This window comes from Silene latifolia, chromosome 2 (genome assembly GCF_048544455.1).
Source record: "Silene latifolia isolate original U9 population chromosome 2, ASM4854445v1, whole genome shotgun sequence".
Classification (NCBI taxonomy): Eukaryota; Viridiplantae; Streptophyta; class Magnoliopsida; order Caryophyllales; family Caryophyllaceae; genus Silene; species Silene latifolia.
The window spans coordinates 137,742,314-137,814,402 of NC_133527.1; the positions used below are offsets into that span (position 1 = coordinate 137,742,314).

Genomic DNA, 72,089 nt, shown 5'->3' on the forward strand with positions numbered 1-72,089 from the left:
GAAATCATGGTTTCTAACTTGTGTTTGTTCATTCATCAAATTCTGATTTTTACAACAAGGAATGCCTTGCTTTTATAGGCTAAGCAAAACAATCTTATCCATCCATCTAACCTAGTAATCTAACGGTCCAAAAGACCCCTAGGAAACCGGTTTCAAAAGTGGCCCTAAAGCCTTACACAAGTTCTTACACAAGCTAAAAATCTTAAAGGAAAAACAAGAAAGTAAACTAATGAGGACAATGATAATTAGGACTCTTGGAAGCTTCAAAAGAGGTTCGGCCATCCTTGTGCAAGAGTAGTAGAGCAACAAAAGGAGCCTTGTGGATGTCTTGGTTAATTTAGGAAGGATGAAAGGGACTTGAAAGCGACCCTTGTACTTACCATTGCAAACCGTGTAGTCCTAGCCCCACCGGTTTTGTTCCTTGCTTTTCTCTTTGATTATCTCCTTCCCAAGGCACAAGCTCTTCGACAAAAATACTCTAGACTCTTCATGGAATACTTTCAAGCCGAAAAAGCTCCACATTTCTTAGACGGACTTCTTATTTGGACCCTATTTCGGTCAAGGGACCAAAACCGGGTACAAACATGCCTAAGGTGATTTTTTTTGCTTCAACTGTGTTCCACAAAAAGTTCAAGAGGAACTTGATTTTTGCCGAGAGAGGACGAACCACGATATTACCTCCTTCCGTCATCTCCTCAAAATACTTTTTCACTAACAACTCCTTTTCACTCACCACATTAGACCATTCAAGACTCGGATTTAATTCAATTCCGTCAGCGGGAACCGAAAAAGCAGAGCAAAAATCCGAAACAGAGACCGTCACATCAACACCATTAACAACCGCATGCAAGACTCCTTTCTTAATTGAAACACTGGCAAAGAATTGAACCACCTCAACTGGATAAATAGGATCCGAAAACTGACTAATGTGACTCCACCCTTGAAAATCAAGAAAATCAATAAAGAACTTAAGAGCGGAACATTAACCAACCAAGATTTCGGATAATACCTTCCACCATGAACGGAATACCTCAAAACTCGATTCACTAAGATGCTTTCGTCATGTGTAAGCCGAACACGATTTAACCCCTCTTTTGTCGCGGCTTTCGAAACATCCCTAAGCAAGGTACGAGCAACACCATTCCGAATTATAACCTCGGGTTCCTCCACAGCTTCACTTTCATCAACAACTACTTTATTTTTTCCTTTGAAATGACGATGTCTTTTGCCTTCGGACACCGACTCGTCCCGACCACGAAACAGAGGCGTAGTTGGGTTTTGTTGTGGTGAAGGAAAATTGGTCGAATTAGGATCATGTGGTGGTAGTGGTGATGCTTTGTTTATTGTGATAAGGAATAAGTTCGTATAATAATCAAATTCTAGATAACAAATAGAATTTTATGATAAAAGTATTTGTACAAACGAAATTATTCATGCAACGCAATATCTGGACACGGTCATACAATCTTAACTTAACTAGTCAGTCATAAAAAGATTGAACAAATATAGAAACTTAGGTACCACTGATTAAACCAATTTCCAACCGTAAAGTCTCAAATCGTTCTCTAGCTAATGATTTTGTCAAAATGTCTTCCCATTGTTTTTCAGTACTACAAAATTCAAGTTTTATATTCCCCTTCTCAACATGGTCTCGTATAAAATGGTGTCTAATTTCAATATGTTTGGTACGTGAATGTTGTGCGGGATTTTTAGAGATAATTATCGCACTAGTATTATCACATAAAATAGGAATACATCCTACGTCAACACCATAATCACGTAATTGTTGCTTAAGCCATAAAAGTTGAGTACATACCATCCTGCGCAAAGAATATATTCGGCTTCAAAGATTCGAGAGAGCAACCGAATTTTGTTTCTTCGAACCCCACGTAATAATACACGGTCCGACAAATGTGGCGACACCTGACGTACTTTTTCAGTCTAGAGAACATCCTGCGTAGTCGGCATCAGAATAACCGACTAGATCGAAATTGCACTCCATTGGATACCATAAATAAAGCTTGGCCGCTCCAATTAAATATCGTAAAATTCGTTTTACGGCCGTCATATGCGATTCTTTGGGAGATGATTGATATCTCGCACAAACGCATACGCTAAACATAATATCGGGTCTACTTACGGTCAAATATAACAGTGACCCAATCATCCCACGGTAAGTAGTTTCATCAACTGATTTACCGTCTTCATCCAATGTCAATTTTTTGTTCTCGACCATTGGAGTAGGCATAGCATGTGAATTTTCCATTCCAAATTTCCGAATTAACTCTTTGATATATTTCTGTTGATGGATTTTAATGCCTTTATCAGTTTGTTGTATTTGCAGGCCTAGGAAGAATTTTAATTCTCCCATCATACTCATTTCGAACTCGGAGGTCATCAACTCAAAAAAATATTTGCATAGGCTTCGGTTGGTCGATCCAAAGATAATATCATCGACGTATATTTGAACAACCAAAAGGTCAGAACCCTCAGTCTTTAGAAATAGGGTTTTGTCTACGGATCCTCTACTGAATCCACTGTCAAGTAGAAACTTAGATAATCGATCGTAGCACGCCCTAGGTGCTTGCTTTAATCCATATAGGGCTTTATCCAATTTGAACACGTGATCCTCAAATTTGATATTCTTAAAACCAGGGGGCTTTCAACGAAGACTTCCTCTTGTAGATAACCGTTCAAAAATGCCGTCTTGACATCCATCTGGAAGAGCTTTATTCCCTTGTGTGCGGCGAATGCTATCAGAAATCTAATAGCTTCAAGGCGAGCAACAGGTGCGAAAGTCTCGTCATAATCTATTCCTTCTTGTTGATTATACCCTTGGACCACCAATCTTGCTTTGTTTCTGACAATGACTCCGGCATCATCTAATTTGTTTCTGAAGACCCACCGAGTTCCGATGACTGAACGATCTTTAGTCTAGGAACTAAATGCCAAACCTTGTTTCTTTCGAACTGTTGTAGCTCTTCTTGCATAGCTACAATCCAATCTGATTCAGCAAGAGCTTCATTGATGTTCTTTGGTTCGATCATGGATAGGAAAGAGTAGAAAGAGCATAAGTTGTTTAAGGAACGTCTTGTTTGAACACCCTTCTTAATATTCCCAAGAATATTGTCCATGGGGTGTGAGTTCTTGTATTTCCACTTTGTTGATGTGCTTGGTTCTTCATCGTTATTTGAACTTGTCCCGACTTCATTCGGTTCGGAATGAGAGGAAGTTCCCCCTGAATCCAATCCGGATGTCGTATTAGAGCCGATTATAACCTCGGACTCTACACCTTGATTTGGATTCAATGTTATAGTAACATCATCTATAACATTGGTTTGGGAGTTCTTGTCTTGAGTCAATGTTATAGTATCATCAACTATAACTTTGTTTTTCTCCTTTTTATCTTTTGAGGAACGATCAAGTTCATCGCTTATTCCCTCAATCTCATTGTCCTCTAATTCCAATTCCGGGGGATTGTCTCTTGAGAGACGAAAGTCAGGTTCATCCAAGTCTTCTTCCTCCTCCTGTAAAGGCTTATCAAACACGTTATCTTCATCAAAAATAACGTGGACACTTTCTTCAATACAAAGAGTTCTCTTATTGAAGACTTTGTAAGCCTTGCTATGATCTGAATATCCTATAAAAATCGCCTCATCACTCCTAGGGTCGAATTTGCTTAAACGGTTTTTACCGTTATTATGTACAAAACATTTACTCCCAAAACAGCGAAGATGGGAGATATTAGGTTTTCGACCTCTAAGGAGTTCGTAGGGGGTTTTCTTAAGGATAGGTCGGATCATAGCACGATTATGGATGTAGCAAGAAGTACTAATGGCTTCAGCCCAAAAGTTACGAGGTAAACCACTACACAAGAGCATTGTACGTGCCATATCTTCTAAAGTTCTATTCATACGTTCAACGACACTGTTTTGTTGAGGAGTTCTTGGTGCAGAAAAGTTATGCCCTACACCATTAACTCTACAATATTCAATAAAAGTTTGATTATCAAACTCGGTACCATGATCCGTACGAATAGATACAAGATTAGTCTTATATTTATTTTGAACACGTTTCATAAGACAATCGAATTCATCAAAAGTTTCGTCTTTTGAGTGAAGAAAGATAGGCCATACATACCTTGAGTAATCATCTACAAGAACAAAGACATACCTTGATCCTCCTCTACTCCTTACCTTCATAGGTCCATATAAATCCATGTGTACTAATTCCAAGGCTTGATTTGTGCTTACTACTCTTTTCGGTTTGAACGATGATCTTACTTGTTTGCACCTAGCACACGTGTCACACATCTTTTCTTGGTCGAACTTGATCTTAGGTAACCCCTCAACCAAGTCCCACTTCTTGAGTTTGTTCAAGGTTAGTGAGCTAATGTGACCAAAATGTTTATGCCATAAACAAGGATCATCTAGTGTAACTTTCATGCACGAAAAGGAGTTAGTAGGCACAACATTTAAATCTACCATATAAACATTTCTTTTTCTGTGGCCTTCAAGAATAACATTGCTAGTTCCTTCTATAATAATGCGACAACTATCAGTATGAAAAACTACTTTGTTACCTTTGTCGCAGAGTTGAGATATGCTTATCAAATTATGTTTTAGACCATCCACGAGATAAACATCACTGATTGCGTGAGACTTAGAGATTCCGATTTTGCCAACGCCAATAACTTTTCCCTTTTTGTTGTCCCCGAACGTTACTTTTCATCCGTTGAAGGGCTTAAGTGAAAGAAACAGATTCTTATCTCCGGTCATGTGTCTTGAGCATCCACTATCAAGATACCATTGATTGTTTTCTTTCACTTCTACCTGCATAAAGGATTAGATACAGTTTTTAGGTACCCAAGCTAAGTTGGGTCCCTTGTGATTAGTTACTCTATAAACTAAGTCCTTTCGAATCCAAACTTGTCTAATGACCGTTTTTCTAACCCTTAGTTTGTTTGGCTTGGGAGGAGTTCTAGGGTTAGGGTTTTCTCTAGGTCTCTCTTGACTAATTCCCTTGTGAATAGATTTACTAGGTTGAGATCGACAAGGGTTTTGTGAAGTGCTAGGTTTCTTAGAGTAATCAAAGGCCATGTCATAGAACCAACGAAATTTATTGTTTCTTTCTTCGTTAGGTTCATTAGTGGGTGTTTCCTTGTCCTCGTCAACTGTGTCAACAGGTTTAACATGTTCGGTATTTTTTCGTAAATCATGAGCCTTTTTGACACAATTGATTTGGATATGACCCGTATGACCACAGTAATTGCAAATCAAGTATTCAGGAAGATCAACATACTTTCTTTTTCTAAAATCAAAATCCGAAGGTGTTGATTTGCATTTAGAGTGATCTCTACGGCTGTAGCACTCATGTCCTAACCCCATCTTCATATTATTATCAGATTGTTCGGTTAGGAAGTTTAGAACTTTTGTGCTACCTTCCCACTTGTCATGGACCTTTCTAGCGTGTAGAAGTAGGTCTTTTAGGGTTTTAATTTCCTCTTGACATTTCGTGTGATCTACATCATTGTCCATTTTAAAGTTGTCACGAAAGTCTTGGAATCGTTTGTTAAGAATAAACACAACATCGGTGTGTTGTTTCTTAACATCGATCATATCAGTCTTAGATTCCTTCAATTGCTTTAAAAGAGAATCTATCTCTTTCTTTTGGTCTAAGATTACTGCTTCATTAGATGTGACCTTAGTTTCCAAAAGTTCTTTGACTTTTCTAAGTTCTAAAGTTATAGCTTCATTAGCTATAACTTTGGCTTGAAGGTGCTTGATGTTAAGCTTTAGGTCGGAAGTTATAGCTTCATTAGCTATAACTTTGGACTCTAATTCCTTCTTTTCAGCCATAGTAGAATTTAATGTTGTAGCTTTCTCAGCTATAAGTTTAGATTTCAACTTCTTAGCTTTAGTCTTGAGAATATGATTCTCTTCCGCGATTTCGAGAATCTGTTCCTTTAGATCTTTCAATTTCAAATCCTGTTCGTGACACTTATCAAGAGATTGTTCAAAGAATTCAATTAAAGCACTTTTAGACAATTTCCTAACACGTTTTTTAAGCTCAAGATAACTTACCTCTTCATCGTCATCTTCGTCTGATTCTCCAAGAAAGCAATAGTTTGAATGAGATCAATTTGTGCTCTCATCGTCACTGTCGGAGATTAGGTCAAGACTAACACTGCTGAGACAAAGGTTTGCTACTTCGTCGTCTTCAGATTCCTCGTCATCTTCTGAGTCAAGGTCTCCCCAACACGAAGCCATCATAACTTGCTTGAATTCTCTCTTTGTCTTCTCACGTTTCGTCTTGTCCTTTATCTTCTCCCATGTTGGACAATCCTTGATCATATGACCAGATTCTCCACACTTGAAGCAACCTCTATTTGCGAAAGACGACTTTGAGTCATTAACCTTTTTGTTGAATGACTTGTTGTTATTGTTGTTATAGGATGATTTTGTTTGTTTATTTCGAAATATCTTATTTTTAAAGCGTCGAGCAAACAAGACAGTTTCATCCTCTAGTTCAGAGTCAACTTCTTCGCTCTTTAAGGCCATACTCTTATTACGACTTGGTTCAGCGTCATCTTTATTAAGAGTAATTTCATGGGCCATGAGAGCACCAATGAGTTCTTGATAGGATAGGGTTTCAAGATCTCGTGATTCCTCCATTGCAGTGACCTTAGCACGCCACTTCTTAGTAAGGCTCCTAAGAACCTTTCTAGCAATGTCCTCGGTACAGAATTTCCTACCTAGGTTTTTTAATTCATTTATTATACTTGAAAACCTTGCGGACATACTATCTAAGGACTCATTAGGCTCCATAATGAATAGCTCATATTTTTGCATAAGCAAATCTATTCGGTGCTTCCTAACAATGGAAGTACCCTCATAAGCTAATTCAAGCCCATCCCATATCTCCTTGGCCGTGGAACATGAAGAGAACCGATCAAACTCAGTAGAAGTCATTCCGTTTTGCAGAAGACTTATTGCTTTGGAGTTCTTTTCGGCCTTCTTGTAGTCGGCCTCGACATAGTCCTCTTCTTTCTTTTCATAGGTAGTGCCTTCCTCGGATGCCACAAGAATTTTGTGTGGTCCGTTTTGAATGATCCTCCAGCACTCCCAATCGTGTCCTTTCACATAGTGAGTCATCATGTTTTTCCACAATCCATAATTCTTCCCATCAAAGACGGGACACTTGAGATATTTGGAATCCATTTATCACGTGATAGGCAGCGGAATATAAAACGATAAGATAAATAAAAAACAAGATAGATCAGCCTCTTTGCGGTTAGGCAGTCAAGAGCACGAGGCTCTGATACCAATTGAAGAGTCTATTGATCCAAAATACTCAAGAGGGGGGGGAATTGAGGATTTAAAACTTTTTAAAACTTTTTCGATTATGTGTATGTAATTGATTATTTAAAGTTTATTGATTAAACTTTAACTAATCAACTAATGGAAGTAAACGAAATAAATGAAGCAAGCGAAAGAACGAAGAGACACACGATTTTTGAAGTGGTTCAGTTTCACAAGTCGAAACCTACGTCCACTATTCTCGATTAATAAATTTAGTACCTTTCTACGGATTACAAATTTACTAACCCAACTCGTACAACTAACTCTAGCTGTAACTCAATGAGTACCGTTAAATACTCGAGTGACTAACTTACGCTAATAAGAAAGGACTAATGATTCTAACAAAGGTTCAAGTTAATGAACAAGTTAAGAAATCAACTAAGCACTATTATCTTATAACGATAAAATAAGAACAAGTATGCGAGTTTTAAAACACACGACCTTTCAAAAATAACAAAACGATTTTTCTTAGAAAACACACGGTTTGCTCTATCAAGATGAAATTAATTTTTATGCTTAAGGTCTCTATTTTAGATGTTGTAAATAACAAAGTATTTATAGGGAAGAAAGGAATAGGCTACACGGTTTTTGCACAAACCCTAATAGCCGAAAATAATAAGATATAAATGCAAATCATATCTTCTTATTATCTCTTTCCTAAAAGCCTTAAAAGATAATAAAGGATATTCTAAGAGATAGAATATAATCTTTCCAAATATTATCTTTACTATAAATTCTAAGATTATGATAAGATTTCCTAAAACAAGAATATCTTTTACCATAAACAAATATATTAAGTAAGATATATAAGATATGTAAAGATATTATTATAGATTAAAATCTTTACCTAATATACCCTAGGTAACACGAGATGTCACGGCTCATATGCCTCGTGACTCGTGCAAACCCTAGTCTTAACATATGATTAGAATTTAGGTTTTAAGAGAGGCTATGTTGGAACCCTAATTAGTAGCAAAGTCCAACTCATAAGTTGATCCATCATGACTACTAATCAACGTCCAATACAAAGCCGGACTCCTCACTAAACCGGGCTTTATTATATAAATACTTTCATTAAAACATTTAAAATAAACTTTAAACAATTATAAAACAATTTTCGAAACAATTATAAGTCGTGTATAAAAACTCAGCATCTCAATGTTATAGTAGGAGAGCTATAACATTGAGCTCTTTTACTAGTAATGTTATAGCTGCAAAGCTATAACTTTACTACTTCAAGAAACTCATTCTTGATTACCATTACGAGATAATCACCTATACTATTCTAATCTTCAAGGAGATTTTCGACTATAGGCTACGTCATCATCCAAGCTTAATTAATCTTTAGACGAACTTCGTCTTCACATAATTCTTGAATGAATCTTGAACCGTTTGATCTTGAACAAAGGCTTGAACTTCTCATGCAACTGTCACAATCTTCTTTGTTGCTCGTAATAGATTAATTCTAAAGCACTTAACAAACGATTACATGCAACAAGTATATAGAATGTAAAGCACCTTGACATCATCAAAACATAAACATATAAGCTATATGGTTCAACAAAGTCATTACTAGATGTATCACTAACCGATTGAAAAGTACATGGGAAAACTAGTGGGTGACTTTCAAAATGCATTTGTTCCTGGGAGGAATATTGGTGATAATATTTTAATTACAAATAAAATATTACAAAAAATTTCTTCATCTAGAAATGGTAGGATGGCCTTTAAAGCTGATATGAGTAAAGCCTATGATCAGTTGAACGAGAACTTTATCAGAGGTACGCTGCTCTTGATGGGATTCCCTCATAACTTCATTCTGCTGATTATGAAGTGTATCATGACGGTGTCTTATGAAATTCTGGTAAATGGAGTTCCTTCAAGACGTATCCACCCGAGTTGCGGCCTTCGTTAGGGCGATCTTCTTTCCCCTTATATATTTGTTCTGTGCACGGAAATTCTCTCATTAAACATTCTACGTATGGAGAAGGAGGGGCTTATACAAGGAATAAAGGTCAGCAGAAACAGTATCCCTATCTCCCATATGCTTTTTGCAGATGATTCTATGTTTTTTATTGAAGGTAATTCTAAGAGTTGCGAAAGCCTGGACAAAGTTATTAAGGACTATTGTCATGCCTCCGGCCAGGTTATTAATGATAATAAGTCCTCTATGATGTTAAGTTCGTGCTATAGTCTATCCTTTGCTCGAAAATGTTTGAAAACCTTCAACATACCGTGTGACACTAATTTGGGATCTTACTTGGGTATTCCTACGGACGTGGGACTCTCAGGTGGGAACAAAAGTAAAAGGGAAATTTTTGAGTTTTTCATAGATAAGGTTAGGAAGCGATTATTTTCATGGAATTGCATTCTTCTATCGCCGACGGGTAGATTGGCATTGATTTCTTCTGTCTTGTCCTCCCTCTCTGTTTACTTTCTATCGGTATTTAAAATACCGGTAAGTGTGACAAAAATATTAGATGCTATTTTGTCACATTTTTGGTGGGCGGGTCATAAGAAATCTCCTTCTATTAGCTGGTGTTGTAGGCTTTTCCTAAGCCAACCCAAAGGGAATGGTGACCTGGGTATTAGACGTATGAAGGAGTTCAATCAAGCACTTCTAGCAAATATTGGATGGAGAATGATCACTCACCCAGATTCTATTCTCAGTAAGTCTATTGGTGCTAAATATGGCCTAAAGTGGCGTGATGTTGATCTGCTTTTTAATGATGGCAAGAGTAATTCTTCATGGGGATGGAAAGGTATTGTTTGGGGCCTTCAACTCATCAAACCTCTTTTAGCGTGGAACATCTCTCCATTTTCTGATCTTGGCGTTTGGAATACTAAATGGGTTCATGGAACGGTGCCGAAACCACGATGTGTAGAGCTTCTTATTGATTCACCCAACTTGTGTAATTTGAGAATCAAAGATCTTATTTGTAACAGCAACAGTTGGGACCATAGACTTGTGTCTATGTCTTTTGATGAAACTTCCGTGAATGACATTCTTGCTATTCCGATTCGATGCTCTAAAGGCAACGACAACTTCTATTGGTCTGCTTCGTCATCCGGGAATTACTCAGTTAAGATTGGCTATCACATTGCTCTACAAAATTCCTGGAATACTTCAGCTTCCCCGAAGGACCGTTCAAGAGTTCCTGCTGCATGTAAGGGTGTTTTTCAGAAAATCCTATGGAACCTACCAGGGTCGAAAAGCTAGATCATTCTCATATGGAAACTTCTCACGGAATCGTTGCCCACTGGGGAAGGATTCCTAAGAAGGGGCTTTGATGGTCCTTTTACTTGCGTGCTTTGTGATTCACAAGAAACGAAATCACCGGACCACCTGTTCCGGGACTGTTCATTTACTAACAGAGTTTGGGCTGGAAGTCTCCTGGGGTATAGGGCACAATCAGGGGATAATTTGAGTCTCCGGTCTTGGGTTTGCAATTGGCTCTCTGTTCTCTTTAAGGCTAATAATAAGCATGAGGCTTGCCTCTCCTTTTTGTGTACCTTTTGGACTATTTGGGTGGTAAGGTGCAGAAAGATTTTTGATAATACCGAGTGCTTCCCTACTGGTGCTATCTTACTATATCAAGATTCCCTTAACTTAGCTCTTTCTGTTGAATATGGGAAACCGGGGTCCATAGCTTTCCAAACACCTATGGAGGAGGACTTGACTAAACTTAGGAATGGAGTACCCTTTCCTTTGATTCAGAGTTCTGTGAGCTGCTCTCGGTCTTATATTTATGTGGATGAGGCGTGGTCTAAGGAGTTTGCTGCTGGGTTTGGTGGATGCATCATCTTTGATAATGATATTGTTTCTGAATTCTGTATCAAAGGAAGGGCTGAGAATGCTGAACAAGCGGAAGCTTTGGCAATTAGGGAAGCCTTAAAGTGGGCGCTCTCGCGCAACATCCTTCATATTAACATTTTCTCTTATTGTCTACAGGTTCTTGCCCAAGTCCTACGGTTTTCTCAACTCAAACATTGGACTAGGAATACTATTAACGATATAATCGATTTAGCGGCAAACTTTCATTGTATTTCTTTTGCTAATATTCCTAGAATCTATATATATATATATATAAAAGAGAGTTTTTTCGAGCGATTCTAGAGCGTCCACATCATCAAAAATTAATTTAGGAAAGTTTTATAAATAATATTTTTCACATGAAAAATAAAGTGGAGAATCTTTTAATTATTATAATATCTATATTTCCTATTTTATATTCATGAGAAGTTTCTAATTTTTATATAAAAACTTTGACATTTCATTTGGTAGAAAAATGTTGTTATAAAAATTATGAAGATAATATAATTAGATTCGTGGTAAAAAATGCTTTCATTAGAGTATAAATTTCATATGATTTGCACATACGAACATTAAAGATGTTGTACTTCTTTTAATATGTTATATGTCCCACATTGAAAAACAATGTTGGTGTGGTGATTATAATAAGTATAAATTATAGAATTGTCCCACATCTATGGGTGAGCAAGTTTAGGTCCGGACCGGAAAAATGGACCGGACCGGACCATTTGGTCTGGACCAAACCCGGACCGAATTTTTTAGGTCCGGTCCTCGGTCCTCATTTTTTGAGTTTTCGGTCTTCGGTCCAGTCCGGACCAAACCCGGATATTTTAGGTCCGGACCAAATGGACCGAATTTTATGTTTCTAAAGACTATCATTAGAATATTATCAACTAAATTACCATTTTATCTTCACAAGACATTATAAATTAATATTGAGTATTTTTTTCTCAAAAACAATCGTCTAATTATTCATCGACATTTAATTTAGTGAAACTTAAATGTAATTATCATACACGAAATAGTGAAAGAATTAGTTCTATAGGTCCATTTCGGTCTAAGACCGGATCGGACCGAATATTTCGGGTTTGGTCCGGTCCAAGACCGAAAGTTTTAGGTCCGGTCTTCGGTCCAAAAAAAATTTATTTTCGGTCTTCGGTCCGGTCCGGTTTGGTCCGGTTCGGTCCGGTCTTGGGCCACATCGAAAGATTAACATAAGGTGAATGATTCCTATGATTATAAATAAATAGGAGTCATCATTGGAACCTATATACCAATCAAAACCTTTTGAGGCTCTCAAGTATTGTTTTGGAGAGCTCTTAAGAGTTTATTTATCTTCACAGTATGATATATACATATTTTTTCTATATTATGTATTATATTCAAGTGATGTTTATAGTCTTTATATAAAAATGTATACATCTCCTTTGCCAAAAAAGTATTATAAAAAAAATGTGCGAATATTAATAAATAGTACTCCCTCCATTCAAGACCAAATACAACATTTTCATTTACACATTTGCCAAGACACAAATTATAACGTAAATATCTTTATGTTTACATTATAAAAAAATTTAAAATTTGATATTCTCATTGTACTTTATAGGTGAATCAAATAAAATCCTACATGACCATATTTTGTCTTGCATATTGCAAGGAATCGTAAAGATTCTATTCGTTCATGAATAGTGTAAAAAAAAGAATGTTGTATTTGGTCTTGAATATCGAGGGAGTATAGTATTTGCTCATTATTATTAACCCGTGTTAGATGTCGAATTATGTGCGAAACAGATGGTGTATTTCTAAGTATGTTATTTGTCCTACATTGAAAAATATGTTGGTGTGGTGAATATATTACGTATAAATGATAGAATTGTCCCACATCGAAAGTTTAGCATAACGTGGGTGATCATATGATTATAAATAGAAGACATCCTTAAAACCTAAATACCAACCCAAAACCTTCTGAGTCTCTTAAGCATTGTCTTGGAGAGTTTTTAAGAGTTTATACCATTATCTCCACGATATGATATGATATGATATATATATATATATATATATATATATATATATATTCGGGATCCTATGAGAACCATCAAGATAATGAGAACCATGAGAACCATTTGCAGCCCTTAGATCAAACTAAAAATTGACGGTGAGATAAAGAGTGATTAAGCATATCATATTTTTGTAAACCGTCGCACCCCAAACCCTCGACTCATTCATTTTTCCAAATTTCCTTTCTCTGACATATTTTTTTTCTCTTTCTTCGACTGTCAAATCCTTCGATGCATCCTATCTGCTTCTTTTCTACATTCGATCATCACAAACACTTAGATCAATCTCTTTTACGATCAAAATCTATGACGCTCCTTCCAGCAATGGATCCTGCTGATTCGACGAGGTAAATTTTCGATATTGATGATTCATTTATACGAAATTAGGATTTATATCTTTTTCTCTTTTTAATTTTTTATTTATCAATTAAACTAGTTGAATTTAGGCCTTGATTAATGTGTTAAAGTTGTAATGATGAATTATGTTAGTGAAATTAGGGTTTTCGTGAATTAGATTGGGGAAACTGAGAAATTAGGGTTGGGAAAGTTGAGAAATTACGAAAATTGGTTGAAATCATGAAATTTGGGACTCAATCTCCAAAATTTTCCCTAATTAAGCTAATTCATTGTTCTGGCTATCAGGTTTTGAAAAGTAAAATTGTGACAATTTTACCAAATTGTGACTATCGTAAGTTGTGTGACAATTTTTGGCAAACGAACCCAATTAGTCGTCGAAAAGTAAAATTGTGTATACGAGTATCTGTCTATCTGACTACGAGGTATGTTACGAAAAGTATATTATTGTTAAAATTGTTAGAATTTAGTTTGAGCGATGTAATAACATGCTGATCAGATATCCTGCAATTAGTTATATCCCTGATAAATCAGTGTCTTAGGTTCCTTTGTATTGTCTTGTGGAGGTAGCTTGTTGAAAAACTTGTCCTAATTCTATTGTCTTACCTCAGTTTGATTTTCATAAATTGTGACAACTTGTCCTAATTTCTCCCTGATAGTTAACTCTACAACTTGTTTGTGTGTGTGTCACTACTACGTAATTCTTCACATATTAATATATTATACATTAGGACTTGCTTGTGTATTTTTTCCACACGTTAGTTGAAATATAAATGTGTCATGTTCACTTGCAATTGTACTGAAAGGATTAGGATGTGGGTTATTATTATGGCACAAGCATTGGTGTCTGCATTAGAGTTTCAAAAGACGGTAGCTAGGAGTCAATACGTGAGTATGTAAGATTAATGTGCATCAAACTCGTTTGTCCCAATAATAATGGTTAGGGTTTGGGGTGCAATAGACTTATCAATGCATGAAGTAGAGCCTTGTATATGCATGAAAAGCCAATATATGTGCATCAAACAACTGTGTACATGCATGAAATAAGTGTGTTATAGGAACATGAAATAAGGTTATATGTACATGAAATAAGATTATATGTGCATGAAATAATGTTATATGTGCATTAAAAAAATTTCCCTAGTTGCATCTAATCAGTGTTGGTTAAGGACATTAATTTTAAGTTAAACTCGTTTCATCCCGTGTACATGCATAAAATAAGGTTCTATGCGCATGAAATAAAGTTCTATGCGCATGAAATAAGGTTCTACGTGCATTAAAAAATTCTTCAGTTGGTTATATTTTGATACTAATTATTGTTGGTTAAGAAGGTTACTTTTATATGGGTATGAAATAAAATGATATGTGCATGAAATAAGGTTCTATGTGAACGAAATAAGGTTCTATGTGCACGAAATAAGGTTCTATGTGCATGAAATAAGGGAAATAACTCTGGAGATGCAAGTGGTACATTGCAGCGAAGCTAAGATTAAACAGCCAATAATCAAGATATTAGGATAAAGTATTTTTTTACAAGGATTATGAAGCTCCTTGCTGTCAAACTCTAATGTACACATACTTAAGCTTGCATCTTTTATTACTTAGCCACTACAGTGCCTCAGAATCAAGAAGGCTATACATGGATTGTCAGCTTGAAGTTGGGACTTTGGAGACTACATTTATTCTCATTCTATAATATGTTTTGATTTATCTCTTTGAGCAATTGTGTTGTGTATAACTCTCTTTTCATCTTTGTTTGTCCTATTTTAAAGGCTATTAGCTCAATGGTAGAGCGATGTGTACATTTTGCACAAAAGGTATGGGTTCGAATCCCATATAGCCTATTAAATAACAAGTCTCATTATTGCAACTTGTCGAGATGTAAGTGGTACATTGCAGCGAAGATCAAACAGGCCATTATCATACTTAAGCAATGATGAGCAGGCTATAATTAGACTCGCACGTGCAAAGAAGAACGTCAAGGAGGCAAAAAGAATAGCATTATAGTGATCAGAAGTTTAAAGGCTAACTTACTTATAGAAACTATGACCATACATTCCGGTCTTTGGTGATCTCAATGTTATTGGTACTTCCTAGCCAATGTGGGAGTTGAACCCACATCTTGTGCATTGCACAATGCTCTTCCATTTGAGCTAATTGACTTTTGACATAAGTAAAATGTTAAGTATTCGTAATGTAGAAACAATAATGATGACGATATCAAATATAATATAAACTAATCATGAATGCGACCAACTAACAATGATTGCGATCAACAAACAATGAATACGACCAACTAACAAGAAGAGAATGGGTTGGGTATATAAAAAAATTGCAACTAAATATCATTCGAATCCACAAAATAACAGCACATATAAAGAATTTTCTAACAAAACCACTCTTCTAAGTAAGGATGTCATCGAGGGCATCCGTCTCATATAATTCAGCTCTAAAGGGCTTAAATTTTCTAACAAAACCACTGTATGGACATCATCGTTCTAACTTCACACCAAAGCTCAGGTTTCTTAATACTTGCTTTATATGTGCCAATTCCATAAATAATATTTTTGAACCCACAAAATATCAAGTTTGCTTAATGTACAAATATAGCACCACCTATAATATCTAGGTAGTATTAATTTATATAAATAAATTAAACCGTTCAACAACTACATATATTCGATACTAGCAAAACACATCTTAAATCAATTAATATCTACACATACTTCAAACTAATTTGTAGAGCTCATCCCAATATTTCTTTGTATAATACTCTTTAAGCTTCATTGTCTTTCAATAACTTATGTATTTAAAGGCCCTCTTATCACACCATTGACCCTCATTCAACATAATGTCCTAGATAGTAGAATCAGATCATGATCATTTCTTATTTCCCTTTTTCTGCAAAAAGGCAAACCAAAATTAGTGACAAAATGCCAACCTCCGTCTCAATTTTACAAATTGTAGTACATCGACATGTGGTTGTCATTACGTTGTCAAATCTACAAACTCGTGCTCTACAAAATATGAGTATTTAACAAAATTGGGCATCTAACCTTTTTTAAACTCTAAAGCTTAATGTATAATTTCAATCTAGCAAAAAAAAAATAGTCAAGCCAACAAAAAGTTAATAAAAAGACATGACTGCAATATTCTAGTTAGGCCATCGAACAAGACAACACATACATGTTACTTATCAGCGAGGTTGAAACTTCTTAAGCCTCTTAATGCAGCACCCGAAATGAATAGAAATTTTTTAGGAGGTTAATGAAAATAGTAGTAGAAGTCTCAAATAATTTGAATCCATTATACGAGAAGTCACAAATTCCCTGCAATTAGCATAGCATGAATATCCAGGTGGCAAATTCAAATGGAGAAAACAAAGGTACTAAAAGCCTGCAAGCACACAAATGTAGCATATCATCATTAAAATATAGATGTAATCTAAGTTGCTTGCCAACTCGCATGACCAATTAGCTTATTATCTAGAAATTTGTAGGAAAGAAACATTGAGCAACGCCAATCAACAATTTGGGTAATTTCTGAACTCCCAATACCCTAATTTCTCAATTGCCCCAACTTTAATTCACGAAACCGTAATTTTGATGCACCTAAACAGAAATTAGATGCACATAACTAATGCTCTAACGATAATAAAGACTGTAATTCAGTCGCTGATTTCACGATTTCAACCAATTTAGGTAATGTATCAGTTTCCCTATCCCTAATTTTCCAGTTTTCACAATCTAATTCATGAATCACAATCTAATTCATGAATCCCTAATTTATCCAACATAATTCATTTTGACGACTTTAAACAAATTATCAAAACCTAAAATCAACTAATTAATCGACGAATAAAAGAATTAAAAAGACATAAATCCTAATTTCACAAAAAATAATTAATCATCAAATTTTACCTCGTCGAAGCATCAGGATCCATTGATCGTCAGGTATGGCTGTATTAATCTCGACGATTGAACGTATAAGGCTGAGTTACTGATGCCAAAGGTTTTGATAGTTGAAGAGAGAGAAAGAAAGATGAGAGATAAAGAAAAAATGGAAAATAAATGAAATCTGAGTGTTTGGAGGTTTATTGAAGGATTTTGAGTTTAGTCGCGTTAATCTCGGCCTTTCATAATATTATTAGATCAATGGTTGTTAAGTGGTTCTCATGGTTCTCATTATATGGGTGGTTCTCACCGGATCTCGACCCTATATATATATATATATATATATATATATATATATATATAGAGGCCGGATCCGGTGAGGCACCTCATTATGGCGAGGCGGCCGGTCTCACCAAATTCATTCATTAAACTTGGGGCGGACTGAATGTGGACTGATCTTAAACGGGCTAATTCAATGTGGGCTGTCAATTCATCTTTTCCTAATTTGTCAGTTCATCTTTTCTAAACATCTAAACAAAATTTCTTCATCAACGATTAATATGTGATTGTAGCGATTGTTCATAGATTCCAAACCCAAACTTCATAAACTAATCAACGATTCATCAATTGCAGCGATTGTTCATTCCAATTGATGAATTCCGTGAGGGTTGTGAACCGATTAATATCGTGATTCCAATTGCGACGATTTGCCGATCAACAAGCTACAAAGAATAATATCGTGATTTCAGCAATTTCAGAAGACTTTATTCGATTAATTTGAAGGTAATTTCATCAAAATAACATACAACAACGTGATTTCAGCAATTTCGAAGAAGATTTGAATAATTTCGAGGTAATTTCATAATTTTGATCAAAATTGAGCTCGATTAATTTGTGTTTCAGTTTTAGTTTGTAAAATATTGTGATTGTAGTGGAATCGAAGGCTCGATTTTGTGTAATATGAGGAAAGTGTGGTGGGAATAGGTGATTAATTATCATGTGAGTATTTGGTTGATTACTTGATTGTGCGAATTTTAGTGGGTAATCGAACAAACAACAACAGCTTTACAAACGTCAACTTATTATATAAAATTTGGCGCAAAAATGTAATCTCTTTGATCTGGTCCTTTATATGTAAGCATTGGTTTATCTCTGATTCTCTTAAACGGAAACAGTTATTTATAATATTCATTTATGTTAGCGAACATCCTTGAAAAGATAAATCAGTAATGTATCATGTATGCTTTTACATTTCCAAAAGCAAAGTTGTTTCTGTCCTCTGTGTCGTCTTTCGTTCTCTAGTTATGTTAGCTGTAGCCTGTAGGATAATTATGTTAGCACAATTCCGACCTTGCAGTGTTTTTAAGTTCCCACTTTGGGCGTTTTCTCTGTTCGCCTTTGCTGTCCATCTTTCGTGATTCTTTGTGGACAAGACCTGATGCTCATTTAGTAAGAGAAAAATGTTACCAGTGATTGACATTTGTGAACAGACATTGGTAGTACACGTCGACTCAAAGTTGGTGATAGTTGCTAGACTAGTAATCTGTCATCCTTTGTCACTTGTACAGAGCGGCTGCATTCGTAGTACACGGCGACTTATGTTGCAAGTTATAAGATACTGGTTTTAGACATTGGTCACCTTAGTCTGTCTTTTAGGTTGTCGATTAGTTGTAGAACGCTGACATTCTGTGTCTGAGCAAGTGAGCAGCGATTAATCTTTGGTGTAGAGGAAGTAAGGGAGGTGCTCCATGACCATGATGGTGTTATTGGAGTGCGGAATTTACGAATACAATTGTCCCGGCTATGGGGATTGAGGCTTTGAAATACATTAGTTATCCTGCTCAGGTATTGGTTTCGGTCTCTTTTAAGTCTGTTGCCATTTCTGTGTCAGCTTGCGTGATTCAAAGAGCGATGATTTGAAATGTGATCATCGTTGTTTGTGATTCGTGTTTGAGATTTGTTACTGTACTTGTTAGTTTGATGTTCATTGTTACTATTAGTTTAATCATGATATTTATTTGTATAATTGAGGGAAACGACACCAAATTTGTCGAATTTGGTGTCTTTGATGAACATGTTGCAAAGATCTAACTTCAAAGACATTGCTTTCTATTGGCTTTGCTTTTCCTGTTTTCTCTCACCGAAAATGCTAATTGTGTCCAAGAATCCTTCTCTTGACCGTGTAAAAGACATTGGTCGCATCATTCTTTTAATTAGTTTAATGTTCTCTGTATGCCTTTAATTGACCAAGATTTCCTTTCCTCATTTCACTAAACAACCTTTTCCCCTTTATCTTCTTTTGTGTAATAGCTCCAAAAAGACCAGTTGACAAGCCACTCGTTTAAGGGAGATACCAACAAGTGCTCCAAATAGGTGATTTTGTGAATCTCGGTCCTTATGTTGTGAATCCTATAGCTTGTTTTGTGAACATGTAAGATAATTTTCTAAAACTTGGTCATTATAGGTGTTATGAATCACCTATTTTGTTCTTTGCCTTATTTTGTGAATCTCGGTCCTTATTTTGTGAATCTCATACCTTATTCAGAGAATCTTAAGGCTTGTTTTGTGAAACTTGATCATCATAAGTGGTTAAAATCACCTATTTTGCTCTTTTCTTTATTAGGTGAATCTCAGACTTTGTTTTGTGAATCTCAGACCTTGTTCAGTGAATCTTAGAGGTTGTTTTGTGAAACTTGGTCATCATAAGTGGTTAAAATCACGTTTTTTGCTCTTTTCCTTATTTGGTGAATCTCATACCTTATTATGTGAATCTCATACCTTATTCAGTGAATCTTAAGGCTTGTTTTTGTGAAACTTGATCATCATAAGTTGTTAAAATAACCTATTTTGCTCTTTTCTTTATTAGGTGAATCTCAGACCTTATTTTGTGAATCTCAGACCTTGTTCAGTGAATCTGAGAGCTTGTTTTGTGAAACTTGGTCATCATAAGTGGTTAAAATCACCTATTTTGTTCTTTGCCTTATTTTGTGAATCTCAGTCCTTATTTTGTGAATCTCATACCTTATTTAGTGAATCTTAAGGCTTGTTTTGTGAAACTTGATCATCATAAGTGGTTAAAATCACCTATTTTGATCTTTTCTTTATTAGGTGAATCTCAGACTTTGTTTTGTGAATCTCAGACCTTGTTAAGTGAATCTTAGAGCTTGTTTTGTGAAACTTGGTCATCATAAGTGGTTAAAATCACGTTTTTTGCTCTTTTCCTTATTTGGTGAATCTCAGACCTTATTTTGTGAATCTCATATCTTATTCAGTGAATCTTAAGGCTTGTTTTGTGAAACTTGATCATCATAATTGGTTAAAATAACCTATTTTGCTATTTTCTTTATTAGGTGAATCTCAGACTTTGTTTTGTGAATCTCGGACCTTGTTCGATGAATCTTAGAGGTTGTTATGTGAAAACTTGGTCATCATAAGTGGTTAAAATCACGTTTTTTTGCTCTTTTCCTTATTTGGTGAATCTCAGACCTTATTTTTGTGAATCTCATACTTTATTTAGTGAATCTTAGGGCTTGTTTTGTGAAACTTGGTCACCATAAGTTACTGGAATAACACTACATGCTCTTTGGAATAACATGAGAAACATATGACTCGAATACTCAGGTGAAGTGGTGACTTATAAACTTATATTGTGGCCATTACATCAACTGTAGTGTGTTGGTGGAATATTCAGTTTCTACTAAACTAGCTCATTAGCTCAATTGGTAGAGCATTTGTGCAATTGCACAAAGGATGTAGGTTCAATTCCTACATGAGCTTCTATTATCAATATATGTAACATAAGTGTTACTTTATCAAATAAACAGTGTTATTATATATACGAAACAATGTTACATTATCAAATAACTAGTGTTATTCTTAGCTAGCATCACTTTGTTCGCTCCCCCGTGGCGTGGGAAACCGTGTGCACCGATAAAACTGCAGTGGGCTAGGCATTGTTAACACCAGTGTCCGGAACGTGGCCATGATTGCTAAATATACATGGTGGTTAGCCCGTAAGGTGACCATCTATGGATAAAATGGGTTAGCCACGTTTATATCAAGCAACAGGATTGGAATAGCTACCAACCTACTATGAACTCAAGTGGACATGGAGACAAATTTGCAAAGTCAAAGATCGAGTTAAAGGGGGTATGTGAATGGGACCTGGGGATCTAATAATGGGAGATATACTACGGCTATAGGATATCAATGGCTCATGGGAGACCCCGAGAAGAAGATCTGGTACCATGTGGTCCGAATAGGTTGGCTTTACCTAAGCACAATTTCATTGCCTGGTTATATGCTAAGGATAGACTCTTGACTAAGGATAGATTGATCAAGCATGGGCTACTTATTGACGGGAACTGTGATATCTGTAGTAACGCTATTGAGACAAGTGAACATCTGTTCTTCTTATGCTCTTTCGAATGAGATGCTTGCGGGGATAGGGGACCGGTGGGTGTGGACATACCGAGCATGGTACTGGATCGTGCGGGAAGCTTAAAATGAAATCCTTGATGAAGAAGCGGTGATCATAGCCGCAATCTTGGCTCTGTACTACCACGTCCTGGTGGGTCGGAATAAATGCGGGAAGGAAATGGTGCTACCTCACCCGCAGTCGTCATAGGGCGGTTCAACACTCATCCGTTCCGTGGGTAATCGTAAATTATGGAATACTAAGCATAGAGTAGATAGTGAATGGTGTACTAAAGTTGATATTAGAATGCGGTAGTGAGTTATAGGTGATCGACATCCATGTGATGTGGTTGTGCTTCCTTGTAAAACAATGGTCTTTGTACTTAATTGTCCTAAAAAATCTAATAAAGAAATTAACATTTCACCAAAAAAAGCATCACTTTGTTCGATAATTATTGTTACCACATAGAACAACTAATGTTACTACAAAGTGTAACTAGTCTTTGTATATATGTTCGTCTATGTGGGGCTCGAACCCACACCATGTGCAATAACACATTGCTCTACCTTTTGAGCTAATAGACGACAATGGCCAAATCCGATATGAAAGTAGACAAATAACAACTTATACTCGTAGATAATGTCATAAGTCCTCGCATTTGGACCAATACCACATCTCCTCATTTCATCTACCATCCAAAATGCCTCATCAAACCTCATCGACCAACAATACGACCCAACAACAAAGATTGCGGCGGTATTTCAGAACACAACACCATTAGCCTTCGACATCTCAAAGAATTGCAGAGCTTCATCAAGCCTTTTTTCCGACCCTAACCCATTAATCAAAATGCAATAAATATGAGGACTCGGCTCAATACCCTTAACTTTCATCCCCTTAAATATTTCCACGGCCTTAACAACTTTCCTCGCCTTACAGTACGCATTGATGATACTCCCATACGCAACAACATCAGGCTCGAACCCTTGATCCATCATTTCCCTACAAACCTCATCCAACCTCTCGCAAATTCTTCTCACGACCCCATCCTTCCAACAAGATCAAAGATATCGAGTTCTTATCCGGCGTAAATTTTGTGTTTTTCATTTTATCAAACACCTTCTCGTGCACTATCAACTTTGTCCCCGATTTACACAATGTATCGAGTAATGATTAAAATCCGACAAATCCGACTCAAACCCGAATTGCTTCATCCTATCAAATGTCCTTACAGCATAATCAAACAAGCAAGAAGAATATCCTTTTTCCATCCGATGGATGCAGAATGAAATCAGGATGAATTAAAATACAAATTAGGTGATCGAAATTACCTAGATCCGAAAAAATTAGGATGATGATGATGACGATCAAAATTTGGGAGATAAAATGGCGATCGAAATGCAAATGAACGGCGAAGAGGAGCTACAACACGAGAATGATGATGATGACGATCAAAAGTTGAAGAACTACAGTAGAAGAGAGAGAAAGTGAAGAGAGTGCGAGTGAGTGAGTCGAGTAAAATGACTGAAATTGAATGGGAAATGTGTTTTAGATTGGGTTTTGTATGGGGACACGTGGCGTCATCTGGTGCATCTGTAGTTTTTTAATCTGACGGTTTAGAAGGTGTCCAGCCGCCTCACCCTAAGAAGGGTGCCTCACATGATTCAATCTCTCTCTCTCTCTATATATATATATATATATATATATATATATATATATAAAAACTTATACATCTCATTTAGTAAAAAAGTAACATAATTTTTTTTAAAAAAATATATAATTAGATTCGTGGTAAATAAATGCTAGCATTAGAATATAGTATCATATTATTTACACATATTTGTTTGTCCCACATTGAAAAATAATGTAGGTGTGGTAAATATACAACATATAAATAGTTGAATTGTCCCACATTAGAAGATTATCATGAGGTGATGTATCACATGATTATAAATATGAGTCATATTTGAAACTTAGGGGTATCAACCCAAAATCTTTTGAAATGCTTAAAAATTATCTTAGAGAGTTCTTATAAGAGTTTGTATTAATGACAAGCCTTAGTTACAACAATACCATACAAATATTAATCACGTAGATATTTATAAAAGCGATTATATATTACTATTTAGTGGTATTATATGTTTATTTTTAGACAATCGATAGTATAATAACTTTATTTAAGACAAAATCATAATTAAAAAATAAAATGGGTGCTAAATATACATAAATTGGTTATTAATGTGTCATATAATGATAATCTCTGCACTAAAATAGAAAATTTATGAATTATAATACAATCAACTGTTGCATAAAAAGATTTTGAATCCGCAAACAAATCAATAATGAGCTTTTTTATTTTAATAAATAGTAGAATTAAATCTTTTTAACTTTCAAATATAGGTAATATTATGCCTCATTACATTTGAGTAACTAAAACACATCATAATTTTAAAACATTAATTAAAATCGCACTAGAAAAATAAAATATTTTGCATTTATTTATACATTTTATTATTGCTCCCTCAATTACATCTTAAAAGTCGTGTTAGGAAAAAAATGTAATTTAAATCATATTATTTTCACATATTTTAATTATGACAAAGAATGGAAAAGAACGTACGAATATAAATAGATAGTATATTATTTTCTCATTATTAAATCGGGTTGGATATCGAAATAGGTGCAACAAAGATGGTGTACTTTTTCGTGTGTGATTTGTCCCACATTGAAAAATAATGTAGGTGTGGTAAATATATTACATATAATCAGAAAATTATCATAAGGTGGTGTGATCTTAAAAATTAACTTAGGAAAGTATCATAAATAATAGTATTTTTTAATGTAAAAAATAAAGTGGAGAATCTTTTCATTATTATAATATATATTTCCTATATTATATTCAAGTGATGTTTCTAATTTTTATATAAACAATTTTATATTTCATTTGGCAAAAAAATATCGTTACGAAAATTATGAAAATAACATAATTTGATTCGTGGTAAAAATGATATTATTAGCGTATAGATTTCATATAATTTGTACATATATAAAATTGTGTATTTCTTAGTATGTTATATGTCCCACATTGAAAAATAATGTAGGATTATATAAAAGTAATAGAATTATATAATGTAGGATTATATAAAAATAATAGAATTATCCCAAATCGAAAGATTAACATAAGATGTAGTGGTCTTATGATTATAAATATGAGGCATCCTTGTAACTTAGGTATAAACCTAACATCTTTTGCGTCTCTTAAATAAGATGTTTTGACTTTTGATCATATCTAAATAAATGATTAGACATAAGATGTAAATATTAAGATCTTATAACCAATTTTTTTTACTAAGTTAATTACCCCGTTGCAACGCACGGGCATCCAAACTAGTTTGTAATAAAGCCGCTCATAGGATAGCTAAGCGTGCTATTAAAATGTAGATCTCGTTAACCCGATTGTCAAAAAAAAAATAAAAAAATACCAATCTTAGTAGGTGACACTCGAGTGACCAAATTTGTTACAAGTAAAGGATTTATGGTAAGTTGAAAATCGCGAGAACTGTAGTTTAGATCACTGCGGTGTCTACTATACACTGACATGGGTGGCAGACAGTATGACAATTTTGTAAGGTGATACTCCGTATCGCTGAGAAGTCTTGACTGAGGATTGAACGTCGCTAGACGAGGATATTTTTAACTGGCCAATTATGGATGATTCCATTAAGTAAATACCCTTTCTTCGCGGGGGTGATAGCATTGGTGAACGGGTTGTCCCAATATACTGGAACATTTGAAAACCTTAAACATACCATTACATTAGAGGCTAGGTGACGGGGTATCTTATCAGGCTACATCCATGGCATGGCTAGTATGTTCTGGCCGCACAATGGTTGTTAATAAACTCAATTGATGCTTGGTATTTGAATAATTAACATACCATACTTGGAATCATTTACCATGCACTCAGAACATGGCCATTCCGTTCACAGGCAAGATCGTCTTCCATTTCACTACCATGGTTATTTACACTCTGCTCTGAACTAGCATTGCTACTTGTGGCAACGGGAGAATCAGAAACGCTAGCCGTCCTGCTCCCCCTAGGCCCTGATCGCACACTGTACATGGATGCTGCTGGTATTTTTGTCATCAATGGACGTAAGTTACCAGGGATACTTCGCCTTATATCCTACATGACCGATGAAAATCAAACCAATGTGAATCAGTTTCTGAGTTTAGATCTAAAACTTTCAATCTCAAGAAAAGAAAAGAAAAGGGAAAATGATGAACATACCATATGTCGTATGGCCATATCCAGAGACTTTTTAGAAAGTGTACGCCCAAAGCCGGAGCTATCTAGTGATGAAGCCGACTTTCCTGATAAGCTAGGAAAGTGTTGGTCATCCTGTCTTGGTGGTGCTAATTTCCGCATATGAACAACCCTTTCAACCATCTTTGTTCCTATAACAACGGGACTTACATCATCATTGACTTTGGAACGAGCTCGACTCGCTGCAGGCACTGAGCTACCACTAGCATGCACATTGGGAGCCCGCCCTCTAGAAGGTGAACACGATTGACATCTTTGTCTCCCATTAGTAACAGGTCCAATGGAAGCAGATCTTGCAGATGGGGCTGTGGGCCTACCTCTCGTAGCCAAAAGGGATCTATCTGGAAAAATTGTTCTAAGATTTGGTGGAGCTTCTAAGGAGAAACCAGGCATCTCTAATGGGTTCCATGGCCTAGATTTGACGGTAGGGGATGCACCACGTGAAGACACTGGATTCCTAGATGGAGCAGACCCGGACTTACTACTCAACGGGGAAGATGACCTGTTGAGAGATGCTGATGACATGGCACTGGGCAAAGTTACTGACGTAGACGGTCCACGAGTTGGAGTAGCAGCCCTAGAAGTAGGTCGGGATGTAGGAGCTGTAGGCCTGGCTGTTGGTGTTGAGGATCTAGAGGTGGACCTAGTTGGAATTGATGATCTGACTGTTGACCTAGACGGAGTAGAAGATCTTGATGGCCCCATTGATTGGGCCGTGGGACTTGCTGTGGACCTTGTCAGGGTTGATGACCTTGATGGACCTACAGACCTGGTAGATGCCATGGAAGTTGAGGACCTAGTTGACAATGGGCCAGTGGACTTGGGTGAAGAGGAGTGAACTGCTGAATTGGCAGAAGGAAGAGTGGCCTGAGAAGTTGCAGTTGAAGGTTTTGAAGATTTAGAAGAAGATAATGTAGGGCGGCCAGTAGGTGTAACAGATCTTGACCCAGGAGCACCTGACAAGGAAGATCTTGCCGAAACGCCAGATGAAGAAGACCTCCGCATCCCTGAAACTGAAGAGGACAGCCCCGTAGAAGCAGTTGGCCTTGATAACAAGTTACTTCTCATTGTATTGTCCAACTGAGAGTTTGCCATCTACATCAAAAGGAAAAAGAGGAAATTTTATCACAATAAAAAACGTGATTATAAAATGTTCGTCTAAGAGGTTTACTGCCAAGCCCCAAACCCACTCCATGTCCATAAAAGAAAGACCTCATTCTGATCTCCTTTTCATTGGAAAACTTGCCCGGAAGATCGTCGAATAAGACACTGGTGGCAGGTAACCAACATTGAAAGAAGCAATATTTTAACAAAATGGTCGAATTATCGAAAATAGATAATGTTGCACTGTTTGGTGTAGCTATGAACTTCTACATCTGGATGTAAAGGCAGACTGCTTAAAATGTTGCTAATATGGAAAATATCGCCCACAAAACTTGAAAACTAAACCACCAGACAGTTCAGATACAAATACAGTAACTACCACCATCATCTTCTTGCAAGAGTAATATGAATGGTTGGCAATTTCAGAAGAAAACAGTTCATCAATTTAAATATCCTTTTCAGTGAGCAAGATCTAGGATTGAAGGACAGCAAGAAATCTACGTTCAACTAAGGGACAACAACCATTTATTGTTTTAGACACAATTGTGATATTCAGGCTCTTTTTGGCATAGACCATAAATAGAACCACTTCTCGTTGTAATAATGGTACTCCATATATGCTTAGTTGCCTACATAATGACTGGTAGAATACTAAAATGCATTAGAATCCCGATTATGGGTACCTGTTGGGGCCAGAACGAAAGCACTCAACTGCTGAAGTGCAAGGGAGGAAAAGGTTGGATATTACATGGACATATACCAGTAGGTAACTACTCTGACTCAATAGTCAATACCTCCTGATAACGGGTCGAATACAGTCCACCTTTAAATGGCAAGGTCTGATCTTATTTGAACAAGCAGTAATATGAACCCCTACGTCAATGTCTTTAACACGTTTGTGTAGTATTCTAGACATCAGAAATACGACATAAGTTTTCTTACTCTTGATCTCAGAACAGTCGGTTGAGCTTTTGGAGCTTCTGCCTCATCCATGTAGGTTTTCCGTGACTCCATCTCCAATGAAGGGAAGAGAGGTGTACCTGGAGGGGTAAGAAGCCTGAAACAAAGTAGTGTTGTAAGCAGTAGAACCCTAACTTTGCAATTAAACTCGAAAAAAATAGGAGAGAACCATGCACAAACTGACCACAATAAGAGGCCAAAGTGCCAAACAGAAATGAATCTTTTTTGTTGACGATTCCATTACGGTGCACTCTAGCTACAAATCTGAAGCGTTTATCTTTAACCGTGTCAGGGAGGTTTGTATTTTAAAAAATGAAGACGTCCCCAATGTCATCAGCCCGTTTTACTTAAAGACTGTTATCACTCTCTACAAGCCGTGAAAAGAATCATCAAAAAAAAAAACAACTGAACCCCTGCATTTACGGTGACAAGCAAATGTGGATATTACATATCATAGCCTCGAATAAATCTAACTCCTGCCTCTCACATCCATTCCCTTTTCCCAAACCTTTTCTATGTAAACTAAAATGGATATTAATCAAATCTTGAAAGGGAAGCCTGCATCAACAATGTGGAGAATGACGCACGTGAGCTACTGATATGAGCTCTCTACACCAGATAATAGTAAGGTTCCATACACTGTTTAATGGGCATAGAAAGTTGCAACGGGGTTTTATTCACAACCAAAAAATAACTGTGATAGACTGACAGAACCTCCATTTAGATGGCACAAATTTATTTTATCGCCTTTTTAAATGCTAACGAGGCAAAATGTTTTGAGAAGCAGTAGACCATTATTTTATTGTTCGACACATCTAAAGGGGGATAGAATCATAGAATATTAGAGCGCCCTGCAATACGGACACAGACAGCCACAAAGGAATAATGATAGGGACAAAACCTTTTTTTGTTTAATCATCAACTTATTTACTTAACTTGGCTACAAATCTGAAATGAAAATCCTAAATTACTTCAATATGATCAAACCTCTGAAGGTGCTGGTTTGTACTCCTATCAAGAACTAAGTTATTACTTCAAAAGCACCGACCATAAAGAAATCTGAATACCTTCCTAGAAGTGACAGTAATAAAGGCAAAAAGTAGAGGCTACCTTTTGAAGAATCACGACATCTACTCCTACGTCCTAACTCTCGTGTTAACCCCTCTTTCCCAGACCCAAACCCTTATTCTATGTAACACGATTGTTCAACAGAATTTGAAACAACGAACGATAAGAAGAAAAATGCACATGAGCTAGGGAAATAACCATGACAAACAGACAACTATAAAACCCTAGCCCCAAAATGGTATGGGGTTGGCTAAAAAAGAACTATCATATGGATGCATTATGAAGTAATATCAACCATCATCTGTCCCTCGACCACCCCACTCTATTTGTCAGGATATACAGGATTTGATATTTGGTGATATCATCTTAGGTTGTATTGCTTGGAGTATGTCCCATTCAATTAAATACATACGAGCGCAGGGCAGTACCTCACAAACTTCATCTAACATATATATCACAATTCATACTCAGATATACTTTATCATGGTAATGTTTTATACTACTTGGAAGACATCGAAAGGTGCCATGGCACATTATCCTCAATGGCATAACCTAATAAAACTGCCAGCATGTCAATTTTGACGAAAACAGATTTTCTTCCTCATTTTCATATTTCATTCTCAAATTGCTACTAGCCTTTGTTTCCTACAGTTGTTGTTTCTCAATTCTCAATTCCCTTCTAATTTGCTACTTGCTATTGAACCCAAAATATGAGCAAGTAGTGAACAACCATATAATTCAGCTCAAACATCCCAGCAGTCCGCTAACCAAATCAAGCTAAGCGAAATTCATCCCTAAACTGAATCATTCACATGTAGCAACGAACCATCTTTAATCACACTGAACCCAAATTACAACCATACAATACAATGATCAAAACAGTATACAGATGGAAACTTAGCGTAATCAAAAACAGTTTGCGAAGTATGATTACCAGTCATAGTCATTGTTTTCGCCATCCGAGTTAAGAAAATCATCAGAACTCGTTTTCCGCGGTGGTGTAGTGGTCGGGATATTAAAAAGAGGCGAACTTCCAGGTTGTGAGACTGCAAACAAATCATCAATCACAAAATTATACTCCATGCCTACTAATCAAGAAATTAATTAAATATTTGGCCTGAAACTTATCTCAACTGAACTGAATTGAATTGAATTGAATTGAACGGAACGGAGCTGAAATAAATCCTAAAAAACAGGATGAATATAAAAAGGAATTGACATACCTAAAGAATTGTTGGAAGTAATGCCTTGAAGAGAAAAGGCAAGGAAATTGGTTTGTTGTCCCACATCGGTGGGAAACCACCACTTTCTCTTATTTTTATATACTCCCTCTTTTGTATGGTTAAGAGAATGGACCAAGGTGGGTTTTGTTGTGTTTGTTAGGCCTGTGGGTTTGGGTCCAACACACACACGCGCGCGCGCCGGCCCGGTTCGGGTTCGGGTTTGGGTAGAGCACCTGCGGTGCGGGCCTAAGGCCCTCTTTTGTCCTTTTCTTTTGGTTTTGTGCTCTTCTGATTTGTTGGGCTTGTGCAGTTTACTTAGTCTTTGTGACTGTTAGTGGGTGCGTTTTTCACTCCCCACTTTCAGTCCCTTGACTACTCGATTTTAGGGAGTTGTTTTGGCTCCTAAACTGCTCTCATTTTTGCTATAAATAAGAGCAGAATCGTCTCTGGTAAAACACACAAACAATCAGAAACATTACCACTCTCTCTTCTTCTCTTATAAATTCTGGGTAAAGTATTAATGTCGTTCCAGGCCTTGCATTCTTGAGTGGGCGAGTTTGTAAGGCGGCGAGAGTGTAAACCTTGGGGACTACCTGGTCAATCTTGTCTTGATCGCCACCACGGTCGTGCATCGGAGAAATAGTTTTCAAAGCGTGGTCCGTCCACGACACTACCTTCTTCGTTCGTATTTCGATCTTTTATTGTTATCTTGTTTCGTTTTATTCAACAACAATTTGAAAACTATTTATTTGTTGTTGTCTCACTTTAAACATGTCGTCTGTTTTAGCAAAAACTCTTCCCGATTTGACTAAACTTGAGAAACTAGACGGTCATATAACTATAAGCGATGGTCACGAAATCATCGATGTTCTTCGAACAATTGGAAATTGATTATGTCTTTGTTTAGTGACCCGCCTTTGCTCGTTAAAGAGGTCGTCACATCGAGACCGTAGAGAACACCCCCTGCTAAATCTGGGCGTTAAGTCAAACGAAGAGGATATTAAGAAATTTGATAAGGATAATAAACTTGTTAGATGCCGACTTCTAAACAACATGACTGACACCCTATTTGACCTGTTTATGGTCCATAAGTCGTCTAAACTAATATGGGAAAGCTTAGAGGCTAAGTATGGGGCTGATGATGCGGGGAAAAAGAAATATGTTGTGGGAAAGTGGTCGCAATTTCGGATGGTCGACGGAAACCCATCATGGAACAAGTTCATATCTACGAAAACCTATGTCTTTGATGTAGTGAATGAGGGTATGAAATTAGATGACACTTTTGTGGCCAATGTTTTGCTAGAGAAATTTCCTCCCTCCTGGTCTGACTATAGGAACCACCTTAAGCATAAGAAAAAAGACCTGTCTCTCCAAGAACTAGTAGGACACATGAGGACCGAAGAGGCAAATCGCCTTAAAGACCAACCCGCTAGTCTTTCTGTGAATGCTTCTTCTTTGTTAAAGCTAATCTGGTTGAGTCCGTGGTCCGTCTAATCTTTGAGAAGTTCAAGGGTAAGGGTAAGGCCAAGGTTGGTCGGGGTAAGAACCAGGGTCCAAATAAGAAGAATGGTCCAGGGAAGCATACCAAACTCTGTTGCTAAGATTCGAAACCAAAGGGTCCCATTGTTTGCTATGTCTGGGGAAAATCGGTCACAAAGCCTACCAAAGGTAATCGAAAAGAAAATCTGCTTGAAGCTAATGTTCTTTGATGATGATGTCATTGCCGCTCTTGTGGTTGTGGAAGCTAATCCGGTGGGTAATCTTCTTGAATGGGTCTTGATATCGGCGCTTCCAGACATCTCTGTGCTGATAAGGGTTTATTTGCTGAGTTCGAGGAGGTAGCTGATGGGGAATGCGTCTACATGGGTAATTCTTCATCTGCAGTGATCACAGGCAAAGGCAAGATCTTTCTCAAACTCACCTCGGGGAAAACACTTGCTCTCACCAATGTTTTATTTGTACCCTCATTGCGTCGAAACCTCGTGTCTGGTGCCTTATTGAACAAAGCTGGTTTGAAACTTGTTTTTGAGGCTGACAAGGTTGTAATGTCGCGTAATGGGGAATTTGTGGGCAAGGGTTATCTTTCTCGGGGGTCTTTTTGTATTGAACACCGATTCGCTTTCTAATAATATTGCATCTACTTCGCTTATATTCTTTGAGTCTATTGATGTTTGGCATGGTAGATTAGGTCATGTGAATGTTGACTATATTAAAAAACTTAGATCTATGAGTTTAATTCCAAGTTTGACGAGTCAAGAATTCTCTAAATGTGCTAGCTGTGTTGAGGCTAAATTCACAAAGAAACCTAGTAAACCTGTCACAACTAGGAATACGAGTCTTCTTGAGTTAATTCACACCGACCTAGCTGACTTCAAAAATGTGGCAAGTAGAGGTGGAAAGAATTATTATGTCACCTTTATAGACGACTGTTCAAGGTACACCCGTGTCTATCTGCTTAAGACTAAAGATGAAGCTGAGCAATCGTTTATAAACTTTAAAAATGAAGTCGAAAATCAACTCGACGAAAAAATTAAGAGGGTAAGGTCTGACAGAGGTGGTGAGTATAAATCTAGTTATCTAGCCGACTTTTGTGCCGCTAACGGTTTAATACATGAGACTAGTCCACCTTACTTACCTCGATCTAACGGTGTAGTCGAACGAAAAAATAGAACCTTAAAAGAGATGATGAATGCTATGCTTTTAAGTTCGGCCTATCCGACGATATGTGGGGAAGCAATACTATCGGCTTGTCACATTCTTAACCGTGTACCTCATAAGAAACTTGACAAGACACCCTACGAAATTTGGAAGGGCTATCCTCCTAACCTGAGTTATCTTAGAGTGTGGGGGTGTTTGGCTAAAGTGGGTTTACCGATTTTTAGGAGACCTACCGTTGGACCAAAAACCTATGATTGTGTTTTTATAGGTTATGCTCAAAATAGTTCTCTTATAGATTCATGTCTTTAAGTGATCGTTCTATATCCTAAGCTAGAGATGCTTGTGTTTTTTGAGCATGTTTTTCCATTACAGAAGAATGTTGATTCACCTCCTAGTTTACCTGTTACATCTATTGATATCTCTTCACATGCTAGTAGTAGCACCTCTATTGATCATGTTGTTGAACCTAGAAGGACTAAGAGACCTAGATGTCCAAAGAACTTTGGAGCCGATTTTGTTTCAACTTTGTTTGTCGAACATGGATACACTGTTTGTGCTAGTGATGAATTTGTTTCAGCTTTTTTAATAGAAGATGACCCAAAAACGTATAGTGAGGCAATGAAATCCATTGATGCTAATTTTTGGAAAGATGCTATTAAAAGTGAACTTGACTCTATTGTGTCAAACCAGACTTGGGAGTTGACTGATTTACCTAAAGGTAGTAAACCCATTACAAGTAAATGGATTTTTAAAAAGAAAATGAGACCTGACGGTACAATAGAGAGGTTCAAAGCTAGACTTGTAGTTAGAGGCTTTACACAAAAGAAGGGTATTGATTATTTTGATACTTACTCTCCTGTGACCAAAATTTCGACTATTAGGACTCTTGTCGCCTTAGCTGCTATTCATAACCTTATTATACATCAGATGGATGTTAAAACCGCCTTTTTGAATGGTGAACTAAGGGAAGAGATCTATATGTCTCAACCCGAAGGTTTTGTGATTGAGGGTCAAGAGAGTAAAGTGTGTAAACTGAACAAGTCACTCTATGGACTGAAACAAGCACCTAAACAGTGGTATGAGAAATTTAACAACACTTTGATAAGTAATGGCTATGTGGTTAACAATTCTGATTCATGTGTTTATTCAAAGGTAATAGAATCCGATTGTGTGCTTATATGCCTTTATGTTGATGACATGTTAATACTTGGTAATAATTTAGAGGTGATAATTAGAACCAAAGAATTTTTGTCATCACAATTTGAGATGAAGGACTTAGGAGAAGCTGATGTAATCCTAGGAGTTAAGGTCATCCGAAACCCCAATGGAATCTGTCTAAGTCAATCTCATTATGTTGAAAAAGTGTTGAGAAAGTTTAACTGCTTTGATGATGTGTCTGCTAGAACACCCTATGATCCTAGTGTAGCATTGTGTAAAAACTTGGGCAAGAGTGTTTCCCAAGAAGAGTATGCTAAAATCCTAGGTAGTGTGATGTTTTTAATGAACTCGTACTCGACCGGATATTGCTTATGCGGTTAGTAGATCGAGTCGTTATACACATAACCCTAGTAACGAACACTGGAATGCTCTTCGTCGTTTACTAAAATACCTAAAAGGAACAGTTGACTTATGTTTGCATTATAGTAAATTTCCTGCTGTGTGTTAGAGGGATATTGTGATGCGAATCGGGTTGCGAGTAACGATGAGATTTGTTCTACTAGTGGTTATGTCTTTACCATGGGTGGAGGTGCTATATCGTGGAAGTCTTCTAAACAGACTTGTATTGCACGCTCTACCATGGAATCGAGTTCATAGCTCTTGAGTTGGCGGGACAAGAAGCTGAATGGTTGAAAAACCTTTTAGCGATATACCAAAGGGGGCGGACGGCTAACACCGGTCTCCCCGCACCGTGACTCGCAGTCGCTATTGGTGTTGCAAAGAATAGTGTCTACAATTCGAAAAAGAGACATATTCGAATAAGGCACGCTGCAGTTAGACAACTCCAAGACAATGGAGTGATTGCTTTGGACTATGTGAAGTCCGAAAACAATCTTGCTGATCCCTTTACTAAAGGGCTGGCTAGGAGACTAGTCGTTGATACGTCGAGGGGAATGGGGCTTAAGTCCTTAGGTCAAGAGTGAGACTTGACTAGGACTAAAGCTTCTATTCCTATGGCGTTGTATGATTCATAGCCTTAATGGTGGTGCTTTTGAGACGCACTTGATGGATCATACACCAGGTTGGACTTAGGTCCTTAATGACTCATGTGAGAAGTGCTATTGAGAAGCACTTGAGTCACCTACGTAGGTGTAACGATCATTAGACTATGAGAAGTCTTCTGAACACATCTATTAGTACCGAGGTAAACGCATAGCTCTTATAAGAGCGCGTTGCACTTGAAACGCGGAACGATCTTAATTCTGAAGGTATGATATGTGTTGTGGGGGGTATCGACCGAAGCTCAGCTAGGAATTCAAATCGCAAGATATTCTCTCGCTGTAAGTAAGTTGTTTCCTCATTTCACTAAAGTGTCAATTCAAATCGAAAGATATTGATACCTAAGTATCCAATCCTTCCTTTACCCAGTGTTCTTTTCTTCTGTTTTTCTCTTAGCCATTAGTGGGGGATTGTTGGAAGTAATGCCTTGAAGAGAAAAGGCAAGGAAATTGGTTTGTTGTCCCACATCGGTGGGAAACAACCACTTTCTCTTATTTTTATATACTCCCTCTTTTGTATGGTTAAGAGAATGGACCAAGGTGGGTTTTGTTGTGTTTGTTGGGCCTGTGGGTTTGGGTCCAACACACACACGCGCGCGCGCGCCGGCCCGGCCCGGCTCGAGCTCGGGCTCGGGTTTGGGTTTGGGTAGAGCACCTGCGGTGCGGGCCAAAGGCCCCCTTTTGTCCTTTTCTTTTGGTTTTGTGCTCTTCTGATTTGTTGGGCTTGTGCAGTTTACTTAGTCTTTGTGACTGTTAGTGGGTGCGTTTTTCACTCCCCACTTTCAGTCCCTTGACTACTCGATTTTAGGGAGTTGTTTTGGCTCCTAAACTGCTCTCATTTTTGCTATAAATAAGAGCAGAATCATCTCTGGTAAAACACACAAACAATCAGAAACATTACCACTCTCTCTTCTTCTCTTATAAATTCTGGGTAAAGTATTAATGTCGTTCCAGGCCTTGCATTCTTGAGTGGGCGAGTTTGTAAGGCGGCAGTAGTGTAAACCTTGGGGACTACCGGTCAGTGCTGATCGCCACCACGGTCGTACCGGAGAAATAGTTTTCAAAGCAGTGGTCCGTCCACGACACTACCTTCTGTTCGGTATTTCTGATCTTTTATTGTTACTGTTTCGTTTTATTCAACAACAAGAATCATTTAGGTCTTGGGAATCATTAAGAAGGAGATGTTTGCGCATTTGGAAGAACAACGCAAGATCATCCTCTTTATCTCTCAATATCTTCTGCCTTATCGACGGCATTAGCGATTCTCTTCTTCTAAAGCTCGGATTCATCGATAAATTAGCAAATCCTATACTTCCGAAGCTCAAGCATCAAATATATATGTATAGATACATACATACAGTTGAACTGTTTTGAAAATGGAGTGAGTTTAGTTTGAAAATTGCATTATTTAGAGGATTGTGGTTAATAAATGCGAGTGAAGTTTGAAAATTTGAATGTTTGAAGGAGCATTTAATTTAAGTTTGAAAGGGAGAGAAAGTGTGTAAATTGTAATGGTGATTGTAGAGTTTGAAATTTTGGGGAAGCCGCAAGAGATAATGAAGGGTTTAACTTGTAATTCAAGTTTAGGAGGGAAGAATGCGAATTTGGTGAGAAAAGTTTAGCGACAGGGTTATCTAACCATACATCAATCAATACTATATATTAAATCCAAAAATCAAGGGACTTCCATATAATTAAAAAAAGTTATACAAATTAATTATACTATATAGTTTTAAATCACTGGCACCATATGATGGACCCAATTAAGGGATTTCAATGCAAATATTATATAGTTTGGGTTAAAATTAAATTATATAGAAGTTTGGTAATTTTCCTAAACATTTGTAAGAGACTAAAACATAGTCAATTTCCTTAAAATAAAATAATTAATTAAGATGATCAATTTCCTTAAAATAAAATAATTAATTAATTATGATAGTCAATTTCAAGGGGACTAAAAGAAAGAAGATACTTGTTAATTTTACTAAATATTTATAAAATACTAGAAGATGATCAATTACCTTAAAATAAAAAAATAAATTAGTATAAACTTGCACACTTATGGTATTAATTATGAAATTATATATTAAATTTAAAATCTATGCAATTTTATTAAACTTTATAGTTTATTAGATGTATAGAGATGTTAATTATTTAACATACAAAAATATAATATAAGTAGTTTATAAATAATTCAAGTTAGATTTCATAATATATAATATTGCATAATTCTTTCGATTTGATTTAATGCATATATGTAATATATTTATATAAATATATAATCCTCTTAAAATTGCATGCCTACGTAGTAAAAGTAATTTTATCAGTAAAGAAAAAAATTGTACTAACAGTGGATATAGTTATATGATAATAATCACTCATTTGAATAGTAAAAGTAACAATATTATTAGCGACATTAGTGAAATGGTAGAAACAACAAAAGGAGTAGTTAAATAATCAATATTAATGCGGCAATAGTGAAAGTAACAATAATTACAGTGGGAGTAGTGAAATTATCAATATTAATGTAGCATGCACTAGGGAAAGTAACAATGATTACGGGCAAGTAGTGAAATGTTATTACTATTGTTTCATTAATAAGAGTAAAATATTAATAGCGAGAGTAGTGAATTTGTCTCAAAACTTATTTCATTGTAATTTTAGGATGTGTCATAGAAAAATATATTAATGATAAATTTATAAGTTATGCAACTTTAAGTAATTTTATTTAATGAAAAAAAAATTAATGGTAAGTAGAGGCAGCCCGGGCGAAGCCGGGCACCAATACTAGTAAAAACATTCTAAAGGGGAAAGCATCAATTCATGAATTATACGACTAATTGTATATCTTGTACGAGGGGTAAAATTTGAGTTTTGTGATAAAATATCCGAACTTTATGTTAAATAATATGAGCTTTATTAAAAAAGTATATTAAAAAAACTGAACTTTGAATTAGCTCATGTGGACCCGCGCCACACGTTGGTTTCGAGACGGCGACACTTCTCCCACGGAACTCCGGCGCGAGGCACGTCATGGGTCATTACCGATTTGTAAGGCATTGAAACTGGTGAAAGGTTTGACAATCCTGGATTTGTAGAGTCGCCACCAAATTTTATGAAAAATTGGAACCATTCGAATAACTCGTGTCATGTCAAGACACAAAGTAGTGACATGAACACTAAGAAATCCGTTACCCTTAGCATTCTATGTCTAGAATGACTCTCGTGATACCAATAAACACGGATGTTCACAGAGATCTTGAGTAAGGGGTGATGGTACGTATTAGGAAACTCGTTTATTTGAACACCTAATCCCGCCCGTCTCGATAGCGGCCTCTACTAATGATCATGGAAGTTGTTTATACTCGATATGTCGTCAGTTGTATGCATGATATGCAACATCCATAGATTAATCCTAGCATGTGAGATTAGAGTATGTCGGTGAACAAACAATTTTAGCAAGTAATTGAGTCGAAGTAGGAGGTTAGATTAATTACATGTGAATTGCCAGATAAGTAAATCATACATAATGATTGAATGAATGAATTACAAGAAATAAATTACAATTGAATTACAATGAATAATTGAATTTACGTCACAAGTATGCTTGAAAAAGGGATTTGAAAGGAAAATAAAAAAAATAAAAGAATTAAAAGGAATATGAAAATATGTCGAATTAGCAGTAATAACCGATTAAAAAGCCTACGTCAAAACAAGACGAGTTCAGAGGCAGAAACCACCTCAGAACAGGCGCAACATCTGCTGCGTCCCTTAGAAGAGGCGTATCAGTTCATGCGACTATTCTTGAGTTGGGTTCTGACTGTGAAAGTCAGACTCGTTAATATTGTTATCGTTGGTTTATTGATTAGTATGGATTATTGATATACGACTCAGTGAATGTGATTTGGTCAGATTATATGCATCGGGAACCGTCATAAAGCAATAAAAACGGATTAAAACGAATTATTATAAGTTAGTTATTATGCGATGTCGGAAACGGGTTTGTATACAAACTTCAAATTAGAAACGGAAATTACAAGATAGAGCAGAATTGAAATCATATATCAAAGGCGAATTCAAGGGACTTGATATGAACAAATAGAGCCTCTTAAATACGGGTTCAAATTTAATGACGAAAACCCGAAAATATCGAATTATAAGAGATTTAAGTCGGAAAAGATTTGAAAAGTATTTTGTAAAACAATTTGTAAATGAGAAAAGATGGTAATTTGAAAGGAATAAGAAATAAACGGAAGAAAAACTTCGAATAAAACAAAAAGTAACACGGGGAAGAAGAAGAAGAGCAACAACGGCTAAGCAGCCTCTGGAATAGGCGCAGCAAGTGTTGCGACTGTTCCAGAAGGCGCAACAGTTGTTGCGTTTCTTCTCGACGGTGCCTCTCTGATGTTCCGTCAAAAGGGGTTTTAAAACATGATTTTTGAAAACGGTTTTAAGCATATTCATGATGTAAACTCGTACATTAATTGATACAAAATAAAATACAGTAAATAAATTGAGATTTACACCCTCAGACTTACATGTTTGACGAAGCGAGATTAACTAAGTTGTCGTATTAGTGATTGCTCGACTAGTAGAATGAAAGTGCTCTCTAAAGAGGATTTAGAAAAAAAGTTGATTAAGTTGATTAAAGTGTAGTGGTCAAATTGGTCGGTCATGCAAACATGACTGGTACTCAGAATGATCTGAGCTTACGTGGTCGATTGATCAAGCACGTAGGCGTCGAAAAGCAAGAGGGCGATCTTAGAATGCAAATGGAGAAGAGAAGGGCGGACACTCGCGTGAGAAATATGTAAGACATAGGTCTTTATTTATGCTAATCACACGGAAGAATTATGGAAAGGGTAGAATATCGAAAGAAATCCGGAGGAAATCTGAAACTGGAGTAAAAGCATCCCAGGAAGAGGCGCAGCAGGAACTGCGACCTTTCCAAGAGGCGCAATACCTGCTGCATTTTCTCTTGGGCAGTTTCCTCCTTAGCAAGAAAGATTTCCGCGGTTAATTTTAGGAATTAGGGAAGATGTATGCTTCCTTCTTCTGCAAGGTAGATATTTCCGTGATAGTAGATGAAATTTAGGAATATTACTCCGGAAATTTTCAGAATATTCCGACTCGAGTTTTAGACAGTTTTAGAAAATGGAAGTGGTTTTTGACCCGGACTCCAAATGAACTCTAATTAATGTCAAAACGACCGTATCGGCGCGTAGATGAAGACGATGAGGTTTACTCGATTGTTTGAGCTATCACGTGCCGACGAACTTACCACTTGCTAGTTATTTAGACCATATTAATTACTCATCTTATGATATTAAAATTACAAATTAATTTAAAATGGTCTAAATCTACATGCATGCAAATAAAAGTATAAAAGATGGTATTAAACCATCTTAAGACAAAAGTTCTTTACATTGTATAAGGCAAGTTTTGGGCACAACTCAAGGACTCCTTCCTTGATGTTGTTCTTGAGCTATGAAAATAGATGATCCTCCAAGACAACAAACCACCAAAAAGATGGTCTCCTAAGGATACACCCAAGAATCAACCCAAAATACTACTATAATACTAACTAGGTATATGTAGTAGTAAACCTTGTTTATTGTATATTTGATGTAATAAATAATATTATTACTTTGATAATATTATTATTTGATAAATATATGTGATTTTGATGATAAAGATGAACAAAATTAGAAGGAAAAAATGGTCTCTAATGGTATTTATATTCTAGACACTTGCAACTATGTTTATCATTTAGATAATAAAAGACTGAAAACAGGTAATCCCGATCAATCTTATTTATGGCATTGTCGATTAGGACACATTAACGAGAAACGCATTAAAATACTAGTGTCGACTGGTATAATTAAACCTTTTGATTTCGAATCATTTGGTACTTGCGAATCTTGTCTTCTTAGCAAGATGACTCGTTCACCTTTTCTAGGAAAAGGATCTCGAGCTAGTGAGTTATTGAGTTTATTACATACCGATGTATGTGGTCCAATGACAATCACTGCTAGAGGTAATTATGACTATTTCATTACTTTTACCGATGACATGAGTAGATATGGGTATATCTACTTAATGAGGTATAAAAGTGAAGGTTTTGATAAGTTCAAAGAGTTTCAGAATGAAGTAGAAAACCAGTTAAATAAGAAGATTAAAATATTACGATCAGATCGTGGTGGGGAATATTTAAGCAATGACTTTAAAGATCACCTTAAAAACTACGGTATTGTATCTCAGTTAACTCCTCCTGGCACACCACAATTAAATGGTGTGGCTGAAAGGAGGAATCGAACTTTATTAGATATGGTTCGATCGATGATGAGTCAAACAGAGTTACCTAAGTCATTCTGGGGATTTGCCATTTTATCTGATGTACAATCACTTAATAAAAGTCCCACTAAAGCAACTGACAAAACTCCACATGAGATATGGAAAGGAAAAGTCCCGAATCTGTGATACATGAAAGTATGGGGTTGTGATGCTTATGTCAAGAGCAAGTCTGACGATAAGCTTGCACTTCGTTCTGAAAAATGTATTTTTGTAGGCTACCCTAAGGAAACTTGTGGATATTACTTCTACCATAGTAACGAGAATAAAGTGTTTGTTGCTCGTGAAGCTGTCTTTTTAGAAAAAGAGTTTATTTCTAGAAGACAGAGTGGGAGAAAATTTGAACTTGATGAAGTTCAAGAGCCTCAAACTGATGTGACAGTGCAGGAAGATGTTCCTTCTACGTTAGAATTGGTTATTGTTCCTGCTGAACCTAGGAGGTCAGAAAGGGTTAGTCGCCAGCCTGATAGATACCTTGGTATTATCGAGGAAGATGGTGACTATGAGGTTTTACTTTTAGAAAGTGATGAACCCAAGACCTATAAAGCAGCTATTACGAGTTCTGACTCTAAGCTATGGCTCGAGGCCATGCAATCCGAAATGGATTCCATGTACGATAATCAGGTTTGGGACCTGTTTTCCTTACCTAAAGATGTTCGACCTCTTCAGTGTAAGTGGATATTCAAGATTAAAATCGGCATGGATGGACATAAAGATGTCTACAAAGCTAGATTGGTTGCAAAAGGTTTCACCCAGGTTCATTGTTTACACTATGATGAAACTTTTGCACCAGCTGCTATGCTTAGATCTGTTCGGATAATGTTAGTGATTGCTGCATTTCATGATTATGAGATATGGCAAATGGATGTCAAAACCGCTTTCCTGAACGGGTTTCTGGAAGAGGAAGTGTTCATGACACAACCTGAGGGTTTTGTGGATCCTAAAAATCCTAACAAAGTATGCAAACTTAAGAGATCCATTTATGGTCTTAAGCAAGCGTCAAGGAGTTGGAATCATCGTTTTGATCATGTTATTAAACATAATGGTTTTTCTCGAAGTGTTGAGGAACCATGTTTATACATGAAGTTTAGTGGGAGTAGAGTTGTTTTCTTACTTCTTTATGTGGACGACATATTACTCATTGGGAATGATGTTGATATGCTTGCTTTTGTTAAGAAGTGGTTGGGAAATCACTTCCAAATTGGGAGAAGCTCAGCGCATCTTGGGTATCCGGATCTATAGGGATAGAAGCAAAAGGATATTAGCATTGAGTCAAGAAGCCTATATCGATAAGATTCTTGACCGATTCAATATGAAAAACTCCAAGAGAGGTTTTCTACCTATGGGCAGTGGGATCACTTTGAGTAAGTCACAGTGTCCTATTGAGCCTAAAGATATTGAACGCATGAAATCGATTCCCTATGCTTCCGCTGTTGGATCGATCATGTATGCTATGATGTGTTCTCGTCCTGACGTCTCGTATGCTTTGAGTATGACGAGTCATTTTCATAAAACTCCAGGTGAGAGTCACTGGATAGCCGTTAAGAATATTCTAAAGTACTTGAGAAGGACTAAAGATTCATTCTTAGTGTTTGGAGGAGAATCTGAATTACGTATAAGAGGTTATACGGATGCCAGTTTACAAACCGATAGGAATGATTTGAAATCCTAGGCTGGTTTTGTTTTTTTGTTGAACGGAGGGGCGGTTTGCTGGAGAAGTTTCAAGGAGTCTGTGACTGCTGATTCTACAACGGAAGCTGAGTACATTGCGCCTCTCGCCGCAAAGGAAGTCCGTTTGGATTAGGCAATTTTTAGAGGGATTGAAGGTAGTTCCTACCGCCGAGGATCCTATCACTTTGTATTGTGATAATAGTGGGGCAATTTTTCAAGCAAAAGAGCCCAAGTCTAGTAACAAATCTAGACATGTACTTAGGAAATTTAATGTAATTAGAGATTTAATCGAAAGGAAAGAAATTACATTTTGTAAGGTTGGGACAGCTGACAACATCGCTGATCTTTTAACCAAACCTTTATCTCAAGCTAAACATGATAGTCATGTAGTTTCGATGGGGTTGAGACGAATGCCAGAACTGTTGTAAATTATATGATATGTAATAATCAAAATATTGTATTTATTATTTCATATATGATAAGTTGCATTTATCGTTATATTCAGTTTTATGTCTGAATTTATATACTTCGTTTTCTCCAAATAGGTTGTAAAGACAATGTCGAACTTTATTAAGTGAACTGGATTAACATTGTATTTTGTCCCTAATTACTTAATGAGGTGACGTCTCGGAGTGACTAGATTGTACGGCAATAGATGACAGGTTCGACTGTCATATGGTCATAGTGATGACTGGTCGATTACATAGGCATATTGTGAGACAATTTATCGGACAGTGACCGTTTATAGAGTCCTTTTGTTGCTAGGTCGTGGCAAGGATTTCTATTTATTCCTTTGAGTCAATTCTTTAGATTGGTGACTATTTGTCTGAGTTGGTACGATTTTCTGGTGGCTTTGGTTTTTGTTCTAGGTCGCACCGTAAAAGGAGGCCGATGAGCATTTACTGGGTCATTGTGATCTGTATCGAATGAAGAAAATAGGTCAACGGGATTGTCCTTTTAAGTCATATTTTATCTCAAGGCCACTCGAGGAGAGATGACTGTGAATGCGTGGCCACGCTCGGATACGATCTATAGTAGATTATCCGGTCAGACAGCCATTCTCCTGATCGAGGAAACCACTTTATGATATGATCACGTGCAAGAACGACCTGAAAGACATCTTGCATTGAGTGGAAGATATTATTGGACAAGAGAATTGGTAACGCACACTTGTGTCAGACAAGTGGGAGATTGTTGGAGTAGTGTCCTTCACAATGAGTGCGTTTACATATTAAATCTCGTAAAAAGAATATCAGGGATTTATCTTTTTATTTGTCAGCTACATCGTTAATCGGTAATGATTGGCTGACTAGAGTTTGACATTACTGTCGTGTGACGGCGGTGATCAGCTGATCCCTTCAGGTCACACCTATAGGATGACGCCCAAATAGAATAAATTAATTATTTGTATGAGATACGAGATAATTAATTCCTTGTATTATTTGACTTTTAGTTAATCACATAAATGTATTATTTGATGACGAGTTACGAACTCGGGACAAGGAGATTTATTATTTAATTATGTGATGTTTAAATAATAAATGATTAGAATTTATTAATTAATTAATTTTATACGATATGTGCATATGTTTTGAGGTAGAATCAATTAGCCATTAAATTTTACAGGAGGTTGTAAAATTAGCTAAATGGGTTAATATTGACACATTGTATGTTGATAAAATGGTCTTATGATTACTTAATAGTTAAGTAGTCATTGGTAGTTAATTTATATTATTTAAGTGTTAAATAATTAAATTAATATTTAATTATATAAGATAATTAAATATAAGACTTATAAGCATTTGTGGGGCAAATGTCGAAAACCGAAATGGACCAAAAGTAGTCCACATGTTCCGGTTTTTTTGAGGGCATACATGTGTCCATTTAAGTGGATTTTCCACTAAGAATTGTTCCCCATATTTTGCTATAAATACCCCACTATTCACCTCATTTCTTAAGTTGGAAAAATTTGAAGTAAAATTGGTCCATTTCTAAGCTCTAAAACCGGTTGCCTTCATCTCTTTTAGAGACCAATTTTCCTTCTTATTTTGTTCATCTTATTCATCTAAAAACACATATAATTATCAACTAATAATATTATCAAAGTAATAATATTTATTAGTACATCAAATATATAATAAACAAGGTTTACTACTATATTTACCTAGTTAGTAATTTAGTAGTTTTTGGGTTGATTATTGGGTGTATCCTTAGGAGACCATCTTTTTGGTGGTTTGTTATCTTGGAGGATCATCTATTTTCCATAGCTCAAGAACAACTTCAAGGAAGGAGTCCTTGAGTTGTGCCCAAAACCTACCTTATTCAATGTAAGAAACTTTTGTCTTAAGATGGTTTAATACCATCTTTTTATACTTTTATTTTCATTCATGTAGATTTAGACCATCTTAAATTAATTTATAATTTTAATATCATAAGATGAGTATTAATATGGTCTAAATAACTAACAAGAATGTCATAAATCGCTCCGCATAATCAGACATGCGACCCAATCATCACTGGGTGGCTGGCGGGAGGTGCAGAAATGAGGTGTCTACAGAGCCCCCACTTTGACTAAGGCTTGGACAAGGCAAAAGTCAAAGTATAGCTCTCAGGTCAATTGAAGATTACAACCTGAAGACTATGGCGACACGAGGCGGCTCAAGGGGTCTTAGCTAAGGACCTGTAGTCGGGAACATTTTAGAGTCTGTCGACTATCAGGGAGGGTCGCTTAATCCAATAGACTACGTAAGGGGGCTTGCCGGCCATAAGAAGAAATCATACCTGAGACACCCCTTGGTGAAACGGAACTGAAGGCGCTTTGGCAATACTCTTTTGTCTGAAGATAACTTGGTGACTGAAGGCATTAGGGGTTACAGGGCTTCTGAAGAAACTTCTTAACAGTTCTGAAGGCTAACTCTGAAGGAAGGTTGAAGTACTGAACATAAGACTTTTTTAAAATTATTGAAGGGGTTAGCTGAAGGTTGCTGAAAGGATTATCTCGATGTAAGAAACCGCTGGGACAAAGACAGGACGCTCTGAGAACCACCGGGGATAATTGACATGAAGAAGGCAAATCTCTTTGAGAACTGCTGAAGGATAATTGACTTGAAGGAGGCGGTTCTCTCTGAGAACTGCTGAAGGATAATTGACTTGAGTTGAAGAATACATGAGTTGTATAGTGGTAATGAACTCTCGCTGGAGAACAAAATATTGCAACCGCTGGGGAGAATGTAGACTAGATGGGCAAAAAAAAGTACACCCGTAGAAAATATACGGAGTAAAAATACCCGTCGCATTAATGGAAACATCACAAGACGGGAAAATATAGGGCTTGGGTCCACCCTTAACGAGCTTATAATGACTTGAAAGGAAAGCTGCTGCAAAACCTGCTAGGGAATAGGCACAACAGACAACAGAACTGGGGCAAGGGCGCAACAAAGGCTGCGTTTTTTCTCGGGTTCATCCGTGATTGAGCAAAACAAAACTCAGCGCGAGTTCTTTTCATTTAAACCAAAACCCTTCTTCTTCTTCCTCTCGACAAACACAAAAACCCAACCAAATTTTACAAAAAATTTGATCAAAATCCTCCATTAATCATGATATATCCAGGTATGTATCTTGCCCTTTCTTTAGTTTACATTTGTAGCTTGAATATGATGGAAATAATTAGGGTTTCAATACCCAAATTAGTCGAAAAAATTGGGGATTCCGTCCCAAATGAGTTTGTCCCTTGAAATTGACATTAGAAATGCGTAATTGAACATGCTAGGCGCATAACCATGTATTGATTTCGAATTTTCGTTGAGTTTTGATGAATTGAGACCAAAATAAGACGATTTTGCTAAACCGCTTCAAAGGGCTCGAAAATAGCTTAAAACTTATCGATTTTTGATGAAACTTGATGTTTTGGAATCCTTGGATGATGGGTAAACTTCCTACCATGCCGAAATTTTAATTTTGTGGCAGGTCTTCCGGGACACTTTTGTATGGGTTTAGGCTTATAGTAGCGAAATGCTGCCGAATTATCTGCTCGTGACCGTGACTAGGCTTATTTTATCTACGTAGGAACGTATTTTTATCACTTTGTCGACTTGTTTGATGGGAGGGCTTGAGAGATCTCTTGAAATCGGCTTAAAACGGCCCCTATCTGCTTCGTTTGTGCTTTTCTCCTTTCTTTTGTAGAGGATGTACCATCTACGTCGGGGCGAGACACCATGGAGTTCGATGTTGATCCTCTTTCGACCCAGGTAGTTCACGGGGAGGAAATGGAGGAGGAAGAGGAGGTGGCCCGGAGGGTCAATATGAGGAGGAGAGGGCGCCAGCTCGTGCCTGCCCATCAATGGGCAGATAAATGGGATGGTCGACATTTGATTTGGGCTGCAGAGAGTCACTTGTCGTATCGCGCGGCAAGAAGCATGGTAAACTTTGATCTTGTCTTTATCTTAAGCCATTTATATTCATCTACTTTATTTTAGCTAAGAAACTAATAAATCTTTGAAAATTCAGGAGGCCGGGAAAATGAGATCCTTTTTGGGGTACACGACCATGATGGAGGCCTACGAGAAGCTATCGGAGGAGGAGAAGGCGATCATCAACCGTGGGGCTTTCAGATCCTTGGTGAGGGGCTGGCGAGAGATTATAGGGAAGAAGATTCGGGCCAACATGTGCCTGATTCGAGCGTTTCTAGATCACTTATGGAACACGACCTCGACTTTCTATATGCCTTTTGGAGAGATTGGTGTCACTTTGGAGGACTACGACATAATCTCCGGCCTGCCTTGCGAAGATGATATGATAGTTTGGCCTGTAACGGCCATGTGAACGGATTCAGCCGAGGCTAGATATTTGATCGGTTGGAACCTGGCCAAGGGTGCGGCTAGGGTACCCGACCTAGTACCAAGTTCTTATGTCAAGGAATACTTTGACGGTAAGGCTCCGGCAAAAGTGCAGATGACTGTAGGTGGTGAGATGGTACCTCCTCTACCGTGTACAACTGAGCAGCGAGCCCGACTCTGGCTCTGGTGGTTTCTGTCTTCGATTTACTTCGGAGACAAGGGGGAGAAGTTGTCGACGAAGCTTCTTCCCTTCCTTACTGACCTGAGTAGCCTAGGTCATTGGGACTAGGTTACTCCTAGTTTTGCGGTCCTCATACGGTACATGAGGGCCATGGTTCGCCCCGAGTTGATGGAGAAGGAGACTTCTTGTGAACCCCCGCAATAACGCGGAAAATATAACTTATAAAATGCGGAATTTTAGGAAAATTTTGAAACTTTTAAAGTTTATAAAGCGCGGGTTCATAAAAATCTAAAAGACAAATAAAGAATGCGGTAATAAAGATTAAATTATACAACGCGATAGTCAAAGGTGAGGGAAAATATATCCCTCGAATGACAAAATGATAAATGGTGAGTCTAAGCAATTCTAATAAACCAACTACTAGTCCAAGGTTTAGTTCTCGCTAGCCCACACGTCTTCCCCACGTAAGCATCTTTACAACCTGTCATTCATGTAAACATGAACGCCACAGTCAGTGGGGAGTAACTCAAGGTTCTCCCAGCCACAAAATGTCGAAACACAGATAAACAAGAACATATTAGAACATCAGGAATATAAACATTTGATTCAAGTATTGAAACATGAGACTAACATTCAAAACATGCGTAGTCAATCATAGATAAGGCATATGATACATACATATGAGACAATCCAACCAAAATGTCATAAATGATAATTCAACTATAAACACGATAGAATATCATATGTCACGGACAAATAAGATTAACATCATAAAACATGTAAATGGAAACCTTAGCCATGAACTTGAAAACGAAATAACATACGATACACGAAATGGGACTACTAACATCACATAATAAGCAAAGCATCCGGCTCAGAGGCTACCTTTAAAGCATGTCCGAGATACAAATCATTAAGTACATTGGCTCAGCGGTTACCTTTAAAACATGTCCAAGGCACGACCTCTAAAGTATATGGCTCAGCGGTTACCTTTAAAACATGTCCAAATACTACAAACAAGTGTCCGACTCAGAGGTTACCTTTAAAACATGTCCGAGACACAACATATAAAATATCTGGCTCAGCGGTTACCTTTAAAACATGTCCAAATACTACAAACAAGTGTCCGACTCAGAGGTTACCTTTAAAACATGTCCGAGACACAACATATAAAGTATCTGGCTCAGCGGTTACCTTTAAAACATGTCCAAATACAACAAACAAGTACCCGACTTAGAGGTTACCTTTAAAACATGTCCGAGGTACAACAAACAAGTATCTGGCTCAGCGGTTACCTTTAAAACATGGCCAAATACAACAAACAAGTGCCCGACTCAGAGGTTACCTTTAAAACATGTCCGAGGCACAACAAACAAGTATCTGGCTCATCGGTTACCTTTAAAACATGGCCAAATACAACAAACAAGTGCCTCGACTCGAGGTTACCTTTAAAACATGTCCGAGGCACAACAAACAAGTATCCTGCTCGGCGGTTACCTTTTAAACATGGCCAAATACAACAAACAAGTGCAACAAACAAACACAACAAACAAGCACATAGAACGGGATTATTAATGTCACATTTATACCTATGGCTTGCATCTCACCATAAGTGCGGATGGGAACATCAATCCCGACGACCTTATCGCAACTAGAGGGCCTATGGCTCGCCCCTAGCATCCGATAGGACCGTGACTCAGGGACGGGATGATTAATGTCACATTCATACTTACGGTCTGCATCACCATGAGTACGGATGGGAACATCATTCCCGCCGAATCATATCGCAACTAGAGGGCCTCTGGCTCACCCCTAGTATCCGATAGGACCAAGACTCAGGGTCGAGGTGATAATGTCACATTCATACTTATGGTCTGCATCACCTTGAGTACGGATGGGAACATCACTCCCGACGTTCATACCGCAACTAGAGGGCCTCAGGCTCACCCCTAGTATTCCGGTAGAACCAAGACTCTCACAACCGAACAATACTAGACATTATCTAGAGTACGACCCTCTACAAGTAACTACTTATAACAAATATCTTATACTCGTATAGTATTAATAAATATTCTATTTCATACTTTAACATGCCGGTTAAATAAAATAAATCAAATATAACAAGTGGTAATGGATAAATTATGTTATGTGAAAATTTACGGAATACAACGGTAACAAGCACAAGTGACTCATTCATAAGCCCAATAAACAAAGTACGAGATTGGCCCAACAATCAAGTTATGTGACAAATCAACACATTAGGCATAATAGCCCAACAAAAGACCCGAATGAGCCCAACAAATGAAGCCAAATGAGCCCAACACACAAAACCAATTAGTTTAACATAACTAGCCCGACTAATATAACATAACGGATCCATTTAAATAAACAACACAAGCCCAACATATGGATTATGGAGGACCATCCAAAAACACCCTAGTCAGTCCAATAATTTAATCATGTAAAATCCAATAAACTTGTCATGTTAAGTCCAACCAACAAATAACATGCAACCATCGAAAGAAGTCACATAAATATATGTATACATATTTGAGACGGTACTATGCCAAAACTAGAAACTCACACCCAACACGGTCTATCTAACGCCATTTAACATGAGACGGAATTTAAATAATACGTATTAACCAACTTGGCGCCACAAGCACCCATTTTGGGACAAAAGTTAAGAAGGAAAAATAATCAAATAACGGGATTTCACAAGTATAAACCAAGAGAGAAAATATATGTAAAGAAACGGTATCTAATGAATCACGTTATATAAAACATGAGACGAAAATTCAAATATTTCAAATAAATTAAACTAATCGCCAAAACAATTCAAATCCACAACTCAAAGTCTGTTTGAGCATCCCCCTTACCCGACCCCAAGACAGCCACCATAACAGCCGCATAATCCGAGCCAAAACAGAGTAAAAGACAGTCCTAGTTTCGTCTCCAAACAGCTAAAATCTCCATTTCGATCGCCCAAAAATGCTACACAGACCGGACCAAAGGTGATACCCAAAATGGGTTCCATAAACAAATCCAAAACCTGGGTTTTCAAGCGGAAAAATATCGAGTATACATGTAACGACATTAGCGTAAAGACAAGACACGAAAGACAGATCCGAGGGCTATTTCGTCCATCCCAAAACAGGGACCAACACACCCCATACACGGTACCAAAACAGAGATTCCAGCAGCTCCTTTCGTCCAAATTCAAGACGGAAGTTGACGACAAAGGGTGAGACGGAACACAGCATGTTTAAAGTACAATAGCCAACACAAAACCATCCAGGGAACTCAAAAGGTGCGAAAAACGGGGAGGGCAGCAGTACTTGAACATAAAACACGCAGTGAACTCGATATTTCCCTTCATACCCAAATCCGGTTGAGACGGGTTCAAGGCAACCAAAACAGCCGTGTAAAGTGACCATTATCAACACAAAAACGACCCCATTCATGAGGAACACATAAAGACCTAAACTTTACGATAAATGAAGGTAAAAACGAGTAAAAAGGACGGATTCCCGACATTTTGTCGAGTAACCTATCACCGTTATCTTAATTTTCTTCAATCTTCGAGAGAATGGTCTAAAATGAACGAGTTTCCTTCTGGGTCCTCAAAGCTTCACCTAGAAATCGTAATAACAGCCGGGATAAGCTTAAAAACGTTACATTCATGAGACGGGTCGAGATGAAAACTCCACAAGACTATGTCTTTCTTACCTTAAAAGATGAAGGAAGAGATAAGGAGAAGAACGGTACAAAAATTAAGAGGAATGGTGAAGAAATGAAGAGGAAATCTGGGTTTTAAGCTCGACAAAAATGTCGTCTGAGTCTCTGCCTATTTGCTTTGTTTTGTTGCAGTGTAAACCGAAAAGAATAAAGAAGGAAGAATAGAAAGAAGGGTGGGGATTGGTCAGGTAAAGAGAGGGACAAATGATTATTTAAATGAGGGTGAGAAGTGAGTGTAATAAGATAGTAAGGGTCTATGGTGTGTTGGGTTGTCGGATTTTGGTTGGCCCATACTTTATCGAGGTTTAAAAGTGAAATGTGACGGTCCTTTGTTAGACGGAAATACGTCTTAGTCTTACTATAGTTTAAGACGGAGCTTTATTATTATTTTTATTACCGTTACTATTATTATACGACTAAACTATTTATTTTTATTTAAACAAGCTTACAAAGATGTAACTTTTATAAAATTTATGTTCAAAACGAAATTAATTAAGTTAAATAATTTAAAAATATAAAATAAAGTAACAGAATGGTTAAATAAATTATAAATGTCAAAATGAGAAATTCGCGGGTGTTACAATCACCCCATCTTTTAAAAAGTTTCGTCCTCGAAACTTGAAAGTAGAAATGAAAGGTTATTTATAAAACTAAAACTGGAATTTTGAAATTGTTAACTAAAATATTAAAAGGGTTACTTTTTGAGGGACTTAGAATCCTTTTAGCAGTTTCAAATAAAATTTTCCGACAGGACCAGATAAGGTCAAAATCAAATTAATTGTATAAATCAAAATCAAAATACTTTCAAAAACATTAATGGAAAGTTTTCAAAAGTATAAGTCCCATTCATGGAACGAAATTGCTCTTGTCGTGCACACAAGAATGCTAACTTTCCAAGTCAAAGACAAGTTTTAAACAAAAATCATTCATCGATAAGCGCAGGACAAGTTATTAGACGCCTTTAATAACGAGTCCTAACATTCCATCAACGTTAAAACCAATTGAAAAAGGTAATCCACTCAAATTTTCTTTTGCAAAAGCCAAAACAAAAATAAAAGTCTCATTTTTACACTAAAAAAGGAGTCAAGTTCTTGAAATTTTAACATTAAACTTTGACAAAGAATCATAAATAAATCAAAGTTAGTTAGAAATTGAGCAAAATTGAAAAGAAATTCAGGTTTAATAATTAAAATCATGATAAAGAAGTTATATTCAAAGAGCAAAAGGATAATTAAAGCAAATTTTCATTTTTCAAATCTTTACAAATAGATAAAGTTTTGTAAAAGTGGTAAAAGTGATATAAATTTTAATAAGGAACCAAAAATGGTAGCTTGAAATATTTAGAAATTGTACGAGATGGAAAAACAACTTAGATAGTATGTTTACAAAGCACGCTAAGAGAATTTAAACTTAACCGATAAAAGAACTATGACGAACTTTCTCGGGGTAAGAGTCGAAGTAAGCTCAACAAGGATTTCAAAGATGGAATTTTTCATAAGCCTCTAGACTAGATTCAAAAAGGAAAGCATAACCAAAAGAGTAGGAGATGCATGAATGATAGAGCTTATGGTCAAGGAACAGGGAAAGGTACAAAGGTGAATCGAGAGGAAAGATTCACAACAAGAATTCCAAGGGTAAGACGGGAGGAATTATATGAGAGGAACTCCCAAGGTAAAACAAAAAGGAGTTTAGAAGAAGGATGAGTATCATGGGATAAAGTAAGATAAGGTTGATCAAGGATAGAAAACACACCCGAAGCGGTGTCGGGAGGAACGACGGCTCCGACTTGATTCTCGACACGAACGGCTTCTCTTGGCTCAGCTTCCGGATCATGAAGAGGAGAAGTCTTCTTCTTCTCGGGGCAATCCTTGATGAAATGACCGGGCGTCTTACAAAGGTAACACTTCAAGGGCATATCAAAGCATCCAATTCCGGGGTGATAAGCTTGCCTACACTTGAAACACTTGCGGGTCTCCTCAGGGTTGTCTTCCGACGAGGGAGCTTGTCCACCTTGCACTTGTCTACTTGGTACTTGTCCTCTTGGAAAAGGCTTCTTCTTCTTAGTAGATGACGAAGATGAGGGTACAAAGGATCTCTTGCCACGGGAGTTAGGACGATGATTGACTTGAGCATTGGCATCTTGTTGATTCCGGAGAATTTGAGTAAGAGCTTCCATGATAGTATTCTCCACCTTGGTTGGTCGCACCATCTTCTCAAGACACCAAATAAATCAATCAAGTTAGCACCTAACAAATAGCATACACAAGAGACTACCAACTTAGGTCCTTAGTTCTACCCATCTCTCATTCATTATTCAAGGTCAAGTTCAAACTAAGTTTGGGGTACACGTGTGTGCGTCGGGAGCAACAAAGGCTCTGATACCAACTGTGAACCCCCGCAATAACGTGGAAAATATAACTTATAAAATGCGGAATTTTAGGAAATTTTTGAAACTTTTAAAGTTTATAAAGCGCGGGTTCATAAAAATCTAAAAGACAAATAAAGAATGCGGAAACAAAGATTAAATTATACAACGCGATAGTCAAAGGTGAGGGAAAATATATCCCTCGAATGACAAAATGATAAATGGTGAGTCTAAGCAATTCTAATAAACCAACTACTAGTCCAAGGTTTAGTTCTCGCTAGCCCACACGTCTTCCCCACGTAAGCATCTTCACAACCTGTCATTCATGTAAACATGAACGCCACGATCGGTGGGGAGTAACTGAAGGTTCTCCCAGCCACAAAATGTCGAAACACAGATAAACAAGAACATATTAGAACATCAGGAATATAAACATTTGATTCAAGTATTGAAACATGAGACTAACATTCAAAACATGCGTAGTCAATCATAGATAAGGCATATGATACATACATATGAGACAATCCAACCAAAATGTCATAAATGATAATTCAACTATAAACACGATAGAATATCATATGTCACGGACAAATAAGATTAACATCATAAAACATGTAAATGGAAACCTTAGCCATGAACTTGAAAACGAAATAACATACGATACACGAAATGGGACTACTAACATCACATAATAAGCAAAGCATCCTACTCGTAGGCTACCTTTAAAGCATGTCCGAGATACAAATCCTTAAGTACATTGGCTCAGCGGTTACCTTTAAAACATGTCCAAGGCACGACCTCTAAAGTATATGGCTCAGCGGTTACCTTTAAAACATGTCCAAATACTACAAACAAGTGTCCGACTCAGAGGTTACCTTTAAAACATGTCCGAGACACAACATATAAAATATCTGGCTCAGCGGTTACCTTTAAAACATGTCCAAATACTACAAACAAGTGTCCGACTCAGAGGTTACCTTTAAAACATGTCCGAGACACAACATATAAAGTATCTGGCTCAGCGGTTACCTTTAAAACATGTCCAAATACAACAAACAAGTACCCGACTCAGAGGTTACCTTTAAAACATGTCCGAGGTACAACAAACAAGTATCTGGCTCAGCGGTTACCTTTAAAACATGGCCAAATACAACAAACAAGTGCCCGACTCAGAGGTTACCTTTAAAACATGTTCGAGGCACAACAAACAAGTATCTGGCTCATCGGTTACCTTTAAAACATGGCCAAATACAACAAACAAGTGCCCGACTCAGAGGTTACCTTTAAAACATGTCCGAGGCACAACAAACAAGTATCTGGCTCAGCGGTTACCTTTTAAACATGGCCAAATACAACAAACAAGTGCAACAAACAAACACAACAAACAAGCACATAGAACGGGATTATTAATGTCACATTTATACCTATGGCTTGCATCTCACCATAAGTGCGGATGGGAACATCAATCCCGACGACCTTATCGCAACTAGAGGGCCTATGGCTCGCCCCTAGCATCCGATAGGACCGTGACTCAGGGACGGGATGATTAATGTCACATTCATACTTACGGTCTGCATCACCATGAGTACGGATGGGAACATCACTCCCGCCGAATCATATCGCAACTAGAGGGCCTCTGGCTCACCCCTAGTATCCGATAGGACCAAGACTCAGGGTCGAGGTGATAATGTCACATTCATACTTATGGTCTGCATCACCTTGAGTACGGATGGGAACATCACTCCCGACGTTCATACCGCAACTAGAGGGCCTCAGGCTCACCCCTAGTATTCCGGTAGAACCAAGACTCTCACAACCGAACAATACTAGACATTATTTAGAGTACGACCCTCTACAAGTAACTACTTATAACAAATATCTTATACTCGTATAGTATTAATAAATATTCTATTTCATACTTTAACATGCCGGTTAAATAAAATAAATCAAATATAACAAGTGGTAATGGATAATTTATGTTATGTGAAAATTTACGGAATACAACGGTAACAAGCACAAGTGACTCATTCATAAGCCCAATAAACAAATTACGAGATTGGCCCAACAATCAAGTTATGTGACAAATCAACACATTAGGCATAATAGCCCAACAAAAGACCCGAATGAGCCCAACAAATGAAGCCAAAGGAGCCCAACACACAAAACCAATTAGTTTAACATAACTAGCCCGACTAATATAACATAACGGATCCATTTAAATAACAACACAAGCCCAACATATGGATTATGGAGGACCATCCAAAAACACCCTAGTGAGTCCAATAATTTAATCATGTAAAATCCAATAAACTAGTCATGTTAAGTCCAACCAACAAATAACATGCAACCATCGAAAGAAGTCACATAAATATATGTATACATACTTGAGACGGTACTATGCCAAAACTAGAAACTCACACCCAACACGGTCTATCTAACGCCATTTAACATGAGACGGAATTTAAATAATACGTATTAACCAACTTGGCGCCACAAGCACCCATTTTGGGACAAAAGTTAAGAAGGAAAAATAATCAAATAACGGGATTTCACAAGTATAAACCAAGAGAGAAAATATATGTAAAGAAACGGTATCTAATGAATCACGTTATATAAAACATGAGACGAAAATTCAAATATTTCAAATAAATTAAACTAATCGCCAAAACAATTCAAATCCACAACTCAAAGTCTGTTTGAGCATCCCCCTTACCCGACCCCAAGACAGCCACCATAACAGCCGCATAATCCGAGCCAAAACAGAGTAAAAGACAGTCCTAGTTTCGTCTCCAAACAGCCCTAAAATCTCCATTTCGACTGCCCAAAAATGCTACACAGACCGGACCAAAGGTGGTACCCAAAACAGTTCCATAAACAGTCCAAAACTGGGTTTTTCAAGCGGAAAAATATCGAGTATACATGTAACGACATTAGCGTAAAGACAAGACACGAAAGACAGATCCGAGGGCTATTCCGTCCATCCCAAAACAGGGACCAACACACCCCATACACGGTACCAAAACAGAGATTCCAGCAGCTCCTTTCGTCCAAATTCAAGACGGAAGTTGACGACAAAGGGTGAGACGGAACGCAGCATGTTTAAAGTACAATAGCCAACACAAAACCATCCAGGGAACTCAAAAGGTGCGAAAAACGGGGAGGGCAGCAGTACTTGAACATAAAACACGCAGTGAACTCGATATTTCCCTTCATACCCAAATCCGGTTGAGACGGGTTCAAGGCAACCAAAACAGCCGTGTAAAGTGACCATTATCAACACAAAAACGACCCCATTCATGAGGAACACATAAAGACCTAAACTTTACGATAAATGAAGGTAAAAACGAGTAAAAAGGACGGATTCCCGACATTTTGTCGAGTAACCTATCACCGTTACCTTAATTTTCTTCAATCTTCGAGAGAATGGTCTAAAATGAACGAGTTTCCTTCTGGGTCCTCAAAGCTTGACCTAGAAATCGTAATAACAGCCGGGATAAGCTTAAAAATGTTACATTCATGAGACGGGTTGAGATGAAAACTCCACAAGACTATGTCTTTCTTACCTTAAAAGATGAAGGAAGAGATAAGGAGAAGAACGGTACAAAAATTAAGAGGAATGGTGAAGAAATGAAGAGGAAATCTGGGTTTTAAGCTCGACAAAAATGTCGTTTGAGTCTCTGCCTATTTGCTTTGTTTTGTTGCAGTGTAAACCGAAAAGAATAAAGAAGGAAGAATAGAAAGAAGGGTGGGGATTGGTCAGGTAAAGAGAGGGACAAATGATTATTTAAATGAGGGTGAGAGTGAGTGTAATAAGATAGTAAGGGTCTATGGTGTGTTGGGTTGTCGGATTTTGGTTGGCCCATACTTTATCGAGGTTTAAAAGTGAAATGTGACGGTCCTTTGTTAGACGGAAATACGTCTGAGTCTTACTATAGTTTAAGACGGAACTTTATTATTATTTTTATTACCGTTACTATTATTATCCGACTAAACTATTTATTTTTATTTAAACAAGCTTACAAAGATGTAACTTTTATAAAATTTATGTTCAAAACGAAATTAATTAAGTTAAATAATTTAAAAATATAAAATAAAGTAACAGAATGGTTAAATAAATTATAAATGTCAAAATGAGAAATTCGCGGGTGTTACACTTCTCCTGCTACTGTCGGCCGAGGTCTCATTTTGGAGGCATGAACCTTCCCTTTTCTTTTTCTGTTTGATTCGTATAAATGATAGAACCACTTTTAATGAAAGATCATTTGGAAGCATGAAACAATAGGCTGTTTTGAATTGAAGTCGAGTTGAATTAGGAATGATCATTTGGAATTAACTTGAGTTGAGATTAATTTGGAACTTTGACTTTGAATTTGAATTGGGTTTGAATTTGTTTAAATTTTAATTTGAACTTTTGAACTTGAATTGAATTGAATTTGAAATTTTGAATTTGAACTTGAATTGAATTTGAATTTGAATTGAATTTTGAACTTGAATTAAATTTGAACTTGAATTGAAATTTTTGAATTGAATTTGAATTTTTGATTTTGATTTGAAAATTTTGAATCGAAGTTGATTTGAATTTGAATTTGAAATTGAATTACTAATTTTGATTTGAATTGGAAATTGAATTTGCAATTTTCAATTTAATTTGTATCGAGAGATCGAATGGGAGACAGAAATGCTAGATAGTTTTGAAGTTTTGAATTAGATTATTGTAATTGTTTTTGGTTTTCAGGCATGGGTATACATATATTTCCCCGGCTTCGCTCCCAAAAGGACATTAGACGTGGCGAGAGAGTATCCCGTTGTTAGAGATTGGATCATGTGCCGACAGGAGAGCCATCGGTCTTTGTACGACACCTGCAAGAGGGGTGTCAATGCCGTGCAGCTTGACAATGTAAGCATTTCTTGCTTTTGATTTGTCTTTTTGCTTCTCTTTGAAATAATAGCGATCATAGGAATGACCCCTGGTATCCCTTACAGTGGGTGCCGAGACCTTGGGAGGACTACACTGGCGCTCCAGCTTTCGTAGCCGAAGTTCTCCGACCTAGGAGTTCGAGTAGGTTGCTGTAATACCCGTCCTTTTAGGGACCCGTTGACCGCCGTTGACTGACCTTAGACACATGTCTAGACCTTTGGTAGCCTTACGAGTTTAGCCTTACGATGTAGTAACCCTTTGAGTTTAGGAGGCTCGATCTAGTGGAGGCTACTCGATCGAGTAGAGGCCACTCGATCGAGTAAGTTCTGTACTCGATCGAGTAATTGGAGTTCAGCGATAAAATATAAATCATGGAATTGTTAAACCAAAATGATTTCATTTCTTTTCTCCTAAACCTAACTGCCGTCACATCTTTATCCTTCACCCATATTCATCCTTTTGGAGCTTTTGTGAGTTGAGACACCATGGGGATGGGAAGCGTGAGTCCGGTAGCGGTCTTATCGCCGGAACTCTATGTATAGCATGTTGTCATCATCATCATCATCTTCCTTAGTTTTGTTTATGGTTGTGGTAGTATTAGTAGATTGTCATACTGTTTGTAATAGGTGGTTGCTTATCGTCTTATGGTCGTATGCGGTATTGCTGCGGATTGCTAGAGGTAGGTTTTCCTACTCAGTACTGTTGGTTGTTTAGTATGTTGTTTGTAGTTTCTGATTGTATTGGTATTGGGATTGGTAGTGTGGATTGATTGTAGTTGGTTGATGAGACGGTTTTAGTATGTATTAAGAGGGTCGAATTAGTGAAGTTCAAGTGACAAAGGCGGTCCTTAGTGAATTATAATGGTACAATTCTTGAAGTTGTAACGTTGGCGGAACTTGGATCCAAATATTAAAGATGAAGCTTGGAAACGATGAAGAAGAGCTTTTTAGTCGGGTTTACATGTTTGAGACGGAGTCCAAGTCCAAGGATCGATGGCCCCAAAAACCTATGAAGATATCTTGAGATGTGTGCACTTGACTCAAGGATATGTCGCACTATTCATGCGCGCATACGACAAAGAGAGAGGAGCTGGCAGGAGCGTTTTTCGCGACTGACGTTCAAGTGAGGCGCGACCGAGTTGCGACTGAAGCGCGACCTACATTTGACACCTGTTTGTGCTTTGGTTGCGTAATTCAGCATTGTTAGACTCGTGTTTGTTTATTTATTTTACTATGCTTGTTCCGATCATTATTATTATTATTAGAACTTTATTTCCTAATCTAGTTGTTTTACCTTATTACTATATAACTTAGTATTTCAGTTTTAGAAAAGACTTACGCAGCTTTTAGAGAAAAAACCCTATTGTGATTTTCATCAAGACTATGTGTAACTAATATTTCATCTTGGATTCAAGCGATTGAAGCAGTCTAAATACGGTTGTGAGTTTGAATGTTTTAATTTCTCTTCTTGATTATTGTGAATTGCTTAGCTATTAATTATATGAATGTTGATTGATAACTGCTAGGTGCGCAACTAGTAACCGATTTCTTCATTCTATATATTGTTAGTATTGTTAATTGAATAGGATTTATTGATTAATTTTACACTAGTAACATCTAAGAATTAGTATTGAACGGGATACGTTGATATTAGTACTTAGAAGCGATTCACATAAATATCTAAAGTGCAACTGGATTGTATGCGCTATTTATTCTCCATCAAGCTGCTTATGAGGGCTCTTAAATCCTTTGGAGATGCTTCTGGACTCCAAGTGAACCATAACAAGTCTGAAATATATATGAATGGCCTTAGTGTGCAGGACAAAGATAAGTGCTTAAGAGTGTCTGGTTTTAATTTGGGCACTTTTCCATTCAGATATTTAGGCATCCCTATCTCTTACAAAAGATTGTCTGTGTCTGAATGCAATAAACTGATTGAGAAAATGGCGCTTAGGATTCGTGGATGGGGGACTAGGAAATTGAGTTATGCTGGTAGAGTGGTTCTTATTAAGGCTGTTCTATCCCAGATTCATACTTATTGGTGCAGTATTTTTATTATTCCTAGTACTGTCCTCAAGAAAATTGAAGGGATTTGCAGGAATTACCTATGGTCAGGGGATGAAAATTACAAGACTCCTTTGGTAGCACGGGAACAATGTTGCAGGACTAAGGAGGAGGATGGACTTGGTTTCATTGATTGTGTCAACTGGAACAAAGCTATGATAGCTAAGTATACTTGGTGGCTAGCTAAGAAAGAAGACCATCTTTCGATAGAGAGGGTCAATGCAATTTACATTAAGAACAGTAACTGGTGGACTTATTCTCCTTCTCTTAACACAGTTGGACATGGCACCAGATTTGTAAGATAAGGGACCAGTTTAAAGGAGGATATACTAATAATACATGGCAGGGGGGTGATTATACTGTTCACAAAGGATATTCTTGGCTTCAAGGGAATCACAACAAGGTGAATTGGGCTCCCATAGTCTGGAACCGACTTAGTCTGACTAAACATTGCTTCATCTTTTACTTGGTTAGTCAGAGTCGTCTTCTCACTAAGGATAGATTAATTAAATTTGGGATTACTATTGATGCTTCCTGTTTCCTCTGCCTCAGTGCTGTTGAGACTTGCCCCCACCTCTTCTTTTCCTGCCCTTTCAGCAATCATTGTATGCAGCTTCTTCAAACTTGGCTGGGCATTGATTTTGCAGGGAAGGATCCCGTGGAGTGGTGCTTAGAGTGGCGATGCAACTCCATGCTCAAGAAGCAAATCATTATAGCTGGACTGGCTTGTTTGATCTATCACATATGGTACTGTCGAAATGAATGTCGCATAGACAGGATTGTTGCTCATCCTCAGGCAGTGATCAAGCTCGTTAAAGCTGCTATTCTACCTAGAGTTCTAATGAAGATGAATTCTGTCAAACATAGGGTGGATAACACTTGGTTTAAGCATGTTCAATGTAGTTAAAAGGTAGTTTTGCAAGGTCTTAGCTCGCTTGTATGGTGATGTAAATGCTTCAAGTTTTTATCAATATATATTAACATTTTACCAAAAAAAAGAATGGTATTCGTTTTAATTGACTATTCGTAAGGAGAATTGTAATTTTACATTCACGATAGAGTAATCAAGATTAGTAATTGAAATCGTCTTACAATGATCAATTGTTATTGAGTGTGGATATATTCTTGGTTCTAAGAGCTTTTAAATCATCTGAATTCGTCTATTTTATTATTTGCTTAGTCTTAGTTCTTTAGATTAATCAAACCAAATCAAATCCCCCCTTAAACTAGTTACTTTTCTCTATACTTTTAGACACTTTAATTGACTTAGTCCTTCCTTGTGGGTTCGACCCTAAATTCCTCTATATTACTGTTTTAGTAGTTTAGTAAGTAAGTGATTATAAATTTACATTTGATAGGCATACGAATTTCAGCCCGTCAAATTTGGCGTCGTTGCCGGGGAAGGCAATTGTTGATTTTTGTGTATTAGTGTAGAGAGTCGGTCATTAGTATTTGTAGAGAGTCTATATTGAGTATTTATTACTTGTTAGATGGCTGCTAGATTCAACTTTCCTCAATATCCGAATGAAACTTTTTATAAGTATTTTAATATATTGAGTGAGTATGTCTCTAGATGTCGTTACCCGTATCAAACATAGGAACTCTGTCATGCAGTGTATAATGGGTTGAATGATGAAACTATGATGCATGTGGAATCTTTGAGTAAGGGAGAGTTTATTAGTGGGATAAGTTATGAGGAGAAGTGGGAACTTTTCCAATATTTAGCTTATGATACCGAACAATGGGAGTTGCACAGTTCACCTCTTTCTCGACTTCAACCCCAAAGTTTTGAGACTTTTAATTCCCAAGGTAACTCATCTATGTCTATTGAAGATATGGTTCGTACTCTTACGACCAATACAGTTATCATGCAAAATGATGTTATCCCCCTTCATTGTAATACATGTAAATCTACCGAGAATATGGTATGGGATTTTATGTCTGATGTGGATTCTTCTTGTCCTAATAATGCTTTGAAGTCTTATGATAACTCATATATGTTTACTGAAGACATGATAGGTGCTTATATAGCTGATGTGGATTCCTCTTGTGCTAATGTTACTCCCTCCCCATACGAGACTAACCTAGTCAGTCAAGATTTAGAGGACCGTATTAAACAAATGACTAATTACTTTGATATGCATGTGTCACAAGAAGAACTTGATTATTATTATATTAAGTGGCAAGCTGAGCATGTTGATAAGTTTCATGACCCCTTTCCTCTTGAATATGAAGTTAATCACTCTTATAAAGAGTGTGATGTTGACAATGATGAGGATGGTTTTTGGGATGATCAGGAGGATGAATATGGTGTGATACATTCTTCACCCCGTTCCCTTGTTTCTATGCTTGTTGACTCATCTTGCACTAATATTGAGATGACACATGCTGATAGTTCATTGATGCAAAGTGATTTGAGTAATGTTTCGATCGTTGATGATTTTTCAAATATGGTTGTTGAGCATGAGAAAGAGGGGGTGTTTGTGTCATATGATGAGACCATAGTGAGCGGGGTGGAAGAAGAGGAGATACTTGTTTTTAATAATATGAAAGATGACCTTTGTACACTTGTTGAATTCATTAGCATGGAGTTTGATAAAAAAAGGTGGAGGAAGGAGAGGACAAGGTAGTTAACGAGTCTTATATTCACAAGAAGGAATCACCCATTCCACCTTTTGAGACTCAGTCTGTGTTAGTCCCTCAAAATTTTTATATTATCCTCATTTCTTACTTGACTATCCCTATATCTACCTCATCATATAAGGAGCCATATCGTGACATGACAACTAATTTTGAACAATATAGAGGTAAAGAAAATTATTTGTTAAATGTTTATACCTCTTTTGTACATGTATGGCTTCGACTGCTCTTACACTATTATTGTCACTTCTCGTTTTTGTGGGCTAACATGTTTGATAGGTTACTAAGGGCATTAACTTGTTCCGCACGTGACTTGAAATTTCACTCATTTTCCATGGTCCATTGGTGAGTTACAATAAGCTTTCTATTTCAGCTTAAGTCGTGTGGTTTTACCATTCCGCGAGATGTCGAGCCAACGACGTTAAATAAAAGCGCTACCGGGACGCAACCCGTAGAATGTTATTTTTGCAAAAAAAAAAAAAAAAAGAATCTGAAAAAAAAAACGAAAATCCAAAAAAAAATAAAAAAATAAAAAAAGAGAAAACAAAGAAAAAGGAAAAAAATCGGACAGCACCTCAAGATTCATTGCTTATTTGATGGAGTTGGCGTCATAAGAAGAGCGACATAGAAGGGCGGTTGGGTATGTTAGTTGTTAAGACGAGGAGAAATCGCGGTGTGATGTTGTGGGCACCTTCTTATTGCGATTTGTTGGTTTATGGTGATATGTTGGAGTAGAGGAGACTAAGACAAACCATTTGAGCTTGTATTGTGTTTACTTTACTTGGACACTTTTTTAGGATTGGAGTAATAAGGGGCGTTGGTGTTCTTTGATTACTCTTATTTTGTTGGCCATGTTGTTCTTGTACTTTATGGAGGATGCTCATGGCCAAGTGTGAGGAGGAGGTGTGGTGAGTGGTTGACATGTTTATGTGGTTTGAGGATTGCAGGATGGCTCTACTTGTTAAGTCGTCTGATGCTATTTTCTATGAGGTATTTCTCCTTCGCATTTTATTGTGTCCTATGCAACATTGAGGACAATGTTTATTTAAGTGTGGGGTGGAGAATCGTTCCGATTGTAACTTAAATTAATAGTGTGGAGTGCTTTATTTCAGCTATTTCTATTCCAAAAAAAAAAAAAAATTGAAAAAAATGAAAAAAAAAATGAAAAAGAAAAAAGATTGATCTTGGCGAGGTGAAAACTCGAATGGGCGCCTAGGCAAAATTGGGATGTGGTCGAGGACGGAGTGGAAATCCGAAAGGACGCTCCGGGTAAAATGAAAAATTGAGTTGCGTGCCACTGAGAGTAGTGTGAGGAAAAATAGCTAGAGTGAAAACCTGCAAGGGCGGGCGCTCTAGGCAAATGAGGGATCTAGGCAAAATGAAAAAAAATTGATGTCCCTTTACAATATTGGCGACTTGTTTTTATAAGTTTCATTGTGTGTCTTGTTGATTTTCCTATACTTCTGTGGATCGGTGTTTGTTTGATTTTATTGAGTCCTTTGAGTTTACTCGAGGACGAGTAAAGATCTAAGTGTGGGGAAGTTGATGAGACGGTTTTATTATGTATTAAGAGGCTCGGATTAGTGAAGTTCAAGTGACAAAGGTGGTCCTTAGTGAATTATAATGGTACAATGCTTGAAGTTGTAACGTTGGCGGAACTTGGATCCAAATATTGAAGATGAAGCTTAGAAACGATGAAGAAGAGCTTTTTGGTCGGTTTTACACGTTTGAGACAGAGTCCAAGTCCAAGGATCGGTGACCCCAAAAACCTATGAAGTTACCTTCAGATGTGTGCACTTGACTCACGCATATGTCGCACTATTCATGCGCGCATACGACAAAGAGAAAGAAGCTGGCAGCAGCGTTTTTGAGACTGACGTTCAACTGAGGCGCGACCTAGGCGCGACTGAAGCGCGACCTACATTTGACACTTGTTTGTGCTTTGGTCGCGTAATTCAGCATCGTTAGAATCATTTTTGTTTATTTATTTTACTCGGTTTGTTCCGATTATTATTATTATTATTAGAACTTTATTTCCTAATCTAGTTGTTTTACCTTATTACTATATAACTTAGTATTTCAGTTTTAAAAAAGACTTACGCAGCTTTTAGAGAAAAACCTTATTGTGATTTTCATCAAGACTATGTGTAACTAATCTTTCATCTGGGATTCAAGCGATTGAAGCACTCCAAATCCGGTTGTGAGTTTGAATGTTTTAATTTCTCTTCTTGATTATTGTGAATTACTTAGCTATTAATTATATGAATGTTGGTTGATAATTGCTAGGTGCGCAACTAGTAACCGATTTCTTCATTCTATATATTGTTAGTATTGTTAATTGAATAGGATTTATTGATTAACTTTACACTAGTAACATCTAAGAATTAGTATTGAACGGGATACGTTGATATTAGTACTTAGAAGCGATTCACATAAATATCTAAAGTGCAACTAGATTGTATGTGCTATTTATTCTCAATCGAATTCTCTAAATTATATTGCTGCTATTGAATTAAACCTTGAACTGGATTATTAGAATTGTTTAATAGTTAGGGTTGATTAAGAATGGAATTCGTTTTAATTGAATATTCGTAAGGAGAAATGAAATTTTACATTCACGATAGAGTAATCAAGATTAGTAATTGAAACTGTCTTACAATGATCAATTGTTATTGAGTGTGGATATATGCGTTGTTCTAAGAGCTTTTAAATCATCTGAATTCGTCTGTTTTGTTATTTGCTTAGTCTTAGTTCTTTAGATTAATCAAACCAAATCAAATCCCCCCTTAAACTAGTTACTTTACTCTATACGTTTAGACACTTTAATTTACTTAGTCCTTCCTTGTTGGTTCGACCCTAAATTTCTCTATATTGCTGTTTTAGTAGTTTAGTAAGTAAGTGATTATAAATTTACATTTAATAGGCATACGAATTTCAGCCCGTCAAATTTGGCGTCGTTGCCGAGGAAGGCAATTGTTGATTTTTGTGTATTAGGGTAGAGAGTCGGTCATTAGTATTTATAGAGAGTCTATATTGAGTCTTTATTACTTTTTAGATGGCTGCTAGATTCAACTTTCCTCAATATCAGAATGAAACTTTTTATAAGTATTTTAATATATTGAGTGAGTATGTCTCTAGATGTCGTTACCCGTATCAAACATAGGAACTCTGTCATGTAGTGTATAATGGGTTGAATGATGAAACTATGATGCATGTGGAATCTTTGAGTAAGGGAGAGTTTATTAGTGGGTTAAGTTATGAGGAGAAGTGGGAACTTTTCCAATATTTAGCTTATGATACCGAACAATGGGAGTTTCATAGTTCACTTCTTTCTCGACTTCAACCCCAAAGTTTTGAGACTTTTAATGAAGGAAATGTAGATTCATATACATGTTAACATACTCATATATGTCTAAACTAATTTGTCATAAAATTAATTACGGATTTTATGCATGCAAACAAAAATATAAAAGAGGAGAAATCATGTCCTTACCATGTGATTTTCGGATTTATGGGCACAAGTGAGTCCTCCTACTCACTTGTTCTTGAGCTTTTCCAATGGAAGAACAAAGATCTAAGTGTAAGATCTCTCCCTATGTATTATACCCAAGGCTTCCTCTTAATTAAATTAATATTACAAATACTAGTGTGATATTAATTTTTAGAAAAATTGAACCAAAAATATTTGGTTTTGAGCTCTCAAAACCGGTTGAGAGAATAGGAGAGGAAGAGTGATTAATTTTTGTCATACTAAAAATAATTTATGATGAGAATGAATAATAATTTTTCCACACACTACTCCATATAGTGCATAATAGAAAAATAAGAAAAAGAACCCTTGTTCTTTCCAAGGGAGAACCGGGTAGGGTGAGGGAAAATGGCCTATGCATGGCCTTTGTGCTCTTACACAAAAGGCATTAGGTATGCAAGCCTATATATGAGTAATCATCATTATGTTTCCCATTAATTTAAACAAACACAATATTTGTTCAAATATCCTCCCAATTTCGGCACATATGTTAATATGGAATCCATATTATTTTTGTCAAATGTCAACATGTCACATGTCATGTGTGACATAAATTTGTTATGTAATTTTTAACATATTAAAAATCAACGTATTAATAAAAATACGTCACATAAAAAAAACGACTTAGTAATTTCATAATTACTTGTGCCAAAATATTTTACCGTTTATAAATCGCATTTATAATAATTCATTCAAATCCAATTGTTTCTTTAAACAATAATTTCATCCGAGCAATGATACAATTCGATTACTAGGACCGTATCTCATTTAATCACATTTTAATTTGATACGTAAATTTTACTTCCAAAATCGTCCGTCAATTTTTCAAGTAATTCAATTAACTCGTAACATTATACGATTAATTAAATAATCAATTAAGTGTATTGCCCTTTAGGTATGACCTAGGGGTCAACTGATCACCACCGTCACACGACAAGAATGTCAAACTCTAGTCGACCAATCATTACCGATATATGTTGACCGATTGACATAACAAAATTACTTCCCAATTGTGTTCTTTAAAATGAGATTTAATAATGATATTTAAATCATGTGATCGCACTATTGTTGAGGACACATTTCCCAACAATCTCCCACTTGTCCTCGACAAGTGTGCGTCACCAATTCTCTTGTCCTATTACTATCTCCCACTCAATGCAAGGTCTCTTTCAGTCGTACTTGCAAGTGATCATATCGAGAGTGGTTTCCTCGATCCGAGAATAACCGATTGACCGGATTTATCCACTCTGGATACCTTCCGAGCGTGGCCACGCATTTCCAATTCATTACTCCTCGAGTGGCCCCGAGATATTGTTTTAACCCTGACAAGGGGATGGACAATTCCTATCGCACTCATTCCCTTCGACTAGCCACACCATCATAACCCAAAATATGCCCATTTGACCCCATTTACGAAGGTCGTAGTAACACAAATCAAAGTTAATCAAACTGTGCCATCTTAGGTGAATAGTCTTTAGTCAAAAGAATCGACTCATTAGAATACTATAGTGGCTCTTGCCACGACCAGGCTATATAAATTTGCCAGAACTCTATAAGCGGTCATTAGGCCCGACAAAAATTCCTAACAATCTGCCTATGTGATCGACTAGTCATCTCACATGACTCTATGGCATTTGAACTTGCCATCAATCGCATCACACTCTAGTCACTTCGAGACGTCACCTCATATAAGTGACTATGGGCGAATACAATGTTAATCCGTGTTCACTTTAACGGGGTTCAATTGTCTCCACAACCCGTTTGGATGTAACAAAGTATAATGAAAGAGTTTTAAAGTAAAACTCGAACGACAAATGCGATTATCACATATGAATAGTCAATACCTGATTACTATTTCATATTCTATAATCTAATTTGATCTTGTACGTAGTTGTCCATTTCAATTCAATTGAAATGACATGACTCATCATGTTTAGCCTTTGAGAAGGCTTTGGTTAGTAGGTTTTATCAACTTCTTGTACCTTACTCAACCTTACTACATACTCGTTTTCCTTTGTAATGTATACATTTGCATTACAAAACTTTCTGAGTACGTGTCGAGATCCAATCAAGACACAGGCCTTCTAGCCTAAGAATAGCTCCCACTGTTTTCACAGTGTGCGGGACTCATCCTTCTTGCACATCTCATGATCGCAAGTGTACTCAATTTCCGTTATAAATATCTCTCATTGTTCTTTATTGCCTAGAACGATTCTAGAAAATCTACTTCTTAATTAACATTGCCACAATGGTATCTTAACCATCCTAATGTGTTTTGATTATGGTTTTGTCGGAAACCATGCGCAATCTCAATTGTCAATTGTCACTTGTGTAACACCCTTACACAAAATTGCATCATAAACACTTTGCATCATAGCCTTAATGCTTCTGCAAGCACTAAAGGGTAATCTTTATAGCTTACTTGGTAAAGATTACTTAAATTCGATTTTGAAAACAATTCATCATACTCAAAGCATATGAAGTGTTATACATCATTACTCATTTAATTGATCCGGCAGCGGAAGCAAATGGAATCAATCAAATTTGTTCAATTTAATTGAACTAGTCATGAATCTTATCAACATAAGACTTCTTACTGACGCTAATATCATGTGGATTTATCTTCATAAATCCGGATATTCAAGATGTATTATAATACTCCAAAAGTCTTAAATCATTCTCAATGATCAATATGTCATCCACATATCGGACTAATTAAAATTTCCGTAACTCCCACTAAACTCCATGTATAAACACAACTTCTTGACTTATCGAGAAATGTTTTATCACATGAATAAAATGTTGATTACAACTCATTGATGTTCTACTTAAGACTCTCTCTTAAGTTTCACATTATCTTAGGATTGCAAGAATCTACAAAACTCAAGACATGTATTGAATACATCACTTCTAATTGAAGAAGTGGGTTTTAGATTCACTCGCTATGTATTTCATAATAATGAAACACAATCCCTAAGAAGATCCAAATAGACTTAAGCATTTCAATTGGTGTAAAAACCCTTTACAACCAATCAACCTTGAAATCTCACTTTATTAGTGCAAAACCCTTTGCAACTAATCAAGCCTTGAAATCTCTCTTTATCGATGCAAAACCCTTTGCAACTAATCAAGCCTTTTTATTTCGGATTTTCATGGCTCTAAGCCTTAGTATTGAGTTGTGACTTAAACACTCTTATGTAAGTCATTTGTTGATTACCTTCTAGAAGTAATCAACTTGAATCAAACAATTTCTTTTGTAAGTTATAAGCTCTTTACTTTCTTAAAAGTAGCATGAATTCATCATCTTTAACAAGTGACGAATTTAACCTCCTAGGTTTTAAAGAAACAACGTCTTACACAAAACGTCTCATGTAGTCAAGAAAGTCCAGTTTCTCGCGACATAACATCTTTGTGGTTCTTGAGACATAACATCTTGACATAACATCTTTGTGGCTCTTGAATAATTTCTCCCACTCTGTCTTCTAGAAATAAACTTGTATTTTAGAAAGACAGCTTCACGAGCCGCAAACCCGTCGTACTCGTGATAATTGCAAGGGAAAAATGAGCATTTGTTTCTTGTGAGAACTTACAAACATGGTACCCTTACCATTTCATATCTCATATGATTCGTTTTAGTGGAAAAATAATTTAGACAAAATGATAAAATCCCCAAAAGGATCAAGTAACTCAAAGTAACTTGATCGAAGTCCAAACCTTATCGAATAGCGTTTGAATTCTTATCCAATCATACATTATCCCATAATGCGTGCTAAGAGAGATTAACTTGTGATACTATATCACATTTGCTTTGGCTTATATCAAAGTCTTCACTTTGATAATCCCATCACGACTAAATCGTGATTCCTTGAACTTTTGAACTTCTTCAAAAATTTCCCTATTTACCTTATTAAGTGAACACACTAGTGTCAACTTAAATCGTTGGTAAAAGAAAATGATCAACCTATTTTGGATCAATGATTTACAACCTCGATCTCCTTTTCAACCAAAAGGCACGAGACATCTTGCTTTGAATACAAGATACGCATATACCATTAACAATCTAATGGTTTCAAGAGTACTCGATAACTCTTTGCGTTCATCATTCCAAAATTTAAGGTTTAATCTTGGGTTACCAATTTGAATCTTACATCATCTACATGATATATCATTCTAGTTTGGTTTAGAATATAATCACCTTGATGATGGGCTAGCCATACATCAAATCATGGTGTATAGGGTCACAAAAGTGAAAACCTCTTTTGTATCTTAACAAGTTTATATTCTTATTTAGAGTTTATGCACTTAATAGTCATAATTAAGTACAACTTTAAATCCAAAACTAGATT

General features: G+C 36.8%; 2 protein-coding genes across 3 annotated transcripts; one reads left to right on the top strand and one right to left on the bottom strand.

Annotated features, from left to right (window-relative positions):
- The first annotated feature begins 8,964 nt into the window (after positions 1-8,964).
- LOC141641373 (uncharacterized) lies at positions 8,965-11,380 on the top strand. Its single transcript, XM_074450038.1, has 4 exons — positions 8,965-9,142; positions 9,443-10,528; positions 10,976-11,258; positions 11,314-11,380. Exons 1-4 carry the CDS (start codon positions 8,965-8,967, stop codon positions 11,378-11,380), a joined length of 1,614 nt encoding a protein of 537 aa, XP_074306139.1.
- A 14,275-nt stretch (positions 11,381-25,655) lies between these two features.
- On the bottom strand, positions 25,656-37,019 carry LOC141643033 (uncharacterized). 2 transcript variants are annotated; one of them, XM_074452055.1, is made up of 5 exons: positions 36,597-37,019; positions 30,290-30,401; positions 28,270-28,384; positions 26,188-27,318; positions 25,656-26,082 (listed from the first exon to the last, which is right to left on the bottom strand). In XM_074452055.1, the coding sequence occupies exons 1-5, from the start codon at positions 36,739-36,741 to the stop codon at positions 25,849-25,851; spliced, it is 1,737 nt and encodes a 578-aa protein (XP_074308156.1). In that variant the 5' UTR covers positions 36,742-37,019; the 3' UTR covers positions 25,656-25,848. The 2 variants fall into 2 exon arrangements, with proteins under 2 accessions (XP_074308156.1, XP_074308157.1); XM_074452056.1 differs by lacking the exon at positions 36,597-37,019 and adding an exon at positions 30,579-30,661 and having other exon boundaries at positions 25,755-26,082.
- Between the last annotated feature and the right edge of the window lie 35,070 nt (positions 37,020-72,089).

Bases quoted from the DNA above. Each gene is read 5' to 3' on its own strand.
- LOC141641373 (XM_074450038.1), top strand. From the start codon at position 8,965: ATGGGAAAACTAGTGGGTGACTTTCAAAATGCATTTGTTCCTGGGAGG. The intron at 10,529-10,975 runs GTAAGGGTGTTT...CCCTTAACTTAG, and splicing joins TTCAAGAGTTCCTGCTGCAT to CTCTTTCTGTTGAATATGGG. The intron at 11,259-11,313 runs GTGGGCGCTCTC...TATTGTCTACAG, and splicing joins GCAATTAGGGAAGCCTTAAA to GTTCTTGCCCAAGTCCTACG.
- LOC141643033 (XM_074452055.1), bottom strand. From the start codon at position 36,741: ATGAATCCGAGCTTTAGAAGAAGAGAATCGCTAATGCCGTCGATAAGG. The intron at 28,385-30,289 runs GTAATCATACTT...ACTTTGTTTCAG, and splicing joins GAAAACAATGACTATGACTG to GCTTCTTACCCCTCCAGGTA. The intron at 27,319-28,269 runs GTAAGAAAACTT...CTTTTGATGTAG, and splicing joins CGACTGTTCTGAGATCAAGA to ATGGCAAACTCTCAGTTGGA.